At 39.9% G+C, this 72,089-nt stretch overlaps 3 protein-coding genes across 5 annotated transcripts; all 3 read right to left on the bottom strand.

Annotated features, from left to right (window-relative positions):
- Positions 1-3,789: 3,789 nt before the first annotated feature.
- On the bottom strand, positions 3,790-8,654 carry ccn1l2 (cellular communication network factor 1, like 2). The gene is made up of 5 exons (XM_038704360.1): positions 8,318-8,654; positions 7,919-8,132; positions 6,886-7,248; positions 5,165-5,367; positions 3,790-4,932 (listed from the first exon to the last, which is right to left on the bottom strand). The coding sequence occupies exons 1-5, from the start codon at positions 8,384-8,386 to the stop codon at positions 4,633-4,635; spliced, it is 1,149 nt and encodes a 382-aa protein (XP_038560288.1). The 5' UTR covers positions 8,387-8,654; the 3' UTR covers positions 3,790-4,632.
- A 22,399-nt stretch (positions 8,655-31,053) lies between these two features.
- fkbp15b (FKBP prolyl isomerase family member 15b) lies at positions 31,054-55,631 on the bottom strand. Of its 2 annotated transcripts, none has more exons than XM_038703501.1 (28): positions 55,454-55,631; positions 53,723-53,826; positions 53,556-53,634; positions 53,303-53,372; positions 53,140-53,214; positions 51,458-51,556; positions 51,106-51,255; positions 50,903-50,971; positions 49,428-49,571; positions 49,100-49,254; positions 48,972-49,020; positions 48,747-48,863; positions 46,636-46,720; positions 46,421-46,521; positions 46,233-46,320; positions 45,831-45,940; positions 45,644-45,742; positions 45,360-45,454; positions 41,763-41,865; positions 40,206-40,377; positions 39,129-39,265; positions 38,855-39,010; positions 38,495-38,647; positions 36,298-36,411; positions 33,270-33,377; positions 32,498-33,171; positions 32,014-32,122; positions 31,054-31,811 (listed from the first exon to the last, which is right to left on the bottom strand). In XM_038703501.1, the coding sequence occupies exons 1-28, from the start codon at positions 55,501-55,503 to the stop codon at positions 31,734-31,736; spliced, it is 3,543 nt and encodes a 1,180-aa protein (XP_038559429.1). In that variant the 5' UTR covers positions 55,504-55,631; the 3' UTR covers positions 31,054-31,733. The 2 variants fall into 2 exon arrangements, with proteins under 2 accessions (XP_038559429.1, XP_038559430.1); XM_038703502.1 differs by having other exon boundaries at positions 46,233-46,302.
- A 2,889-nt stretch (positions 55,632-58,520) lies between these two features.
- Positions 58,521-63,151, bottom strand: fgf17 (fibroblast growth factor 17). Of its 2 annotated transcripts, none has more exons than XM_038703409.1 (5): positions 62,645-63,151; positions 62,513-62,549; positions 62,073-62,217; positions 60,647-60,753; positions 58,521-58,995 (listed from the first exon to the last, which is right to left on the bottom strand). In XM_038703409.1, exons 1-5 carry the CDS (start codon positions 62,674-62,676, stop codon positions 58,705-58,707), a joined length of 612 nt encoding a protein of 203 aa, XP_038559337.1. In that variant the 5' UTR covers positions 62,677-63,151; the 3' UTR covers positions 58,521-58,704. The 2 variants fall into 2 exon arrangements, with proteins under 2 accessions (XP_038559337.1, XP_038559336.1); XM_038703408.1 differs by having other exon boundaries at positions 62,073-62,250; positions 62,645-63,147.
- Positions 63,152-72,089: the final 8,938 nt, after the last annotated feature.

Genomic DNA, 72,089 nt, shown 5'->3' with positions numbered 1-72,089 from the left:
ACAGTGATTCTTGACGTTTAAACTTCACTAACTTCTAAACTGTAAAACTTTGACATTTAAAACTTCAGGATGTGTTAAAGTACTAACTAATCTTTTGATTGATCATGTCCACGGCACATGGAACAATAAACACAATACACACAATAAAGTCGTCATTCAAAAAGAAGGTCGCTTGAGTGAATTTACTTTCCGTGATTGAAAACAGCTTCCTTCATATAACTCTGTGAAAGTGTGACATATCCACCTGATTTTTCCCTGTTCTGTTAAGTACTGTGGACTGTATGTGCTGAGGTAGTTTGGCATATCAGACTTGTATGGGCTCCGAGAAAATCGCTGTGTTTCATTCGTCGTCAGATAAGATGGTGCCTGACCATTAAAGGGTCTATATGTAGTATTTCTACTAAAATGAATCCTTTTTTTATTGCCTGTGTGTGAAGGGGTTGTAATCTGACATTAAAATGATGCACTTGCCAGGTTTGGCTATTAACTCTGAAGGCAAGTATTCCTATTCCTATTTTAAGGCTTCGGCTCCAGAGCAACTTACGACATGGAGTCTGCACAACACAGACTCCAACACAAACTCCACATAAGGATAAAAAACAAAAAAAGGTTTTATCTGCTGAAGCTCGTCAGGCCAAATGTGAATCAGATCAACTTCGGACGAAAACACGGATCAACATCGGCAGGGCTTTTGAATCATGGAGACGCTTTGTTTTGGGTACAAAAACAGACCCGGAGTTGGCTTTCATCCTATTGGACAGGTAAGCTAACATTACTACAAAGCATGTAAAATCTATTTTGATTTTGTGCTTCAGTTGGCTCAAGTTAGATAGCGTTAGCTCGCCGGCTAACGCCAAGCAGTTGCTAATGTTGTCTGGTTATATCACTTTCATATTACTTCACCAACTAAGGCAACCCATGTTACTTTCCTCTGTACCACTGTTATGTGTCAAAGTGTCAAAGCCTGCAAGAAATTATGTAATGGTAAAAAGCTAATGTGGAGTGATTTGTTAACTATCCCATAGTGATGCAGCCACGAGCAGCCAGCTAACGCTACAGAAGCTCGGACGCGCCGCTGTTTGCTTCGTAACGTTCAATTTAGATTTAGTGCCTTTTACTGATACTCAAGTACACAGCTTCTTCACCTCTCAGTTGTTGTAACTAACATGGCCCACATAATATACAACCCAGAGGGTTAATTGTCTTACTGCGGTCTAACTGTTATAAAGTGTGACACAATCTCGTTATAATATTCAGTCCAGCAACAGTTTCATTATCATCCAAAACATGTAGCTGTGCTGAAATTGCTGAGCCTCCGGTGATAGATACACAGATAGTAAAGACAGTTACTGAAAGCAGCAAGCGAGCTAACGATGTAGCATGTGTAGTGTAACTTTATCATGTAATGAGCATGGATTAGTTCAACATCAAGCTGATAAAAATATTACTGTAACGTTGCAGTGGGAGTTTACCTGAGTTTCCACCATGCTGTGTGAAGCAGTTTCCCTACCTGTCTATAGCCGCACTCACTTTGCCTTTTTTCGGGAGTACTGTGCCAATATGCCGGTGTCGATCCGCCTCTGAGATGGGAACATTGAAGTAACAGAGCCTGAACGTGTCTGAGTGAAAAGCCACAGCCTGCATGCTGGTGTTCCTGCGTTTATTGCAGGATATCTGTATGAAAGTGGTTGTGTTTCGGATTCTGCTCGCTCATGAGTTCAAGCGAACACGCGTACGAGCACACGCCTGGTTGCAATCTTAGAACCGCACCACTAGTGGCAGCTGGAAACTACATAAAGCCCCTTTAAGAGCTTTGTAGGTGAGCAGAAGGATTTTCAATTTTATTCAGGATTTTACAGGAAACCGATGCAGAGATTTTAAAACAGGAGAAATATGATCTCTTTTCCTGGTTCTTGTCAGAACACATGCTGTAGCATTTAGGATCAGCTGGAGAGTCTTAATGGACTTATTCGAGCAGCTTGAAAATAAAAAACTCAGTAATCCAGCCTAGAAGTAACAAATGCATGAACTAGTTTTTCAGCTTCATTTGGACATTTTGCAATTTTACATAGGTGAAAAGGCAGTCCTTGAAGTTTGTTTAATGTGAGAGTTGAAGGACTGATCCAAAATTCCTCACGTCCTGCTGGAGGCCAGGGCGATGCCATTCAGAGTAACTGTATCTTTAGATAATGTGTCATGGAGGTGTTTGGGCCCCAGTACAATAATTTTATCTGAGTTTAACATTAGGAAATTACAGGTCATCCTGTTGTTTACATTCTGAAGGTACACTTGAAATGTTGCAAACTAATTAGTCTCATCTGGCTTGATCAATAGAAATAATTGAGTGTCATCTACATAACAGTGAAAGTATTTAGCGTGTTTCCTGATAATTTTGCCTGAAGCGTTTAAGATTGGGACTCTGCCTACTGGTCTCAGCTCTTGATTGTCATGACCATTGTCATGTCATAGCATGAAATTTGATCCAGACATTCCTGCGCCTAGCTAGATGAATTTTAATGACTTTGGTGAATCCCTTGAATTCAAATTTTACATTTGTCTTTTAATACCAAATACCTGCAAAACTAATAGGTGTTTGACCAAAACGTTCTGGGGCTCCCTGAGAGAACTGACCACTGTGGCAGAACCACAAAGCACAAAGGATTTTTTGGCATTTCCACGGCCAATAGTAATGCTGGAAGTGATGTAGCAGGCCAGCAGTGGTTGGAATAGCTTGGAATAGTTGCAACTTACATGCAACACACAGCAACAACAATAACAGCTGTTAATAATGTGGAGGACATTGTGGTTGGATCTGTGTGTTTGTTGTGTATCATGGGTTTTATTTTAATAGTGGAGTAGGAAAAAAAAGATTTAGACCATGCGGTTGAAAGAGCAAGGAGGAGAGCTAAGAGATGAAAACTCAGTTGGCGGTAGGCTACTTCATATCATCAAGGATTAGTGAAGAACACAGCACTACAGACAGAGGAGACGGGTAACTAACTTTAACGGTATCATAATTAATTTTATGTGATTACGTGATGTGATATTTTAGGGGAAATACCTAGGGATGAGTACTGAAAAACGGTAATTCTAAGAACTACAATCGTTCCCAGTTCTTGCAGTGCGGACACAACCAAAAAGTAGATTCCTCCACCTGTTCTAAGAACTATGAAAAAGTTCCTCCAGTACAAAAACACCTAATGACATTCCCATCAGTCTCAGCTGCACTTGTTTTGTGCAAATGAGCAAACATTAGCATGCTAACATGCTAAACCAAGATGGTGATCATATTAAATGTTTTACCTGCTAAACATCAGCATGTTGTCTTTTTCATTGAGAGCAGTTAGCATGCTGAAGTAAGCATTTAGCTCAATTGTCTCCTTTTCCACCAAACTCCAGCAGATTCAGTTGGAAAATAAAATTTTAAAAATCCTCACAATAGCAGAGAACAGTCTACAGTTTACAGTCTGATTAAATTATTTAAAGTGGCAGTAGCCTTTACGTTAGAGAAGCTGGTTTGTGAACAACAAGTAAACAGCTCATATTTTGTGTATAGGGTTTCAGCAACCTCGGCTTGCAAATGTCTGCCTAATTCTACTATCCGGGGAGTTTCCCACAGCACTAATAAAGATACTAAAAGTTTCTTAATTCATACTTTATTTTGTTCTTTATGTATGCATTTATTTCATTTAAGGACAGCTGACCAAGCCGTGGGTGCTGGAAGATTTGCATAACAGCTGCAAAGCCTCTTTGTACATATAATTCAAACATTAGCCAAAAAGAACAAGGCACATTAGGTGCTGTTTTTATTTGATGAACAGGAGTTTATAGAAAAAAACATCCAATGAACACACACTACAGATACACATGTCTTAAATAGTATAAATTTATCCCTCAAAATAAAGGACACACAAAAACATGATAAAATCACACCCCGAAAAATGAGGTGATCCTAGAATTTACCACTCCACAAGGAAGAGTGAAGTCTATACACTATCTGCTTTAATATATATGCTGTAGTAGCATAATGAGCACATTTTCTCATTAAACTCTCTCTTGTGAAAGTTTGTCATTCTTCAATACACTTTTACACACAGACACACACACATACACACGCACACACACACACAGAGTCAATTACAAAATCAATACATGTGTAGGAAACGTATCACAAAGGACAGGCAATAATGAACACACAGTCCATATAGTCACTAATGAATATGCCTTATGTCATCTAGTTCTTCCTTATTAAGTTGTGTAATTTCCATCACTTATCATAAATCTGATCTAAACAACGTTTCTGTATGACAAACTGTCATGTTGCCCTCTGTGGAGAGGACACAAAGGTATAAATAAATAAAAGAAGTTTCAGTAAAAGCTCTCTGTCTACAGTCTACAGTCACACTGCAGTGTGTTGTCCTCAGTGCTGCTGGTTCTGGAGAGGTAATACACCCATAGTATGGACAAACTGATGTCATCATGGAAGGAGCTTAAAGTGCAAGCAAGAGTTTTGCCTGGTTGGGAAGGAGGGTGGCAGGAGCTCACCCAACAGACAGGGAGACAGTGAGTTTAGGGTAGGGGAGGTGCAGAGTCTTTGCCCAGCGTGCCAGGACAGGGTATCATGAGTCAGCCTCAGTGCCTGAAGCTGTGGATATCATGGTGGAGACTGACTGAAGGGCTGGAGGGCTCACTGTGTTTACGACAGTTTGTATTGCAGCTGCATTGCTGGATCCACATGACATTTCTGTAGAAGCCCTCTCCATCCGGGCAGTGAAAGCGGAGCCGCACAGTGTGGGAGAGGGAGGGTGTGCAGCAGCGGTCATTGGTGCAAGTCCCACAGGTACGAGGGCGGTACCGCTGTGCTGTTGAGCATCCGGCAAAGGTGATTTTGACCGGTTCCTGGGGTCGGACGGTTCGCTGACACTTCTTCCCCTTTTGGATGAACAGAGCCATTAAAATTACATCAGGAAATTCCGATTGAATTTTCATCAATGCAGTGTTTGCAGTGAATTTTCCAGACCAAAAATAATATTAACTCAGGCGACTTTAACTGAACAATATAATCATCGCCAGCTAACTTTGTAATATCCTTAAACTAGCCTATTATTATATGTTTTGTCTACAATATTCTTTAATTTCCTAATGATAGATTTATTTAGCTCACCTTGCTAGCTACAGGAAGCTGCAGTTCACACTGCCGGATCTGGCACAGTCTAGTTTCTCTTACTAGCTGACAGTCTGGGTTGTTATTGGTCACTCGACTTGAAATGCCCATTCCACATGTGGTGGAACACTCTGTCCACTCGGTGGTTTGTGGGAAACAGCTGGATTGGAGTACCACTTCTGATAGGGGGAAGGACACCATCTCTGTGGTAGAGCCAAAAACAAAGGCAATGAGTTACAATCAACAAAAAATCCCAGCAAACATTCAGGCATTATGACGTATTTGTAAAACAGCTGTCATCCATATATTCACGACCATAAATTATGCTCATGTGATGTTCTTTTTTTACCCTCAGATAACCCAAGGATAGAGATGTAAGTCAGTTTGTTGTTTTGTTTTCCACACTCGGGTCCTGAGTATGAGATCACAACAACTACGGGATACATTTTCATGAAATTAGTTGCAGTCATTTATGGTCCCCAAAGGACGAATCATAATTGACATTGTGAATGTGACATTCACAGTCACATTGGACCCCTTTTGCCTTCCGAACTGCCTTGATTCTTCATGGCATACTTTCAACAAGGTGTTGAAAACATTCCTCAGAGACTTTGGTCCATATTGACATGATAGCATCACGCAGTTGTTGCAGATTTGTCGGCTGTACATCCATGATACGAAGCTCCCGTTCCACTGCATCCCAACGTTGCTCTATTGGATTGAGATCTGGTGACTGTGGAGGCCGCTGGAGTTCAGTGAAATCATTGTCATGTTCAAGAAACCAGTTTAAGATGATCTGAGCTTTGGACATGGTGCATTATCCTGCTGGAAGTAGCTATCAGAAGATGGGTAGCCTCTGGTCATAAAGGGATGGACATGGTCAGCAACAACACTCAGGTAGGCTGTTGCGTTTAAATGATGCTCAATAGGTACAAAGGGGCCCAAAGTTTGCCAAGAAAACATCCCCCACACTATTACACCACCAGCAGCCTGAACTGTTGATACAAGGCAGGATGAATCAATGGCTTTCATGTTGTTTATGCCAAATTGTGACCCTACCATATGAACATTGCAGCTGAAATTGAGACTCATCAGACCAGGCAACTTTTTTCAATCTTCTATAGTCCAACTTTGGTGAGCCTGTGTGATCTGTAGCCTCACTTTCATGTTCTTAGCTGACAGGAGTGGCACCCAGTGTGTTCCTCTGCTGCTGTAGCCCATCTGCTTGAAGGTTCGACGTGTTCATTCAACTCATTCAGAGATGGTATTCTGCATACCTTGGTTGTAACGACTTGGTTGCCTTTCTGTTATCTCCAACCAGTCTGCCCATTTTCCTGGGACCTCTGACATCAACAAGGCATTTCTGTCCACGCAACTGCTGCTCACTGGATATTTTCTCTTTTTCAGACCATTCTCTGTAAGCCCTAGAGATGGTTATGCGTGGAAATGTCAGTATATGATCTCAATATATATATGTATATGATATAAACACACACATATATTTATGTGTTTCTGAAAAGGAGATGCTTAAAAAGTAGAAAATCTCAGAACTGGAACCTGAAATGTTTACATTTCTAATCAAATGTAAGCGTTTGTGTTTAATGATTTTGACACAGATTTTGGCCCATCTCCAGCACATCCACATAAAAATCTCCTTCAGACCATATTTAATGTTGGTGGGCATCAGGAAAAGCATTGCTGGGATACAGTGTGATGTTTACTTCTGAATGTGGCCCCTCCAGAAGCAGCTGGATGCCGAGGCTGCGGCTGGGCCTGCAGCAGGACACTGATGTGGTTGGGATGGGGTTGGCTGTCTGGCAGGGAGGTGTGTGTCAGCTCGTCTGGCTCCTCACTGATGTGGTTGTCGTCGTCACACACCCATTCCTCGCAGCAGCCACCCTCGGGGCTGGCCAGGCGGGGTCTCAAACAGCGCCAGTTAGGCAGGGGCACTTGTTGAGGACAGAGGGGCATGCAGCCGACCACCCCGTCCATACAAGTGCACTGGTGCTGACAGCTGGGCTGGAAGTCTTCACTGTGCTGGTACACCCGCCCGCTGAACTCACAGGGCAAACCATGGGCCTCAGCTGTCAACATGCAAGAAACAGAGCTGTGAAGGGAGAACTTGGAACTTCATAGAAGGACATAGTAGAAAACCTGCATTTGTACACCAATACAACTAAAATAGCATAGCCTCTGATAGCCTGTCAAAACACACATCTTTAAAACTTCACATCTCCAATTTGTACTGTACACAGATTTTCTGGGTAGATTTTACGTTCTCCAAAATAACCCTAATGACATCACCAGGCAAATTTTTTTAGCTCTTGCAGAGCCACAAAAGACTACATACAACTGTTTCCACAGTCCCAGTGGAATAATTGAATTAAATGAATGTAAGGAATGTTGACTTGTGTCTCTTTATTATGTAAGATGTGAGCTGTTCAACCAAGGAGTGCTTCTTATCTGATTTAGAATTATTCCGTATTTCACAAGTCCCCCCCTTTAATTATCCAGTGACCTAAGAGATTTATCTTAGGGCCTCCTGGGGGTCCCTACTCCCACTAATCAATTTCTTAGAACTTTAGCTGTGTTTAATGTTTTTTCTTTTTGAGTTTCACAAATTGCAGGATTTACTTTCTAGAAAATGCACAGCATCCATACAACTAATACTGTTTTTGATTTAAACTCAAAGCTGTTTTGTTATCTACATATGAAAATAAAGTTGTTTTTTAGCTGCCTAGTGGTTGCCCTCACCTCGACACAGTCCTCTCTCAGGGTCTCCTCCTGCCCCCAGGTGGCAGCGTAGCCCCTTTATGAGATCACAAGGTTCGGTGGCGCTGCAGTCCTCATTGTACTGCCTAGCACAAACTTTACAGCAGCCACAGTGGTCGGTCACCCAGCTGACACCGGGCGGGCACAGCGGGGGCGAGGGGTTGCACAAGCACTCAGCCGGGCACTCAACCTCTGCCTGAGGAACAGGGTCAGAGGTCAGATCAGGATGTGTGACATTGGCTTGGTGTGTGATTTTAAAAGATAAAAATCACACACTTTGTCCAAAATTATCTATAATGTCTAAGCAGCAAGAAATTTCACAAAAAATAATTAATACAGAGAAGGTTTAAAAGCAAATGGCATCAAGTAATAGCAACTCACCATCACTGCAGCACTGCTAAGCACAAACAGGGTGGAAATGATCTGCTGCAAAGTAACAGGGCTAAGCATCTTGGTTACAGCAGATAAACAAAAAGAGAAAACTGATAACACCTTAAAAACGAATAAAGAATTGCAGAAGAAAGAAGTCGTCCAGATAGACCATCAAGAGTCCCAAGAGGAGAGAAGTCTTGTTAGTCAGCTCCAGGATAGAAATGTATCCACAGCTCAGAGTCCATGCACCGAGAGGTACATCCGTCTGCCCCTGCTTACTCTCCTACAGTATCTTGGTGTCAGCACAGGTCAGCATAGCTCAGCTTTACTTCATAGAGAGGTTTCCCTGTGCTGGGCCTGTACTTATAGATACCCATGCCCCCGCCCCTGCTGTGATATCATCGACTCTCCTCTCAAGACAGTTGGAGAGTGTCCAGAGGGACAGACATATGTTAAAATCACTGTGCAATTCAGGACATGTCACCTCAGGGAGCAATGTCAAGGTGTCAAAATGTCTGAAGAGACAAATCTTTAATAATTAATAGTAACTGTATTTCCAGGCAACCAGTAGTCACACACACACACACACACACACACACACACACATACACACAGGGGTATTTAGACAGGTTAGCTCATATTTCACAGATGTCTGCAAGTAAAAGGAAAACAATTGTAGGACAGGTATAATGGAAAACCTGAGTAGGGAATCCCACTCCATCATGGTAGAGTCTTTAATAGCGGAAGTGGTGATGTGGAGAAAATCCCTGTGAACAACTCTTCCACCAGCTCTAGCCAACCGGCCGGGTTCTCCACTCTCTACTGTAGTGTACTGTGGGACACTGTGCTCAGGACATCCTGTGTTCCCTCCATCTCTTCCTAATGGGCTGCATTCCAGGAAACACAGGACTATCCACAGGTTCCCATGATTGGTAGGAAAAACTCTGCATTCCCATTGTCATCCCAGGGGCACTTAAAAAGTGTTTTGTTGGAGAACAGGAAGGTCCTCACATTAAGCGTTGGCTCACACTGTCATGAAAGATGGGAAATGTAATTTGGCGCATTTTATAAAGCTGCTGAAGGTCTCCCCTTGTTCTCTAAAAACATGGTGTATACCGTCTGCTGAGAGAAACTACTGAGACTGTGGACGCCCACATTTCCTATTTTTCTTTAAGCCAACAAAGACAACACATTGTAAAAGGTTCAGTGTGTAATATTTAGGAGGATCTATTGACAGAAATGCAATATAATATCCATAACTATGTTTTCAGTGGTGTATAAAGACCTTACATAATGAACCGTTATGTTTTTATTACCTTAGAGTGAGACATTTCTATCTACATACACAGCGGGTCCTCTGACATGGAAGTCGTCATGTTGCGCCACCATGTTTATAGTAGCCCAAAAGTACAAACGGCTCTACAAAGCACATTTCATCACTACACTGAATACATACGAATAAGAAGAAGAACAACAATTAACATTAGTAGTAGTAATAGTCGACTGGTTTATTAGAAGTAAGAAAAGAATAGAAATTTGGAAAAATGGAAGCCCACATGTATTACCACCGTAGATGAGCGGTGATGGTGCACCATCAGAATATTTTTTTCCTCCTCAAATCTTTATTGCAAAAAGAGAAAAAAAGTGTACATGGGACATTGATTTGTGCAAATTCACATATTGCATACATATTTTGCAAGCGTGTAAGTTTTTCTACTTAAGAGCCCATGAACACATACTGAAGTCAGAAGAACGACTTCACAACTGGACTGGGACCATCCAAGGAGAGCGGGAACGCACCAGTTGATTCATATTCCTTAGCTTCCGACCTATCAAAGGAGACCAGAATTATGCATCTAGGCCTAATGGTTGAGGAGTTATTATTTTATTTTTTAGTCACCAATAATTCAAAAGGAGGGGGGGGGGGCATTCTTCAGTTGAACTGCACTTGTCCCTCTGACATAATTTTCAGTCAACATGGAAGCTGCAGTAGTGGTTCCTAGGAGCAGTTAATGTTTTTCATGATGATCAAAGAGATATGCAAATGCAGACGCTGGACAGCTTACGAGTCCTCTGTTATACTAAGACTGAATTAAATGCCAATCAAATCCCTTCCTTAAGTTTAGCTACAGCACTACAGACACTATATTTTTGCCTAATGGTGTGGAGTCCACTAATGGGAATTCAAAGGTTATTCAACAGTTGCTCGATAAAATAGGATTCTGTGGAAAGGCTATTACATGTTCTATTAAAACAGTGGGTGGTTCAAGAAGCCACATGACATGTTTGAGACTGACAACATGGCCACAAATACTGATGTACTGAATAATACAAAATACGAATTTAGATCTCCTCTTGTTTGAAAAGATTTTGTATTTTAAGTAATCCCCTCTTACACTTTTACACGACACTTTTATAAGACAGCCAATTATTTTTATTTTACTTTTTAAAACTTTTTTTTTTAATTTATAGTTCCTAATATAAAGAGTTGTCACACGTAGACAACACGTAGACAACACGTAGTCATGTAGTAACATTGGTATGGACACCCCAACCCAACATGTCACAATGCACTGACTTACCTTTAAGTACTCATGTGCATCATTGCAGGTGAATGGAGGTCTACAAAAACAAGATTTTAAACTGCTGTTGATTTGCTCTTTAAACTTGTAATAACTGGTGGCAGCAAAACACAAGCTATGACCACATCACTAAAATATCACTTTTTAAGTTGCTATGGTGACCTTTTTAGCAAAAAAGTTGCTTATTTACACATCCAGCTCATATAAAGTTGTGTTTTTTGCCACCTGATCAATGGAGGCTAATATACAATGTTTACTCTCCTTTTAGCTCTGTTTTGGTCTCCACTTATTCCTGAGGGAAATGTATGGCTCTTAAATGCTAAATGCTCCACTATGTTTACTAGCTAGTTTCTAAATGTGTCTGTCTGCTGTTGGGTGCTGGGCAGGTAGTGTACAGTGGGTTTATCAGAGCTTTTCCACTGAAAAAAGCTCACTGCTACAGCTGAAAATGGCACTATAAGAGCAGTGAGAGTGAACAAAAAAGATGTGGACTAGAACATTAAAAATAAATAGCTGAAAGTGTTTAAATGCTCCACAGAGCTATGATGAACTGCAGATTTGGGTAATAACTATCTGTATCTTTGTCACTATGAGCAACTGTTTACACATTGTACAGTCAGTGGACCCATAACAATGCTGATCATAATGGGCCATAAACCAAAGGTTTGGGAGTCGCTTATTTATAGTAGGCTAATGTGAGAACTATTATTAACATCAGTTTCGTTCATTTCAATAAAAAGATTTTTAATGCCTTGATGATTCAGAAGCCTTTCCTCACTTTCTGGCATAAAGAGGTCATTTTTAAAGATGATTTAAACATGACAAAGCACTAACCTCAGCCCCCCACAGGCACACCCAGCAAAACTCATCAAACTTGAGTATGTTGCTGTGACCATACCTATGGCCTTCAAATTGAACGTTCGTCCCACTACAAACAGCTCACTTCCTGAGAGCATGTGTTGTTGCTACAGACTGAAGTGGGGAAGTTACTATGTGCAGAGAGAGTACAGCATCAAACCACACACAGCCACCTGGCCGGCTGGGCTAAAAAACCACCAGAGTGGACGAGGGTTGGTAGGATGAGATGGGGGATGCCAGGGGGGAGAAAATCTTGTTGGGCAGCAGCGGGGAGGAGGGCAACAGTCTGAATTCTTGACATTCCTGGCCCACAAAGGCAGGATGTGTGTACTGGCCACGTTGCATCGGAGCAGCCTCCTGCCTGGCCATGTGCCAACCATTGTTTGTCAGCCAGGCAAACATTTCCAAAACATATGGAGGTCAGGAGTCGTCAGCTATTCATCACGCTGTTGCCCCTGTTTGTTTTCTCAGCTCAATATGTGACACCAATCACCAGCCTGAAGAGTCAGGCTGTTTTTAACATTTTTATTAACCTGTTTGAACACAGAAATTTGTTTCAAATGCAAGCCAACTAGCATCTAGAATGTTTCTTCTATCTGCTGTCATTTTGTAACCATATACATGGCAAGACTGCTTTCAGTGTGAAGTTTCCGTGAAATGTGGTAATGAAAAGAGCAAATGCTGGACAACTCACACTTTCATAGCAATCCAAAGGATAAACAGGAAGTGTGTGCAGCATGCAGGAAGAGGTGCTGTAACGCCTGAGTCAACCACAGAGAACTAAGAAGACACAACAGAAACCCAGACAGGACCCACAGCAGTGAATGGATTATACAGAGTTTATATTGGACTCAAATAGATGCTCATGAAAGGCAAAGTATGAATTTGTACAAATTAAAGGACTCGCCTACTGCTGCTAGTTAACTGTAAAAGTGTTCAGCTGGCCAGGGAGGCTTTTGTTGTGAAGCAGCCACTGGAAATGCAATGTGTTTGTCACTGAAGTTACCACTGACAGCAAATGGTCATCTGAAATGCTTCTACAAAACAAAACAGTAGTAATTCTCAGCATTGGTCATCAGTGGATCCGTTTTAATTTTTGGAAGGGAGTCATAGAAAAGGCAGGAGCTGCAACAGTGAGCTCTGTTTACATCTCCAACTCCTCAGCAAGCTAACCAACTCCCTTTACTGTGTCCTGCTGTACTACTTGTGCCGTGTGTAAAGTTAACCAACTTCTGCATTAAAACAACATGAGCTTGTTTGGCTGCACTATGAACAGACACATCAGTTGCTCATTTTATATTTACATTTTATAACTTTGTATGATGGCAAATGCTCTGTATTAGTGCCTTTCTAGTCTTTGCGACCACTGACAGCACTTTACACTACATCAGATTCACCCATTCATACACCAATGGCAGAGGAATAAGGTGCCAACTGCACATCAGAAAAGAAATAACATTCATACACCGATGGCACAGCAATTTGGGGTTCAGTGACTTGCCTAAGGAATGCAGCCTGGGGGGAGCCGGTGATCAAACCAAGGACCTTCTGGGTAGTGTACAACCGCTCTACACTCTGAGCCCATAATGAATGTATGCTTTGAAAGGCTCACAGCAGTGTTTCAAGATAGTGTCTTCCTTTCAACCTGCATCCCATGTTCAGTAGCAGACAACACTTTGATTTCTACTGTACTGCTTTTAAGACATGCTTCTCAAGCGTCTTAAAAAGCCTAGTATCAAGTCTTATTTAAAGGCAGTTAGTTTCATTCTACTAAACATTATCATTTATGATATTTATGTCTTCAGTTTTAGTAAATATGTCACTAAAACGAAAAATCGCTGTGATGCAATGTTATTCTTCCAACATTGCAGTAAGCTTAGTAAATATCTCTCATAGTCCAATAGAAATATTTTGATGAGATTAGCATAAAGTATATTTATTTTGTCTTACTGAAACCTGGCTGGGTCATGAAGAATATGTTTATGAACATGAATCCTCTCCCCCTGGTCTTATTAATTCTCACATTCCTCGAGCACTGGCCGCTGAGCAGCTCTCTTATAACCCATTGGAAAGCCTTGTTCTTTTACACCCAACCTGGAAAACACTATAGCCAATCATATTTGTTATAGTACCATGCACAAGATAAATTAATTACTGTAGGTGATTTTAATATGTGGATGGCGATATTGATTATTTATCTCATTATTAGTTTCGATTGGATTCTTTCAAAGTTTTGATAAACCAACCACACCCACAACCTTGTTCTGGCACTAAAATTGAACATTTAATAGTCTTTTAGCTAACCACTATTTAATAACTTTTCAGTTCCTATTGCTGGACCACAAGCCATTAGGCAAAAATTCCCTCACAAGATGTCTATCTGTGCTGTAGCTAAATTTTGTAGTAAGGAAGTGATTCCATCAGCATTTACTTCTTTACCATGTCTCTATATAACAGAGGACTCCTGTGATTCAGTCTCTCAGAAATTGATCATCTTGTTGATAGTGCTGCAGGCTCACTGTGAATGACACTCGACTCTGTTGCCCCTCTAAAATAGAAGATAAAACTGAATATAAATAAACTGCTTTTTCCCCATAGATCTTCATCAACTAACTTCAATGATTTCTTTATTTAAACAATCAACCTGCCTCTTAGACCCATCCCAACTAGGCTGGTTAAAGAAAGTTTACCCTTAGTTAGCATTTCCCTACTAGACATGATCAATCTGTCTTTATTGAGAGGCTATGTGCCACAGTCCACAGCTGTAATTAAACCTCTTCTTTAAAAGCTCACTCTTCATCCAGCCAACTATACACCTACAGTATATCCAACCTTCCCTTTCTGTCTAAGATCACTCAGAAAGAAGTTGCCAATCAGTCGTGTGGCTTACTACTTAGCAGTAGTTTATTTGAGGATTTTTAGTCAGGATTTAGAGTGCATCTTAGCACAGAGACAGCACTGGTGAAAATTACTAATGACCTTCTAATTGCATCAGACAAAGGACTTGACTCGTCTCAGATCCTATTACAGAGACTGGAACATTTAATTGACACTAAAAGTGCTAAAACTGCTCTAAGCTGGTTTAAGTCCTATTTATCAGATCAATCTCAGTTTGTAAATGTTAACAATGAATCCTCCATGCACGCCAAAGTTAGTCATGGAGTTCCTCAAGGAACTGTGCTGGGACAAATCCTGTTCAACTTATATATCCTTCCTTTAGGCAAAATATCAGGAAACCCTCTATGATACCCAATTATACACATCAGTTAAGCTAGAAGAAACTAATCAATTAGCCAGGACCAGGAGAAGATATCATATTTCTCCTGTATTACATTATCTGCATTGTCTTCCGTTAAAATCCAGAATATAATTTAAAATCCTTCAACTCACATACAAAACCCTTAATGGTTACAGAGCTCACCAGAACACTGCGCTCCCAGAATGCAGGGTTTCCAGAGTCTTCAAAAGTATCCACAGGGCACCTTTAAATCCACCTGTTGCGCAACTCAGCCTCTCCTTAGAAGGGATGTGTCAGTGATCAGTACCTGCAGCACCTGCTCATGCCAGACGCCAGGTTATTGCTGTCCTGTGTTTCCAGCACTGTGGCCAGTTATTTGAGGAGTTCTCTGAGCGTTCAGCTATCAAGCTCCTCTCCTGTGGAACCAGGTTCCAGTTTGGGTTTGGGAGGCAGACACCATCTCCACATTTAAGATTAGGCTTAAGACTTTCCTCTTTGATAAAGCTTATAGTTTGGGCTGGCTCAGGCGAGTCCTGAACCATCCCTTAGTTATGCTGCTATAGGCCCAGACTGCCAGGGGATTTCCCATGATGCAGTGAGCTCCTCTCTCCTCCTTTCTCTGTCCATCAGTTTGCAACATCATCCCATTAATATGAATCTGGATCTGTTGTTGCAAGCCACCTGCTTCCCCCATGTTCCCGTTCAACACCCGCTGCTACAATTATTAGTCTTCTTATTATTATTATTATCATCATCAGTAGTATCGCTATCATTATTATTTTTAAATGTTAATTGCATTATCACTACTTACCCTATTATTATTATTATTATATGGGGAATTTTCATTGTGCTACTGTATGTTCTCTTTCCTCCTGCATGATTTGTGTGAAATCAGTCCTGTGAGAGCATGTGTGTGTATCGTGTGTCACAGTTGCCCCCCCAACCCCAGTCATAACACTACCTCCACAGGTTCTGTCTCCACCACATTCCACATACTAGTGTCCATAAAAAGCTCCTGGTACACTTCAGCCATCACTCATCCCACTGTTTCCCTGAATGGGTTTTATTTTTCCGCCCATACACATACAGTCTACACTGTACATAGTCATACTGAGTAGCCAGAGCTGATCACCAGCTGAGTATTAGATTTCATAGATGAGTGTGAGCAGATTATGTCATGAGCTGTGGTGCATTTGGATGTCTATGACTGGCAGCAGGCATTTTCCATCCCTTTGGTGTCTACAGATATGTTGGTCATTTCAACATCCACCGCTTTCCTATACTGTCACGGTTTGGTGTGGGTGAGGCAGGTTGGAGGACCCAAACGCAGGACGCAAGGCAGGAAGAGGTACAGTACAAAGGGGTTTTAATGAACGAACCAAAAGCGAGCACACTTGAGGCGAGTGGCTGAATACAGAGTCCAAAAACTAAAGTAGTCCAAACAGAGATCCAAAGGAGCAGCGTAACACGACCGGGAGACACGACAAACAACACGAGACCTCACAGCAACTCCAGGAGACAGCATACAATGACCCAACAAAGACAAGACAGAACCAGGCATATATACACACAGGGACTAACGAGCAGGGCGGGAGCAACACAGGTGAAGGACATGAGATTAACGAGGCAGGCAGAGAGAGACAGTGAGCAGAGGGAAATAGAGAGACTGACATGCAGGCAGAGTGACAACCGGGGGAACAGACGGAACACAGGTCACTGAACACAAAACAGACCAGAGTGAACACTTAACATGAACTAAGGTACAGGACTGGGAACAAGGGCAAAGAACTAAAACGCAGGAACAAGAGTTAAGGCAGTGACTAAGAAACAATATAACAACTAGACTACCAAACCAAAGCAATATCAAATCAACACAGGACTACGAGCTAGAACACAAGACAAAACATAAACACTAAGGACAAGGAAACGAGAAGAACAGGTAAACAGAAGGACACCAGAAACAAATGGCAAAAACTACAACTCATGACATATACATTGATTTTAATTTCTGTATATGTTCACATAACAGTTTAAAACTAATTTGAATTAAGATTTAATTTGGTATCACTCTTTGATTTAAACTATCAACAGTACTAACATTACCTTGAACAATATAACATCTAAAACCTGCATATCTACAGTACCAAAAACAATTTAAAGTTATTCTACAGCGTTCAGTCTCTCTATCCTGCTTTTATTAAAGACATGTCTGAACTAACTACGTCCCCTCCACTCATCCATGTACTCGCCTGTTTTGCCAAGCCATGTCATTTAGCCCATGAAGGTCTAGGGCTCATGGGAAATGGGATTTGTTAATTGCAGCTAAAAAAGATAACTATTTAATAAACAACAATATTAGATTTTTCTGAGGCTGGATTTTTTTGTTATTACTTGTTACAAATGTCAATGGGATTCTGAATGAGCTTTTTCACTCTGAAGTTTGGTTTCACTTCTGCTCTATATTTTTCTTTTAGATTAAATATTGTCCTTGATGTTTCCACTCATATATCATGCATTAACAATTGAGAGCTATTGATTTATTATAATCAAGTCAAACCGAGTCAGCTATCCTTAGATCCTCCATTCAGATAAGGACAAACTCCTCAAATGGATTATTTTATGTTTGTTTTATTATCAGATTATAGATATAAAACATTTACCTATTTTTGTCATCTCAAATGTTTAATGTTTATCTTTTACCATTTTATTTTTCTAGCATCAAGGGTTGCTTCGATTCAAATATTGCATTTTATAAAGGAGTAAGAAAAAGTTTAAAGTTAATATTTGAGCTTCTGTCCTTTCTGAATGTTAATAATATAAGTGCACCTGTTTAACTGATTATTAGTGTGGTAGTAAATAGTTGAATTACTTTGTAAGACAATTCTATACGTGTTAATATACATGCTCTGAATTAATTTTCAAAGTAATGAAAACAAGTCATCTGTGTTAAAGATGGAAAACTACAAAGCCCTGTTTATAAAAACATTATTTATAAAAAAGTGTTATTCTCACTTCCTTAAGCAGGGCTGTGCTTGGATGCATGGTGTGGCAAAAACTCGTGAACTCTTGGGATGAATAAAAGTCAATGAAAACATAGGCTAGTCCTGCATGCGGAGGCTGCAGGTGTGGCTGTCCTGCACATTCCTCCTTAGGATCTAACAGGATTGATGACAGCAGGGAGTACAGAGCAGCAATAACTGGCCACAGTGCTTGAAACACAGCAATAACCTGGCGTCCGGCATGAGCAGGTGCTGCAGGTACTGATCACTGACACATCCCTTCTAAGGAGAGGCTGAGTTGCGCAACAGGTGGATTTAAAGGTGCCCTGTGGAGATTTCTTGTAAACAAACAAACATTATGTTATGTTATGTTTACTGTCAGTGTCTCTCACCAAAAGGCATTGTGTGTATAATTGAGATCTAACGAACATATTGAGTGCATTTCCCTCCTGATAAAAAAAACATCTGCAAAAACAATATTTAAGTATTTTTATATCCTGCATTGTTTATATCCATATTTACTTTCTAGCAGTCTTCTTCCCTGCCTTTGTTGGCACATTACAGTATATCTTGGTGTGTTACTGCCACCTTTAGGTCAGTGGAATACAGGCTACATGCACGCTACTAAAATGATCTCCATCCACACCAGTGTTTTAGCTGAGTAACAGAACAGATCTCCATCTATATTAAAACAACTGAAAATGACCATTCTTGTACACTGAACATGCACATGCCAGTGTAAAGAGGAAGCAGATTGTCTACTCCACAGTTGCAGAAGATTTGACTATAGACGAAAGTACTATTAGAGAGGAACCAAGAATAGCAATGACGAATAACACCAGAGACTTTATTACATGGACCAACAACGAGGTGGAACTGAAAGTAAGAAGGGAGTACAAAGCAACTATGGCACAGTACAAGTGTATCTGTTATGCACAGTACAAAATAATTTTATAAAAATACCAAAACACTGTCAGAAGCATTATGTTTTTGCTTTGCATGACTGATAAAACCCAATAAGTCGGTAACCTTGCCTTTATTTTAAGGTACATTAAAGAAGCTAAAATCTATGCTTTTAAAATTGACAGTGGATCAAATGATGATGCTGTGTCCCTGGTAGTGACAAACTAATAGAATAGAATAGAATAGAATAGAATAGAATCATTACCAGCTCTGCAGTTCTTCTCAGCTGTTCTGAACTTATTAGCCACTTTCAGCTCATTTTCCAGCCTGCAAACTCTGCTCTTGTCAATCTCCTTTTTAAAAAAGATCTGTTAAACCCTCTGACTAGTACCTGCAGCACCAGACAAAGTTAGAGACTAGCTGGTGAACATCTAAAGAGCCACATATTTTCATCAGGAGTTGGTAGAGACCAAACCAGAGTTAAAAAGACAGTGAATATCAGAAATCAGAAATACTTTATTGATCCACAAGGCAAAACTTTTGTGTCACAGTTGCAAAAATAAAGATGTACAAATTGCACATCAAGGCAAAAGGAAATAGGAATTATAATAGTAAGTTGGTGAGTAAAAAATATATAAATATAAAGTATAAATATAAAGAAAAAATATTAATAAAAAACTATTATATAATATAATATCATATTTACATTATTAACAGAATTGTAATGATGAACATAGTACTGAATAAACAGAAGTAGAATTGAAGCAGAAACTATTACACATTGAATATTAAAACAAAGAATATTGTACATTTAGCATTAAAACAAATTTTTGCACAGAATCTTGGACTGACATTAATCAGGGGAAAACAAACACGACTCCAAACAAATGTTAATGTTACTCTGCTTTGGCTGGATATATAAGAGGCACATTTTCAAGTGAGCAACTGTCTAGCAGTGTTTTGTTTATAGCTCATGGTGGTAAATGCAGTTTAAAGTAATATATAGTCTGTCTCTCACATATTGGAAAGTTGGAATTACAACAGTATTCAAAGTTGGAAAGACTGTACTCCGAAAGTTTCATTAGTCATCATTGATTTTAGAAAATGCACTTTCCGTTCCGTTTATCTCTCAAACCAGTTACACTTGTTGGCAATAGTGGTTATAAATTATCAAAGTAGTTGTTGAAATAAGTTTATAAGAAATGACAATTCTTTGACAAAATAATAAGTAATAGTTAAAGAAAATGTTAATAGTATGATATTTAAATGGACAAATGTATGTCTGGTCTGTTTATTTATCAACTTATGAGGTTTATTAAGAGGGAAAGTGCACAAGGGTATATGGTAAATAGACTGCATTCATTTGGCACTTTTCTACTCTGCCGACCACTCAAAATGCTTTACAACACATGCCAACACATTCACTTATTCACACACATATTCATCACTAATGGCTGAGGCTGCAAAGCAAGGTGCCAACCTGCTCATCAGTAGCCGTTAGGGGTTCAGTGTCTTGCTCAAGGACACTTGGACACTTTCTCTGGAAGAGCAGGAGATCAAGGAAGGATCAGGAAGCTTGCGATTACTAGATGACCGCAGTCTCCTGAGTGCAGGCAGGATGTTGCAGTTACAGGCTAAAGATAACAACAAGGTCACAGAAGTAGCAAACAAGAGTACATAGACATGCAGAATTGACATTTTTCAAGTCCAAAATTGACTCTTCTTTTAGCATTTGATTTGATCTCCACCCACTCCTGAGAAAAATATCTCACTCTTTAGCTGCTAGAGGATGATGACACCGTGAAACCAGTTAGACTGAACCAGTCAGTAGAGTTGTGGGCCGGAAAACCAAAACAATGAGTTGACAGTCTGACTGAGTAGAGCTGCGGGAAACTGCAGAGCTGGTAATAATAGGAGTCAGTTTGTCTCTAGGAGCATCTTTTTTCCTTTATTGATGTAACTAATGATTAGAGTGGCTTTAAGAAAACATGACCATTTTGCTTATGATGTCACTTGGTTGGATTTACCAGTCTTTATCATCTTGGCATTAGCTGTGACCAGAAAATTTGAAATTGTGGAAAATAAAGTCAATGCTGTTCATATTTCAACATGCACACTCATAACACTAAATATTAATGTTTCATCACTATTTTGACACTTCTGGACTGTGTGTTCCAATAGACCCCTGTAGACTAGACAGACCACAATTGGAATGTTTCTAGGGAAGTTTAGTTTTTTAGTTAGCGTGTGTGGATATTAGATACAATTTTAGAATGGACATTTCAATCTACGTTGCAGAGAGCAAAGAATAATGTAATGTAACAATGAGATTTTTTTTATAAAGCAATGCCCAAAGGCTTAAGAAGGAGGTAAACTGAGCTTAAAAGTGGGCATTGTGTGGAGTCACTTTCCATAACATTAGTTAGGAAATACTGTGCCAACAAATAAGTTTTGCATTAAAAAACACACTTAGTACAATAATGCAACAGCAGGATTTAGCTAAACATTACACAGGCCAGAGCCATCAACACAGATGCTGCCTTTCCCTCCAGTGAATCAGAGGTTTCTTAAACTGCACGATGCATATTTAGTACATTAGATTAAACAAACTGGTATTTCAAAGGGACTTTAGTGTGGGTGCTAGCGGTGTAGCCAACTGACAGAGAGTGTCCTGTTAGTGGGCAGGGGAAATGTGGTACCACAACACAGCGCTGCCTGTGATTCAGAGGGGGGAAAGTTATCACAGTAAAGCCGTAAACAGAAAACTTTCCAGGGCTCCCCTACGGGAACTGGGACATAAACACATCAAGATCACTGTGCCTGAGGCTGCTGGAAAACCAATATACAGTAAATGGAAATTAAGTCATTTTTAATCAAGAACTGACAGCACAGAAGGTATTGTATGTGAGGATAAGAAACAGGCCTGGCTAAAATTCTACCTTGTTGTAGCTCATTGCAGAATTTGTTTCCCTGCTTAGCAGCTAGAAGCATGCACTAATACCTGACAACAGATGATACTGAGGTTGATAGTCAACTGGATTGAGGTAATTTATTCAAAGTGCTCTTTGAAACCTCTTTGAGGATTGGGATGTCATTCAAATGTGTCAAAGTAAAGGAATTGGATCAACCTGGACAGACAAAATGCTGTTGGAATCGATACGTCTCCAGTGAAAAATACCACAAATTCCAGTTAGATCTGCACATGGCAACGATGGCATGATTAAGGTCAGGGAAAGACCATGGTTATGGTAAATAAATTATGGCTAAGGTATGGTTAGCAGTAACTAAAACACTTGGTTAGACTTCCACACCATAACTTAATTTTTTTTAGCTGATATTTACTGGTTAATCAAACAATATTAAAATGAAGAAGAACACTTGCTACGGAGGCTATCTGACTCTTGAATGATAAACCTTAAGTTAAGCCTTAAATTAAGGCAATTCTTAACTTATGTGTGTAGTTCAAATTCTATCAGAGAAGCATGTTTTTATCCATATTGACTGTTTTCATTTTTAAAATGTTTGGTTGTTTTAATTTTTAATTATTTTATTCTCTTCCCAGTTTCTACAACCTCTTCTCTAATACTATGATGACCCTATTTCCCCACAGGGATCGCTGACCTAAGATTATGCTAAACCTCCAGTCTTACATACAGTAATTAATTTGATACCAACTGGTCTAATGTTGTGGTTGCAAAAAAGCTATTGCTCTATGTTAATCAGTCAACAATGTAGTCAACAATATTTCTATTCTGAAAAGTTCTCTTTATTCTACAGTGGTCCTGTTTTTATGTTCACATGAGCCTCAGTGACTCAACAGAGACACCTACTGCTCTACACAAACAAATCAAACCATCTCAATTCCACAAACCAAAGTCTGATGATGATGTTCTTGAGCTTGCTCATCAGGCAACACTTACTAAAATACATGTTCACTTTAATATTGAATTACGCATGTTTATGGCTTGCTCACTGTCTCCTCTTCATTGTCTGTCTTCCTCACAAATATCAGAGGTGAGATTGGATGGCGTTCTTTTGTTTGGAGTTGAGGCTCTGCATCTGTCAGCATCTCAGATGTTTCAACAAATAAACAGATAAATCACAGAAAAATGTAGCATTTTCAAAGGAAAAAAATTGGCATCATGTCAGAGAATACTCTCAGTAGAGAAAGTAAATAGGGATTTGCTTTAGTTACGTGCACCGCAACACTCATTCCATTTTTCGTTGAATGAATTAATCTAACATTTAGGCTTAAAATTATAATAAATATACAGTTCTTTGCAGAGGAAAAATCCTGAAAAGTGAGAATGCTTTCAAAAATAGACATGTTAATTGATTATATTTATTAATTAACAAAAGGCTTTGCTTTGTATTAAAAGATGCAATGTGAGTGAACACAAAACATCTAAAGCAAATCAATATGTGGTGTGACCACCTTTGGCTTTCAAACCAGAAGCACCTGCTGCCACTTTCTTCTCCCAGTTCCTGTATTCCTGTATTTCCGTGCATAGTTGAAGTCACGGCCTTGTTTCCATGTCGGAGGTATGGCTTTTTTGCCACAATTCTCTGGACAGTAGATTGTGGCCTGTGAAATGCATTCAAGCTTCTGGCTGTTTGAAGACTACGGCTGGGAAAAGTGATTTGGATATACTAGCTCAACAGCAGATACACAAATACTATAAATATTGATAATAATGTGTGACTTTGCACTAGGGTATAGACATTTATGTGTAGTCCAGGGTTTTGGAAAAAGCACACTGAAACCGAAAGTCATCCTTAGGAGGGCCGTACTAGGACATAGATGCTAGGAACAGATTTCTGTTATATTCTGTTTATATAGTTCATGTATCTGTATTTAGCATGGCCTGTGAACACAAATATTAAGCATACACTATGTTTGGAATAAATATGTCATGCAAGTAAGTTCAAACTGCATCTACAAAGCTTTTAAGATTAAAGAAAAAATTAACTGATATAGTTGTGTGCCGATAGATTGTAAATTTCATCAGCTCCTCAGCGTTGCACTGTTCGTAGATTCATCCATGAACACAAATAATAACTAAATATTCTCAGTTATTGATCAGATTTTGGCAACATAAGCAGACAACCATCAAATGTTGCTGAATACTGATTGGTGCGCAGAGGTATGTGACCTGACCCTACCCACATCCTACCAGTAAGAAGAGCACTGACAAAAACTACTGACATAAATCTCTAAGGTAAAAAAACCAAAACTGTTTAACTTTTGGCAGAAATGTTTTTGTGTATGTAGGACTCCATCACTCATGACTAAACCCCTTGTTTTCAGGTCCTCTAAAATTCAGTTAAGAAATCTTCCCCATTATCATGTTAGACTGATATAAGCCAGAAGGTGGTTTTACAACAAGCAGCTCTTTTGCCTATATATTTAATACCGTTGCTAAAAATACATCCAGCGTAGTCTCTTTCTTTCTAAAAACATATACAGAGCATGATGGAACTTACTAGACAATTTGACAAAGCAGTTGACTTTAGAGCCACCGCCTTCAATTCATTATGAGCAGCTGAGAAGGAATTCATTTAAGCCTTTCTGTAGGCTACTGAGGGCTGGTTAATCAGTGAAGTACGTGACCAAAACCCAGTCTCTACAGGAGATGTTGAAAACACTTAATAAAGCCAGTAGAAAAGTGTTGTGTTTGCGATGGTTATCGGAGTTGGCCTCTTTGGAAGCCAATGCCCACTCTCACTTTGCAATTTGTCTTGTGCATTAGCAGAGAGTGTTGATGGAGAAACGCACACATGGGCTGTAGACTTGTGTAGTAATGACCAACTGAGTGAGTGACAATCTTCAGATGTCAGCACTTTCAATTACAAGAGTTTCAAATCCGTGTGAGAGGACGGAGGTTGATTGGACTTGAGATACTGAGGCCAGAGTGTGAAAATGAAGTGATGGTAATGAAGATTTACACTGAACATGAAACACCAGAATGAGCAAACCTGAACAACAATTGACCCTTCGCTAAGCCACGCCCCGAATACACAGCTGGCCAATCACAGCGCAGTATAGGACCCGCTCTAACTGAGGTCCAACACTTTCATGGATGTGCTCCATTGACTCTAATGCCGCATTCAGACCAAACACAAATTTTCTCCTCGTGACGCTTTCCTTGCGTGAGCACATTCTCTGCAAGTGTTCACACACAAGGCGAGAGGATGATTTTAGCGCGATAACGTGAACAACAGCTTGCCATTACTACAGCTGTATGAAAGTAAACATTTTGCTGTGATTAAATACCAATAAATGGATTAAACTGATGCCGAAATACCTACAACATGATGCAGATTTGTTATATGTGTACATATGAACTTATGCTTTGTCAGGTCTGTCAGCAAGACAGCAGGGCAACAACTTCTAAAATGTTTGTTTTCTGAATGGATCGATCAGGGCTATTCTATGCTAACTTGGTCACAGTAAAGTACAATGATAGCTGAAATAAAGTTACAGACACGTTTTCTGAGTTCACCAGGTAGTTCAACCTCCTCGCTTTCTCCAAGTAATGTCCAGTTGTGTCATTGTTTTTATATAAATATGAAGTCGTAGTCCGATAGAGCTAACGACGCTAACAACAACAGTGGAACCGGATGTGCACGCAAGCTAGCTGCTGAGAAGCTCCAGTAAAGATAAATCAACGTTGTAATCCCAAAAACTAAAGTAAAAAGCTAATTTAATAAAAGCAGTTAACTCTGAGCTCCTCCCGCGAATAAACGGTGTAGTTGTCAGAGCAGAATCCAGACCGATTACGGGGGTTTATTTGTCCAAAAGCTGGAGCGCTGCTCCCTGCTCCTCTCCGCCACGTTTAGCAGCTCTCAGCCGGCCAGCAGATTTTCAATCCCCCGCTCTGCCTGGCCCTCTCCACACAACACTCTGAAGCCGTCGGTGACGTACGGACAGGAAATCGCAGCTCTATGCGTCTTTGCATTGGCTTTGTATGTAAACTCACTGCCCCGAAAGCTTGCTTCGCTTTTGGTCTGAAAGCACCATAATGCAAAAAGAGTATTTTCTAGCTTTTTTTGACTGTATTTTTCTAAGATATGGTCAAACGCTGTTCCTGGGGTACTCGTAATTTTGCAGTTGTTACCCAGAGAGGTTGATTGGAGAAGTACGATTTATTCTCTTTCCAAAACCTAAAATAAATCCAGAAAAATGTCAGCTAGCTAAGAGTTAACTTCCTACTGAATGTAACGTTAATGTAAAGCCCTGCTGTTCTGCTTTTTAATGATTGTAATAATGAACAGAGGCCTATCCAGCTTTACAGGAACAGTGTTGATCCTTAATCGTTGTCTTTTGTCTCAATCATCGGGGGATGTGGTGGTTCACTTGTACTGTGTGATCATAGGCTTTAGCTTCTGTCTGTGTGCTTCTTTCTGAGATCGCGTTTTTCCAGCAAATTTGACAATATTTCTCCGGGAAGTGCAGTAATAGTGAGAGAGGGTGTTGTAGCCAATTCCAAGAGGGTCCAACTGCAGACCTCCACTGTCAGGCCACTTCCTCTGCAGACCTCCTCTGTCAGGCCACCTCCACTGTCAGGCCGGTCAGGACAGGAAATACACGCAAAAACTACAAAATAAAGGCGTGCAATTTAACAGGAATCGCATTCAAAAATTATAAAGTTTTATCACATAGACATAGGGGGAGGGTTTTTGTCGTTGATTTATATACAACATTGCAACTAGCAGGCTAATTCCTTAAATATAGTATATTGATTTGAGCCTATTCTACTTAGCACTTAACATGCCAATGTAGCAACAAAGCCGCTTCAGTCATTCAACTAGTAACAGTATCTTTTTTACAGGCACTATTTATTTATTCTGTCAAAATATGACGTTAATTCCGTCCATACAGCTAGCCACATCCAAAACATCATCGTTGATTAACAGTATAACTTAGCCTCTCTTCCAGTCATCTTAAAAGAAACACACACACACTTCTCATTCATAATTTACCTTTGAAGAGTAATATACTATGGCATTTTACTGCAATCAACAACACCTAGACACACACACACACACACACACACACACAGTAGTATAGAATAAGCAATTGTATTTGCAGCAATTTCCCTATTAAGTGTGGAAACAATATAGAACATATATAAATAAAAACGAGTCTTGGAGAGAGTGTAACATGTTTATTATTTTGTTCTTCATTATCACTGTGGTCCCGCACATTGGCAGAAATTGCTGCAGTGTGGGTATCTTCAGAAGATATCCCCTGCAGCTCACCTCTTCCAATGTACCCTGTGTTTATAAGAAAAACAGAACAAAATCATTCTCTTGATCTGTCTTTTTTTGTTAGCAACAAGTGACATGCTCAGCACAGTAGGCTGTGCCCTACGCATGTGTTATTTTTTTAAAAGACACTGATGTGTTCCTTAGGTAAAATCAAAGAAAGAAACCACGAGATGTCCTTTCCTCTGAGCCGTCATTTTAAAGCAACGTCAGTTAAATACGACCTGTTGCACAGCTGCATCATCTGTCCACTGTTTGAGCTGTGATCTCTGTCAGAGCTGCAGACCAGCTTTTGGCACTAAAAGTGTAGAGTTTAAAAAGTTACAACAAAGCTGATATTTCTTACCAAATGTATTTCAGTGTCCACTGTCTTCTAAAATTGTAACCTCTTTGTTTAGTGCCAGAAGGACTGTTTTGTTTTAACTGTTTCATTGACACTTAAGATAGGGTGTCAACCATTTTGTAGACATGCCCTGTTGTTCTCCATGATTAGTTTAGAGCAAAAGCCTGTTTATTCCTGTAGATTGTAGGGGGGTTTCACGTCTGGCATCGGTGCTTTTTTGTCTGACCAAAAGTAATGAATACAATAATGGTACACCCTTTCTTATTGGGTGACGAAGAAACCAACCAAACAACCAATGACTATGGACCTAAGCCATGTGGAGGAAAAAGGACCCGCCCACATACTTGGAGGATATAAACAACTAATTTTGTGAGAATCTGGACTGTAAGCTGTGGATCTGGGAGGAGAAGCAGCTTTTCAGTCAGGAGACGCTTCATCCAGCCGCTATTTACTGTTCATTTTTACAATCCTGCATCACATTCAACAATAACAACAACAGTGATATCAAAGTGACATTAAGGAATGCGGCGCTACACAAACGATGAAGGGCAGAAAGTTTGATCGCGCATTTGATTCTTTTTAATAGGCTTAACTGATACAACTTATGAATACAATAGGAACACTGAAGCGTCCTACTCCGGCTATGGATTGGTCCAGCTGCTTGTCACGCCTCTTGTAAACATTACAGTGGCTGAAAAGACTTCCGCAAAGGATACACCGATGTATCCTCGCTTATAGATCCTCCAGCAAGCCTCCTCGATCCTCGATGTGCATTTAAAGGCCCAATCCCAATGTCCCCCCTAAACCCTAAGCCACGAACCCTCACAGACTTTACTGACGTCGCTTGGAAAGTGATTGAGTGCAAGAGGCTGTGAGGGCTCAAAATGCTGTAAACAGGAACGGGACAGCCCTTTGCCACTTTATCACGTTACCGGGGCGGCTGTGGCTCAGGAGGTAGAGCGGGTTAGCCGTTAATCAGAAGGTCGGCGGTTCAATGCCTGGCTCCCCCTGGTTGCGTGTCGAAGTGTCCTTGGGCAAGATACTGAACCCCGAATTGCCCCTGGCGGCTATTCCGCCAGTGTACGAATGAGTGTGAATGTTAGTTTCCGTTTGAGCACTTAGGCTCAGTGTATGAATGTGTATGACTGGTGAATGCAGATGTAGTGTAAAAGAGCTTTGAGTGGTTGAAAAGACTAGAAAGGCACTATACAAGTACGGAGCATTTACATTTACCTCTGATGACGCTGAAACACGTTGCACACTTTTGATTTTATGTTTTTGCCTTATTTTGAAGGCTCATGTCCTACAGAGCTTTCGCCATCATCAGAAACGGACGTCGCAGAGGAAAGAATGTCTCATGTCTCTAAAAATATATTTCCTCGTTCCTTCTCTCCTGGCTTGCATCTCTCCATGCATCCCCGGTGGGCGACTAGACGCAAGTAAAAGATGCAAGTGAGGGAAGCGTGGATAGAATTAAGAGACTTGAGAAGCACCCTAAGAATTGAGATGTCCTTCAAGATGGCGTGCCGAGCCGTCACACGCTCGAGGATCGAGGAGTCGAGGAGACAGAAATTTAGGAAATGAGAAAGGCCCCTATTCCTTCTGTTGATTAAGACAGAAGAAGCAGACTGACATTTTGACCCTTGAAACTACATTTAAAACAATCTTTCTACCAGATTGCTGGAATAGCATTATAATATCACTATCATTAGCATAACAGTCTTCATATTCGTTCAAAAACACCAAAGAACGAAGTAGAAATAGGGAACAAGACGCGAGCTTTTATTTTGAAATTTAAAAACTAGCGGAAGGCACCAGGCAGGAGGGCATGAGACGGGAGGCTCCAGGCTGCAGCCATACCCGTTGGACCCCTCTCGCCAATTCTGTGGTCTGGTCGCTACCACTAGGGGCGCTAAAGATAGTGGTCGCTGCCTTACTGCCAGGCTGCCACACGGACCACTGGTCGCTACCACAGTCTCTGAGGGAAGGCCCCCTCTCTGTTCCTTGTCACACAAATTGTGACCATGATTGTGACATTAGTAAAAGGTTAGTTTCAAGTTTTTATACAGTCTATGGTTCCAAAGTAGGCCTAATGTGACCTTAGATAATTTAAATTATCTCAACTGGCAGATGATAAATTTTTTTGTCTAATAGAGAGGAATGGATCAAAGCAATTAGATGTGTTGAGTTTTCTCTGGTCTCAGGCTTAAGAATGAACTCGAACAAATCTGTTTATTAGGCTTAAGTGGTAACTTAAGGAATGTGAATTATCAGAAGTTAATGGTATCCAGTGAAGAACCCAGTTACATCCCTGGGTGTGATAAGAATGAAAAACTCTGCAATAACCTAAACTTCAGCCAAATAATGAAAAGGTTCCAAAATGTGGTGGATGAGGGATCTTTCACTGAATGGTAGAGTTCTAATTATAGTACTGAGGGAATATCCAGATGTATCCTTATCACTGGAAATGCCTACTGAAATATACAAAGAATTAGATAAGATCTTATTTAATTTCATTTGGAGGAAGAAATGTCATTATTTAATCAAAGATACCCTTGCAACATAAAAAATGGAGGTCTGGAGGTTTTAAGTTTTGAAACCTTAAATAATACTTTCAAAAGTTAAATGGCTAACTAAGTTGATAAGAAAGACAACATTTACGTATAACACCTTCCCTAATTAAGTAGTATTATATTTCTACTAAAATGCTGACTACAAAATCGATAAATTACCTGTGAAGTTATCAAACTTTTATAAACAAGCTTTAATTGCCTGAAGATTAATAGTATTTTATTCAAGCACGATTGCCGTTACTGTTCAGATCAATAACACCATCGTGTGAATAAGACAGCTGACCAAACTTAATCTTGTAATTTGGAACCAGGAAGGAGGGCATGAGATGGGGGGCTCTACAGTCTTGGGTTGCTGCCACCATAGACAGTATATTACTGGACGAAGCCACCCCGCTGATTTGAATGGAGAGCAGTGAAGCCAGTTTTGGACCAATAAAATACTACTACAGGGTTACTTCCTGTTGGCACCAGTGTCTACTGCGCATGATCGCGCAGCATAACTGTGGTTTAATGACATAGAACAATGGCAGAAACACCGTAATTCTGGTAGCTGCATAGCTGCACCAACAAAAAGTCTCATGGCTCAGTGTGTTTGTCTTTGGATCGTCACTGATTAATCAGCCCACCTACGAGACTCACCTGTCAAACACCAATGCAGCGTCACTGATCACTGTATAGTTTTTTTTAGATTACTGAGAGTTTATAATCTAAGCAATACGGTTACATCACGTCATTTTTGGGCGGCTTCACTGTCCGATCTCTGGGTTATCCCCTTGGCTGCCACACAGTCCCAATCGTTTCCATTTTGTTATAATACCACTAACAGTTGAGCGTGGAATATTTAGTAGTGAGGAAATTTCACAAATTTACACAACTAGGTGCGGTCAATTTTCAAGCCTGCCATACACAGGAGATAAAAGGGTAGGCCTATAGTTAATAAAATACTGGTCACATAACATTTAAACTAACATTCTAGCCAACTCTTTCTCCAACACATTGTACCTTTAATTAACAACTTTGCCAAATTCACTGTATAGTATTTATATAGTATAGTATACAAAAGTAGTATAGTATACAATACAAAAGAATGATGCACTAGCGCACACAAAACTGACTCGACAAGCACAACTTGCTAAGAGAAAAGATAAAGGCCCCATTTTCCATGTGATTTATTTTCTGTAATGAATTTCAGGTTAGCAAAATTGTGTAAAAGTTCTATTCTTAAAGCAGCAAGCTAATAATTAAAACATTTAATGGTACAGTCTGAAATCACTGACAACAGGATTACTGTTGATTCAACAAACTCATCTGCTACAGTGACATGTAAAAATTTGAATTCAATTACATCACCAACAGGTATCACATAATTAATTAAAAGTGTTTGTTTGATATGTCTGTGAATTACAGGCTTGTTATTGGAACCCAAATAGGAGCCTGAAATTGTAGCTTTGTCCTCTTAGCTAGGTCTGCTGTCAGTCAGCAGGACAACACAGAGCTGAAGAGCCAGGCTATCTGACTTCTCCATCAAGTTCAACAGCAGAGGCCTCTCTCCTCATCTTCACTGCTCCACCAGGCAGAATCAGCTGGTAGAGAACGCCGTGCCTGGTTTTAGAGTTGAAAATACTAAAATCAGACTTGACTTGTATTATTCTGGTTCCATCTCAGTTCAGCCAGTCCAGATCATCATCATCCTCATCATCACCAAACAGAGGGGCAGGGGGGGGACGCCCCTTCAAGCTCTGGACAAAAACGAGAGAAATGAAAACATGAATGCAGTCCATCAATGCAGTATTGATGGATTTAGATTAACACACTCAGACTGACTTAGCATTGAGACAAAGCACAGGGGAAAGGCTGGTGTGTGAGGGGGTGAGGCAGAATGCTGAATTAAATCTGTGAGCTTAGACTTCTGCGCAAAGAAGTCTACAGATCCTTCCTCACCAGCTCATCCTCCTCCTCCTCCTCGCCGGGTGCTGCGGGGGGTTTGGCGGGAATTGTGATCTGGAAAAATGGCTCCTCTCCATTTTCCTTACCCATTCCCCCAGTGAGACTGAGAGAATAGCAGGAATACATGCAAACATTAGTAGAGACGGGGGCAGAAATACGTTAAGTTTAATGAAATCTGGTCAATAAAAAATAAAATAAAAAGTTATACTGGCTGTCTAGATAGCATCTGATAATAAGTGACCAAGTCGGCCAGTCAAAATGACTTCTTCTTGGTGCCATGAGATACATCTTCTGATATTTTTTACAATGCAAACAAAGTGAATGTGCATCGTCTCCATTCTAGGAGTTTTACTGGAACCACTGGAGGCCAGACTTTGCTCAGGCTGAACATTTATGAGATTTTACTGACAGCCACTACTAACCACCACTTGGTTAGCCAAGAGAATCTCATATAGTAACAGTTCATGCCAGGACTGACCTTTTGTCCTCTCCTGAGCTGTTCTGAAGTGCATTCGGTGGTGGAGGTGGGTCGACTGGGGGTCCAAATGCTTTCGGAGAAGCAGCATTCATTTCTCCAATATGCTCTCCATCATTCACACTCTCCTTGTCTACCTGACTGCTCGCTGCAGCATTTCTTTCTGACACAGTTTCCTGTCCATCCTCAAGTGGTGAACTCTCTTCAGGTTCATCATCTCGATCTGCATACTTGTTGCTGTCTTTTTCCTCTATAGAGGTTTCAGTGTTCAGCTCTGTAGAGTGTTCTGGCTGCTCCTGCTGTGCTTCAGACTCTGTTGCTGCTGTCTCTTGTGGTTTCGGTTCTGGGGATGACAATGGATTTGGACCAGTGGTCTCTAGTGCTTCTGCCTGGCTTTGTACCTTTACCTCAGTTGCTGTCTCTGTCTCCTTCTCTGCTGCCACTTCCTGGTCCACTTGAGTCTCACTGACATGGTGAGAATCCGATTCAGTTGAATGTTCTTTTTCCTCCGTTTCATCCTCTTTGACGTCTCTCTCTCCATTCACATGTTCATTCTGATGAGGTCCCTCTTCTCTTTGTTTCAAATCATCACTATCATCTTCCTCTTCTTCCTCTTCCTCCTTAACCCGACTCAGTGAAGATCTGTCTGTGCCACTGAGCAGCTGCAGGGTAACATTCTGGGAAAAAATCCACATCATTTAAGGTAACAAAAACATATGAGCACACTTATATACAGTGTCTGTGTGTAAAAAATTCAGCCCTAAAAGGCACTTACCTTAATGGTACTGACAATCACTCCCAGCACAGCCTGGCCACTGTAAGATTCACTGAGGTCAAACTCCCCTCGCAGAGAATGAAACACTCCGTTCATCACACGCTTCACCTGAAAGTACAAACAGCTGGCCTCACTTTCACTGCTCAGAAATGATCAGTAATGACACATGCATGCATTGGCCTTAAACCTTTCCAAAACAAACTCTCAAGCGCTCAAACTTAAGCAAAGGCTGTAACTCACAACTGTGAGAATTCGTGTATGGTTCGTTCTTTGATTTTTCTGTTTAAAAACCAAAATGGAAAAATACTGATTTTGATTGGGTGAGGGCAGTGCCTGATTATATATAATTAAGATGAGCATGAACATCAACATACTGTTTTCTACTTTTTACTTAGAAAAACCGGAGGCTCAACGTTAAGTTTGTAACTCACTAGCAACTACAACAGGAAGAGGAACGCCCCAGAATTTGCCTAAGAATCCTTCGGTTTTTAAGATTTATTCAGTATCAAATTAATTCAGTGATAGCTGTCAGTACGTCCAATGGTACACAGCAAAAAGGAAGGGTTATTAGTTAACTCAGCAACCTGTAGGCCTATATTAACGAATCGTACATGGATTAAAATGTTCTGGTAATTTTTGTTCAGCCTCTCTACACTGTTTCGACCTGGCCTTTATTTTCTTCGTGGGATGGAAGAAATTAAAAGGTTGCACAGCGCTGCGGGGAGCTTCCAGCTGCAGTAACACATGGATTATGCGTAAAATCAGGTTGGTGAACGTTCCCGCTGGCTGGATGAAGCCTGACACTTCTGATTTAGGCTACGCAAAATCCATGATAATACAGAAAAATAGAAAATAATGGTAAAAATAGAATATTGTCAATATTTCTGAGACCCCTCCAAAATATCACAAATCATGTTTTCAGAGGAGCTTATGTTTTATTAAGAATAGCCAAGTCCCTCTGGCTCTCCCTAGATCGCACCCTGGATATAGCCTCGAGAAAGAAACCCTGCATAGGTATTTTCTTAGATCCCGCAGGTAACCAGCTGCTTCAGATCAGCCCAAAACAAAATACTTCCATGATGCTGACATACTTTATCTACAAATTGGAGAGTTATCACCCCAACCACATCCTTACACAGTCTTTTCTGTTAAATATCATATAGCCTACCTACCTTTACCATCACAAACTGACACTACAGGGCCTTCCTCACTGTGTTGAACTATGACACTATAGGGATCCAGTGCGTTGAAAACAGCCACAGATGGGTCTTGACCATATGTCCATATTTGACAAGTCATGAGTGAGAACAGGATGTAGGGATACATAGATAGAACAAAAGGCAGCTCCTTTGTTTTACCATTTTGGTTTTAAAACAGGAAAACCAAAAAACGACTTGTTTTTTAGTTTTTTCTGATTTGGTTTGAAACAGAATAATGAAAGAACGAACCATACACGGATTTTTGAGCTATGATATGCAGCATTACTCAGTAGTCGTGTAATAACATGAATATGCTTATGTATCTATTGTTACAGAAAACACGAACTAATAGATTAATATCCTGACTACAGTATGTAATAAATTTGATAATCTTAAAACACTACCTGAAAAATTAAGTGATTTAATATTTAAATTTAAATTAAATAATCAATTGGTTCTGTTTACAAGGTTGTCAAACAATTAATATTAGAATAATTTTCATAGATATATAGATCTTTGTTGCAATACAGCATTTAAAATGTTTCATGAAAAACATTCATGAAGATTCATTATGTATTACATCATCATATCAGTACTATCATAAACATATTTAGATCGTGTTCAGTGTCAAAAAAAGATGATGTTGATTCAACTCTCATGTCTCTGTCTCATGGTGTGTCTTGAATATTGTTTATTTTCAAAGTGTGATTAAATACTTCAAGCAGGGGACACAATTTTACTACACTCTAATGGAAACTTTCATCTATGGTCGCGCTAAGCCCATCCAGTGACGGTGGTTTTGCAAAATAGTTTAAATGGTAGACAGTGAAAGAGGAAGAGGAGAATTACCACTGAAATGGTTGGCTAATGGTAGACTCACAATTTATACGTCTCCTGTGAGTCAGACTAGCAGGAGAGTTATCAGGTAAAGCCAATGGCATAATTCAAACACAACACCAGCAAACATTACAGCCTCAAGTTGGCAGAGTTTACTGCAGGACAGCTGTACTGAATTAGAATATGCAAGCTTTATCACATTGTATTCCCTTTAGCTTGTGACTTCCTGTTTGTGGGTGGTGTAAAGCAAGCTGGGTAGTAAGAGTCGAAGGAACTGAAGGCTGAGCTATCCTTCACTGACAACTGGAGGTATTAAAGGTATTATGCTTATTGGCTTTTTCCCCTCTCCTTTATTGAGTTATATTCCTTTTTTTTGGTTTGCAAAGTGAAAAAGCCCACAGAAAACTCTGCTCTGAACTGCTTGAAAACAACTCGTTTGTAGTCCAGCTGTTTCCCTTTCATCCCTGTGACATGGGAGGGAAATGCAAAAGTACCTCATATAACGCTCACCAAGCAGCTAGTCCGACACGCCCTCAAAAACACTCATTGGCCCTCTTCTCTTCTCATTGGTCCGCCCTTCTCTGCTTCTGATTGGCTAGTAGTCCTTAACTAGGAATTGCGCATGTGCAACTTCCAACAAAGATAATTTGTTGAGACAAGATGTATCACTCCATAGCTAAAACGAAGCCTTTACACACGGGGTGAAAAGAGGAGCTGCAGCAATGTGTAGTATGACAGACAACAAGGTGTTTTTTGAAAATGAAACCATGTAAACCTGTTCTGGTACAACCCCTAAATAGGATTTTGAACCTGAAAATGAGCATATTACCACCTCTTTAATGTGCTACTGCTGATCATCTATGAAATTCATTCTATAACCTTCACAGTGGCAACGTTACACAAAGTTTCCCTCCTGAAAACTGGAGGGAATAACCGCTCCCTCATTTCATTGTTTCATTTGTGTGCGAGTGTGTTCATGTATGACTCCTCACCTCTGCTGCAGTGTCTCCTGAACTCTCCTGCTGTGATGGTTTCTTCTCCAGTTCAGCCACCCTTCTTTCCAGTTTCTCCCTTACAGTTACTTCTCGCTGCTCCAAGGCTGTGTACTTAAAGAGAATATGAGATACAGTGACTGTGTGTGTGAATGATTTGTCTTTGTGTGTCTGCAGGGAGAGGGTGGTATGGAATCAGGAACATAAAAAGCGGCAAACAAGAATTGTCCTGAGGAATGAATAGCAGTTGTGCATGTAAACATGATTTCCAAAGAAATTCCTGGAAAGTGCCATTCCTGACAAATCCATTCCCAGCAAATGATGACCATTTACCGTAAGCTACCTTTAGCACAGACTGACAGAAAGCTAGTCATCCACCTTATGACTCGTGCAGACTACACGACTTTCAGCGTTGGCCGATGGCTATGGCGTTCACACTACACAACTTGCCATCTTCAGACAGGAGTCTTGAAGTTGTTGTGGCGTTTACACTACGTGACTGATCGGTGAAAGGGGTCACACACTACGCATACTGACAACGACTCTGTCACCCAAGGCTGGTCTCCAAACCACGTTTTGTCAAGAACACATACGTGAAATGTGAAACGGGAAATGACGCAAACCTACACATGAAACAGCTGTTTTTTATTATAAAGATACCAATTATAAAGACAAAAAATATGGGTGAAACATTGGGTTAGCACACGCAGGTAGCAGGGATTGTCTGAGCTACAGAGCTGGCTCATTAGCTGGATGTGGATGTCGAGTCGGCCGACTCTTCCAGATATTTGGCATGCTAGATATCTGGCAGACGCCGTGTCAGAAATGTGTCGGGGAGCCATTTGGATGAGTCGTCGTGCCAAGCTCGCCGAGCAGCAAATCGGGCTAAAAATCGTGTAGTGTGAACTAGGCTTCAGTTCTTCCTGCCCACAGTGTCAGAATCTCTTGACTGCTTCAGAATCATCAACTGCCAAATCTAACAACCCTCTGTTTGCTGCTGCCCAAATAAAAAAGAAATAAAGACACAATGAAACACAATAAAAATGTTTGCATTTCAGAAGAAAACCAGGTGTTCACAATTCAAAAGTTTATTTCTCAGTTTTCTTCTTCTATTTTGAGAACTAAAGATATCAAATGCTTATTCTATAAATAGTGTTTTCTTTTTGTAAACAATAACAGTATTTAAAAGATTTTGATAATGAAATAGCTAATGAGAAAAAAAGCTGGCTAGTTAGCTGTTTTAGCTTTGTTTTTTTAGCTACCTAGTTAGTCTATACATAATCTATGGCATAAACTGGTTCTGAGCCTTTGTGTTTTTGGTACATGTATTAACAGTCACACATTTAATTGTGTTCAAGGGTTTTAATGTCACCAAACAATGGTAGTTAAATATGTCAAATTAAATGTTTACAGACATATTACTATGACAGCGATTATTAGGGCCGTTGAAGAATCATCGGCCAAGGGGGATAGCCTACAAGTTGCACTAGTTGAACCAGGAGGGGTGTGGGTTGAGCCAAGCGGAAACAACCCACAACCCTCATTCATCCACTAGCTAACAAACCTAGCAAATGTATGACATTATACTCGGAATTTTTTTCTTATAAATTTGTGAGTTTTATCACGTAAATTTACCACTTTAAATGTCTGGGAACATAAAAAGTTTTTTTGTTGGAAATGCGCAATTTAATCTCTTTTTGAAAGTTCTTTCTAGAAATATATCATCTACAATGTTCATAATACAGCTTTACATTTTGCCTTTACAGAAGATGTAATGAGTATAAAAGATTAACACCATATTGTACTAAACCTGAAACTATAATATAATAATAATACTATAATTATTTTTTAAAAATCACATTATTAAAAGGGGTACTCTACTTCATTAAGTTGCTAAACTCATAAGAGAGATTTTAAAAAGAATGGCCAAGTGATGACATCACCAGGGTTACTATTACAGTTACCAAAATGCAAAAGTTTCTCTTTAAGTCAACAACCAATAAGACAAACCTTTTGATTATTGCAGAGAGAGAGAGAGAGAGAGAGAGAGAGAGAGAGAGAGAGAGAGAGAGAGAGAGAGAGAGAGAGAGAGAGAGAGAGAGAGAGAGAGAGAGAGAGAGAGAGAGAGAGGAGAGAGAGAGAGAGAGAGAGAGTGTGAGAGTGTGTGTGTGTGTGTGATCATGGCTAGCTTGTTTACTTTTTCCTGTAGCGGGGTTAGCTTGTCTTGCAGAGCATCTCTCTGCTCTGTCAGTTCAGCCAGCTCTCTTCTGTGCTGCTCTTTAGCAGAGGCAAACATCTGATCACATTTCCCCTTCCACTCCTCCTCCAGCTCTGCCTGCAGCTGAGACAACTGCAACACATACATAGTACACACCATTAGCAGTCATGTGTAAAGCAATGTTAAAAATTTAGCTACCTGAGATAAACACTTTGAACATCTTTTATTAACTGATCCAGAAGATATTTAACAGAGTTCAGAGAGAGACTGATTGATAATGTGATGGATTAATAATTTGCAGTATATTCTTTGCTAAACAACCCTTTTATTGTCCACAACCTGTTCAGATGCAGCGTTGTCAGTGCTGGTCCTGGCCTTGCGAAGTTGAGCTCGGAGCTTGTCCAGCTCCTGCTGGCTGTTCTTGCGGAGCTCCTCCACCTCCTCATCACGACACTGACGTTCAGTCTGCCACTTCTTCTTCCTTTCCAAAAGTGTCTTAAGGGAGGGAAAGCAAGTCCTTTAACATGTTATCCTTGTCTACCATGATGTTAAGTGCACGCTCTCTGTCCTGCCTCGTCACTGACGGAAGGACAAAAACATGAAGTATACTTACGCGTTCTAGGCTGTCTTTTTCAGTCTTCAGGTCCTGCAGTTCCTCCTCCATGTTGGTGACTCTCAGCTCCATCTCTTTGCGTCTTTGCTTTTCTGAGCGGTACTGAGTCTGGGCCCTCTCTGCTGCCTCCGCCAGCTCTGAAACACATTAACACAGCTTTGTTAGACCTGTGCTTCTGCTATCATGGCCTTGGCCCGTTAGCGTGTAACGTCCTTTCTTTTCAGCATTACTTTTGCCTTGTATGAGCCAGGATGTGTACCTTGATTTGACTGTTGATGATTTGAGACAAGAATTTGTTTTATCTGGAGCTGCTAACACATTCTTAAGCCCAACCCTGTTCAAATGCAGAGTTATCCACACATCTGAATCATACTGTTATCTTGATTATGATTAAGATATTTCAAGGTAAACCAGTTATATGAGTGCTAATCATGGTTTTGACTTTCAAAATAGGAGTGCCCTTTTGTTTAGGACGACCTCATCCAAAATTGAAGGATACCTCTGGAGATAGTCTAAACCAGTATTTTACTTATTATCAACAAATCACATGGAAAGACCAAAATCTGACATATCTTAGTAAGCCACATGGCTGCACTGGGTGATATGTTCCTTTATGCACCAAGCTGTGTATTCATCCACAGCTAAAAATAGTCCCCAACAAATGCACTATACGTTTGCTAAAAACTACAGTGACCACGTGTTTTAGGAAATGACTAAGCCTTCTGTAAAAATAAACTATATATTGGAGACCCGTTCTTAAAGATTTTGATTTTTAGTAATTTGTCAATTTGTTGTTAATAAAAACTTATCCTTCCACTTTGAGTTTAATAAACATGCTAACTAGAAGAAATTTTGGATTGTTTTAGCTGGTTATTAAGTCAACCACATCTGAAGAACAGCACAAAGGACTTTTTAATATGTGTAACCACATACACTCCAGTTTCCAGTGTATTAATGCTTGCTTGCTGAAGCTGTTTTAGAGAGGTGTTAATTCAACTTTAGGGTCATTTTGGAGGCAGTAATTTGTGGTGCTGTTGATTAAATAATAAATAAATAAAAAACTACATCAACACAAACTTTCAAGCTGTGTTTCCAGGGTAGCAATGCGTTGGCTGCTGCTCTCACTGTCCTGTAGCGCTGAGCTCAGTTTACTCTGCAGCTCAATGGCCTTCTGCTGGTGAGCTGAAGCTTCTAGCTGTAGCTGAGACAGCCGGGCTGTGGACGAAGCCAGATCCTCTGTCAGACGAACCTGATGGAGATGCAGGCGGATAAAGGCAGGGGTGAGAGGAGAGGATGTACAAGTGGCTGTCTGCAGTCAAGTAAAACCCAAGCTACACAAAGACAGTGTAACAATATAGTGACAGCCTGGATGAGCGGCTACTGGTGCTAGTGGTGTGAGCAGCATGACCCTGTGGGAGAAAAAATGGTGAGCGATGGCTGATGGAAAAGGAGACAAAAGGGAAAAAGACAAAAAAAGTTAGTTAAAATGGTAATGAAGTATGATAAACAGGATGATTCCAGTGGCAGCGGTCAGATCTGGGTCAAATAGTAGTTCCACATGATTTCACATTTGATGCAGCATGTTTTGAAGAGAGGGGTGATCAGGACAAGCCAAATACTCAGATCAGCTATTAAAGTCCCACAACTGCATTCAGAGTTATCTGTTGTGCTTCCTCTAAATGGACATCTTTGCAAAATCATTTTAGGCAGAAAAGGCAAGTTCTTCTGAGTTTAAATTGTCAATGACAACATTTGCATCATAATTACTGAGGAGCTGTCTTTGCTGTGTTTGCTCAAAACTATTTGACCCCAGTCTGGCATCGGTACACAGAGAAAGCAGGCTCACCTGGCCAGAGCCCAGGTCCTGAGGCAATGCATGCTGAGAAGAGAGAGCAGTAAATGCTAGATTTTCTTCAGAGCAACGAAAATGACCAGGAAACAGACAGTAAATGATTATTAAATACTAACCCAATCTCACTGATATACAGGACACTATATTACAGAAGTGATTGACTCAATCAGTGCTTGGCACACTGTCTGGGGAGACCTTATCCAGATTAGAATGACAGCTGAAATGTTTTGGCCTTTGGTAGGGTTAGGACTACTGTTGGTTTGGGCCCAGCGGGAAGTACAACTCATCGCTGTTACCTTCACCTTTAACCAATAGCAAAGCTTCTTAGAGGGCAGAGCACGTACAAAATAGAAACAGTAAATAGCCGGATGTAACTTCAGGGAAAAAATCCCCAGGGATCTGGTGGACACTGTCTAAATTACCTCAAACATATCTAAGCATTTCTACTCTTCTTCTCTCGTCTCTTATCATCTCACAGAAATGCAAATATGGATATACCTGTGATGAAACTATAATCGGCCTTTAATCCTGGTCCTACCGATCAGCTGGGCTTTACTACAGGGTGCTCTAGATGCTGGATGCCAGGGTGAGATGCAAATTCCCACGTTTTATAAAAACCAAATCCACAATCTGACGATACATTCACACGCTGCGAGCTCTCTTGGTTGGCTGTGAAGGTTAGAGGCTTTCACCACATGTAAACGCAGTGGTCTAAAGCCACAAAAGGTATGATCAGGCAAAGGTTATAAATATCAATAAGTGTATGCAAGACAAATGCTCACCTTGTCCTGCTCGGCCTGCAGTAGTCTGGCCTGATTCTGCTCACTGGTTGACTTAAGCGAGTCATTCCTCTGTTCCAGCAGCAGGTTACTCTGCTCCATGTACCTAGACAACCAAAGCACAGCCACATTACATCCACCTCAAACCCATTTAGACTGTGAAAACATTCCTGACACTTTCTTTAAGCTACATGAGTCTGCTGTCACTGTTAGGCCAATCAGATCTAATCACGGTGTTGAGGAGATATTTTTATCAGTTACATTGTTTTTTTTAAATACACTAATTAAATGTTTCACACTGCAGCAGGATAGTACTACTAAGATTTTTCATAGGAAGCAATGCCTGTTTAAAGGAAAAACACATCTCAGTGCATCACAGTGCTTGAAGTGGAAAAAAATGTCAGCTTTTGGACAATGCAAATTGCTTCCTTCTATATTTCAATTGCATTGCATGTTTTCTTATTGTACATTGTTTCACTTGTTATTTAACATTTCTAGTTGCAAGCTGTTTTTCAGAATATTTTGATTCTGATTCTGACCTGTCCCCAGCGTCCCAAGTGTAAATGACACCTATCTGTCAACACTTTTAAATGTCCCGCCCCATTCCGGCTGTGATTGGGCGGTTCACAACAAGTGACATTGACGAGCAACATTCAGCACACGGCTGCTTGAGCTTCTCTTCTCCCTCGTCTCTCTCTGCCGACAGAGATTAGCAGGCAGGCGAGAACTGGAACAGGTGAGCGTCACGTAGCGCCCAGAGAACCTGATATGGAGAGGGCAGAGGAGAGGAGAGGACCGGCAGCTTGGGAGCAGTCCCGGTACGCAAGAAAATGTCCCGGGCGTTCCGGCCCACTTCAAGCACTGATCTCGCAGATAAAATTCCAAGGCAATTTGGAAATTGATCCTTCGTTTATCCTTATAACCAGATAAAACATAAGGCAATTCTTCTTGTAATGACCTCAAATTAAAGTCACAGACAGCAATGAGCAGGTTTCAGGCTTCACAAAGCTGAACAAAGTAACTTCAGCGTTTTTATTCTGTTTGAAGAAGTAGCAAGACCAATCACACACACTTTCATAATAACAATGTATATAACATTTTAATAATTACACACTTCAATTAAAGTACCTCTATTCGCCTCCCTTTATTGGATGTGAACGAAACACGGTGTGGATATTCAACTTATGATCCAATATCTGATAGACCACACACATGTGCACCAAATCTTCAGATTTCGTTAATACTTGCCTCCAAGAGCATGTGCACCAAAATTGGTGAAATTCTGTCCACCGGGTTTAGAGATACACATTTTTGGCATTTGTGGTGCCCCCTATGGGCCAGGCTCAATATGCCTTGGCACACCTATTTCCAAACAGCAAATTAATGTATCTACCGAGATTTATGACAATTTCTCGAATGGTCAATGAGTTATGGCAAACTTCCTACTAATGTTTATGGACCGGTCTTTGCCATTTAATTAGTGATTCGCAGTCTTTGTTTTAAGGCTAAATACCAAATATGGTGTTGTGATAGTGGTCCCCCAAGGGTCCATATTGTGCCCCATGCTTTGTTCACTGTATATGCTGCCCTTGTGTTCCATTTAAAAAAAACAACTGACAAACAACAAAGCCTCAGTTCAGTCTTTGCTTAACTGCCTGAGAGATCTTAAAATATGGTTGATCAGAATTTTCTAAGATAAGTCAGAGGTTGTTGTGCTTGGTTATCCTGAGGATTTAGGTGCCTGTTTTGTTTTTGTTACTTTAGGGCCGCAATTCTTTACATATTGGATTGGACCAATCATTCTTCATCAGTTACAGTAAGATCAAAATGCAGCAGCTCGACTTCTAACTGGGACTACAAAGCGTGAGCACAATACCCCAGTTTTAGCCTCGCTCCACTGGCTTCCCATCTGCTTTAGAATTGATTTTAAGATTGTATTGCTTGTTAAGATTTTAAATGGTTTGGATTCTGTGAAAGCACTAAGGTCATCCAATCAGATGCTCCTCTGTGTTCCCAGATCCAGGTTAAAATATAAAGGTGACCAAGCCTTTTCAGTGGCTGCTCCAAGTCTCTGGAATATTCTACCTATTCAAATAAGAGCTCGGACTTCTGAAAAGTCCTTGCTTAAGACCCACATCTATTTGTTGGCTTTTAATTTGAGCTGAGTTTTGAAACTTTGACTTTGACCTTTTCTACTGTCATTGTTTTGTATATTGTTCTATTATATTTTTATCCAGAGCTTGGAAAGCACTTTGGTCAACTAGAGTTGTTTTTAAATGCGTTATATAAATAAATTTGAACTTGAAAATCCAAGAAGTAGATAGTGTATTACTGTTTTTCAAATTATGCATATTAATAAAACAATCCATCATGGCAGACTTTTATCATCCAACAGGGTGGATGAACAAATTGAGTTGGATGTGTGATATCTTCCCCAAGCTATCAGACTTTTAAACTCAGATTCCTCCTCAGCACTTCTCCACTGCATGTAGGTTTTTTTCTGTTTACCATTTTTATATTGGCTCACAGATTATTGTATATTGTAATTATTTTTCAAGTCCATTAATTAAAACAATTATTTTTTCGATTAGTCGATTAGTCGATTAATCTAAAGACTAATTTTGTGTATTCTAAAGAAAAGAAAGAAAAGTCGCCTATTACTCGATTAACATACCAATTTATCCAAAATGTAAAAATGTGTCTAATAAATAAATCAATATTTTATTCAATCATCCTGATGAAGCACATTAGAATAATGACAATAGTAGCATATCTTAAAATGAGTCAAACGTCACTGATGTGTTGTTTCTGACATGGATTTATTTCAATACTACGAAATGCAGTCTGATAATCAAATGTATTTCTGCATCACTGTGGGGCAAAGAAAACAACTGAAAGGATTCAGACTGTATTGTTATTGTTGTCTGTACTGTTAGTTTCAGCTGTTTTCTCGCTCATATGTGGCCATTAAATAAATAGAAAATATGAAACGGCCAAAAGTTAGATGACACGCAGTGTAACGTTTCGTTACCATGACAGCAGTGGGGCAGAAATTACTTTTAACATGAAGGCGATGAAGAAAAATACATTTTAACAAACTACGTGTCCCTGTGCTGGTAATGTGCCGTGCTTGTGTGGAGACAGAAAGTAAACACGATTTGCAGGGCTGCCGTTGCCATCTAGACAAAGTGCTCTGGGATACTTTCGCTTCACGTGTTCAGGCTGCTTCACGTATTCATGGACAGCAGTTGTGCTACAGTGAAGCTCACGTAGTGAGCACCACATTAAATATAGTAATAAAAAGTCCCAAACTTTAGACGGTCGAAGGCGAGGTCTTGTAGCTGGAGCTTGTGCGGGGGAATCCCACTAACACCGGATGCAGCGACGCTTCGACGTATTTACGTAATCAACTAATCAACAATATTTGTGTTATAAAAAGAGATGAGGTATAAACATAGTCTCCAAAAACACAAGGCACTATACTATTCAGGTGTGTGTCATATAAATTTCTATTGCAATTGCAACAAGTGAAAGAAGTGGTAGGACATGATGTTCTGGCTGTCAGCCATAATGGTGACCTTTTGACATTTTCTGACTCACCTCTGGTTTTGGTTGATGAGCTCCCCGATCTTACGGTTTTGCTCCTCAATGCGAGAGCTTTTCTCAAAGACTTCCTTTTTTAAACATTCATTTTCCTAAAAACAAAACAGGAGTTTTCAGAGTACAGTTTGATCGAGTCCCAAAACACAATGAGATGTGTTACAGGAGCACTATTTGTTGTATATGTGTTACAGGATTATCAATATTTGTGTTGTAAAAAGAGATATAAACATAAGTAACGGAATCTCCAAAAACACAAGGAACCATAATATTCAGGTGTGTACCTGAATAATTCTTTGAATGTTGTGCATGATCATGGTGGTTTCCATTGACATACTAGACACACCCATGGAAAGATTTCCCTGCCTTTGCAGGTGATCTATCTGTTAAAGTAAGAAAGACAGGAACCAGATGAATCTCCTTTATGTTAAAGCTGCTTAATGAAAATATAATTGTATATACAGTTTATACCTTTGAGGACAGTTGATCCACTTTATCTGCTACTTTTCCAACAGCTAATCGGATCTCTGTGTTGTGTTGTCGGGCTTCAGTCATCAAGAAGGAAGTCACATCACTGGAGCCTGGAGAAAACAACACAATCGCAACAATCCCAGGGTTTTAATTCATAACAGCATCACCAATTGTATCCAAAGCAAAACTGTTTTGTAGCGGTGTAGAATTATTAACTAGTGAGGCTGCTGCTGCAGAACTGAATCAGTAAATGGTTTTATACACATAGTTTAACATATAGTTTCAAGAGCTTAGGGTACAGGTTTATTAACAAATTGCACAAGGCCTACATTTTTCATTTCACTCTATACAACCCTCTACATAAAGCCTCTTCTTGTTTGTAATTGAATTGAATGCTCTTACCCACATATGGGACAGTTTGTGCAGGGTAGACCTGGCCAACAGGTTCCAGATGAGATGGAGGGACAGAGGTCTGAGCGTAGGTGTAAGGCTATTAAACAACATAATGCACTGGTATAAAGACATAATAACAGATTTCGTCTATAATGTACTTACTTATGACATTAGTACAAAATGTGGTGAAAACACACCTGAAAGGCATGGCTGCTGCCTGGTAGACCAGGCTGTGTGGCAACAGTGCTCATAACAGGAAGTAAGGCAGAAGGTGGAGCAGTGTGAGGATGAGGATGTACTGCAGAAAAACAAAGCAAGTAAAAAATACTGTACCCCATCATAAGAGTGTGTGTTCTTTGTAATAATATGCTGCAATAAGAATTGCATATATCAACAGGTGGAAGATGCTTACTGTGTGCTGAAGCTGGAGGAGCAGCTGAAATCTGCACTGGAGATGGAGCCGCAGCATGATCCTTCACTCTACTGCCACTGGTGTCCTGGAGATCAACACATAACTTAACTCATGTGTAATGACATCTGAGTTATGAGTTATATGAGTTATTAGTCAGTTATGATATCACAGATATCACCTAGTGTCATAACTCAGTAATGACACCACATGTGGCCGATTTTTATAGGGGCACTCCAGCAACTCCAAAGCAGAGATTGCTCAAGTGATGTCACACAAAAATCAAGGTTGTAGAAATGGTTTACAGACTGTGTCCTGGACCCTTAAACTAGCCTTTTCACTGAAGATATTTTGACATGTCACAACAGAAACAGCACAGGAGTAAATTTTGAAATGAATTCCATTTCGCAGCTTTAGTTTCGGGGTCCTGGTGTTGTTCGTGTTGGCTCACTGTTATATGATGAACTGGGACACTTAAATAGAACAGAGCCATCGTTGATGTTATTAGCACATGTCCTCATACGTTAATGACAAAATAGGCTGATTGTCAATGACCATTTCCCAAAACAAAATATATGAAAGTGACAGTCCAGCAACAGGTGTACCGGGCCTTTTATAAGTTACGTTAGTCAAATGACATTAAATGTGTTTAACACTGTCAAACAGTCACAGTCTGGTTAGGTTTAGTCAGGTAAAGGAAAAGCTGCGGTTTGGATTAAAATAAGTATGTTAAGTAAGTCACGTGAATATTTTGCTGTTTTGAAACATAGTTACTCAATTCATTGAAAAATCAATTAATCAACAAATTAATCACTTAAAGTTTTTCTTTAGTCACCCCATAAGAAGCATGTTTTTTGCTCTGATAAAGGGAGTACATTACATCTGTTTAGGTGCCATACAAATGAATGCTTATTGTTTTCCCCAAGATTAAATCTCAATGACAATGATATTTTGGCTATATTCAGGCATTCTGTTGGTTGAGGGCTAAATCTGGGCGATTCAAGGAAATTGATTTTGCCTTTTCTGAGCAATTCCTCAAGTGATCCAGATGACCAGCTCAGCTGATTTTTTTTCCATGCTGACTTCCATCTTTGAGCTTATGTGCAGATGGAAGCTGGAGACTTTGTTTCTTTTTTATAATGTTTTTTAGACACACAGATATGGGTTTCTATGTCAGGCTTACGAAAACATGCAAAGCATTTGAGTGGTCTTCAGACCTTACACAATAAGACAGGTGTAATTCATTATTTTGCGTATTGTCTATAGATCCCATTAAAGGCTGAAACCAAAATTGAGTCCACCTCTTAGTACTTTCTGTTATCCTAATGTGTGGCCGGCAGAAGTCTGCTGTAACAAAGAGGGTGTTATTATGAGCAAGGGGCATACAGTTTCGTTTTGCAAAACCCTTTTTTAAAATCTTTATACAGAACAAAAGTGTAACAGACGGGCAGGAGTTTTCTGTGGCAAATACTTTAAGTTTTCGTTTGTCAGACCAGAAAGTTTCCTTGTGTAATGGCACCACCAAGTGGTTAAAAATTTAACGGCATACAATCACATGACTGGTATATGTATGCAATCAGGAATATCCTTTACCTTTAGGAGAAGCAAGCTGCGGAACGGAACTGAGGGGTTTAAATATTGATGCCAGGAGAAATGTTGTTGTCTGAATTCATGAATTTATTCGCATTTCAGATTTGTATGTACATCTCTGCAATCCGAAGAACAAAACTACATGTATGATGTAGAAGAGTTTCGTTCTTTTGTGTCTCAGTGTTTTCTTCCTACAACCCTGGTAGTGGTTATTTATTTTAGATACTGAAGGCTAATCTAAGAAGAAGAAAAACCACAACAACAGAAGAAATAGTGCATTTTTTGGGGACTATTTCAGCGGTAGATTATTCCACATTTGGTGCTGTCGTGAACACTTGCAGCAGGAGCATGAGTTTGTGGTAATGAAGGAATATGTCCTCCAGTGCAACAATGTGGTTCAGTAATGTATTAACAGTTTTTGGACAACAATGGAGCTCTATGGCAGACAGGAGCGAGTTATATCACGTTTGATCAACACATAACACTTAATCTACAAAAAACTTTCCAGGATTCTGCTGACCCACCTCAAGCTCAGAGTCACTGGATTCGGGCTGGCTGGCCACTCCCGTCAGAAAGGGCAACATGGGCTGGCCCATCTTTGCCATGCGAGAGATCAGTTTGGCTTTTGTGGCATCTGGATTCTAATGTTTGAAAAAGAAAGCTTCCATCAATGAAGCTTCAAAATAATGGAATACAATTTGCATCACAGAAGATCTTTAATAAGAAAAAAGGACAGTGAGGAGGCTTACTGCCAGCTGTTCACTCAGCGAGTTTGACTTTGCACGAAGTGGTGGCTCCCTGGAAAAACAGACAAATCAGCTTAAGTGACAAAAGAGTTAAGGATAATGCTAACTATTTCCTGAGGCTTAAATTTTACCCTGGTCTGCCTGGACCTGAGGTGGCCGTCTGTACTGTGGGCTCTGGGGCCAGATTCTCCACGCTGGGAGCTGGGGAAGGAGCAGGTGAGGGAGCAGCGGAGTCTCTGGAGCTGGCACTGGCCCGATCAGACCCACTGTCCTTGGAAAACTTAACCTAAAGCAAAGAACAGGCAGAAAAAGTTTAAATTCACACTTCATCAACATTACAAGCAACTACGAGCAAAGAGGTCATGAACCATAAACACAGACATTAAAACCATCAGCTTTGTCAGAAAAGGTCAAATACAGATGAGGGAAAGATGTAGAAAAGTGTTCAGTGGGTGTTACCCGTCGAAGCTCTGCTTCAAAAATAAGAGTGCTGTTAGCCGGGACACGGTTGGGAACTCCCTTGGATCCGTAAGCTAGGTTGGGTGGGATGACAATGAGACGACGGCCAGCCTTCTTCATCCCCAGCATTCCTTCCTCCCAACCCTGTTCAAGCAGAGAAGGACAGGAAGAGGGATAACGAGTTAATAACACTGTGATATGATATTGTGAGAGGAAGTAACATCAGGCACCGAAACATGGTGCAAAAATGTTCAGGGAAACTCCTGTCGTGAACTTCACCTCCAGTGAAATAAATAAAGTCACTTAATGTTTGATAAAAATAAATTATTAATATTTTCTTTTCATATATATTTATTTCCTCCTTTTCTCCTCCTCACGGATGTCACAAGCTCTGATTTGAGATCTGAGTTCACACATGTAAGCAGATTTGTATCGAACTACAAGCCAATCACATGTATCATCATCAGTAAAAAGTAATATTAAAATATATACACTATGATCATACAAATTTCATACACTATGTATGTTTGTATGATCATACAAATTTCATACACTATGTATGTTTGTATGATCATACAAACAGATCAAGAAGCTGTGGAAACAACAGGAACAATGTCCAAACAGTTTGTGTAAGACCCTTCCTGTTACCAAAGCAGAAGTAAAAGAAAGAAGGCTGTTACCAGGTTTTGATCTGATCCTCTGAAGTTAACCTGCTCCAGGGCAGACATTTTGGATGTCATGTTACTGCCATATATTGTAGCTGAGCTGTTTTTTTTTACATGATGTGTAAGTGTAACTGCAATTTTCTGAACAATTGAAAATAATCAATCACCATATCTAAATTATCAACGAATTTGCTCATTTTTTTTCTTGTTTGTCCTCTGATATCACCATATTTTGATATAAGAAACATTGTGATATTGGGTGTCAGCAAATCCTGATGGAACATGTGTGTACTTGGAACAAGAAATGATTCGTCGTGCCAAGTCGCATCTCTTGTGGTGAAATGGGGAAGATTTGCTGCTTTAGTGTGCGTATACGCCCGAGACAGACTCCTTCCTTTTGGCAAGCACCTGGACCAATGCTGTAGTGCTACGTACTGTGCATGGACCAATCACCTGGCGCTCAAGACAGCTGCGTAACATTTGGTCTTGGAGGTCAGTGTAGAAGGGGAGGGCTTCATTTGGCATTCATCTTGGTGTTTAAGTTCTTTTGTTGTTGTATCCAGCTCTTACTTTTGTTTTTTTGGTGGTAAAATACAATATTTTAAATACAAATATCATGCATCACTCATAAGAAAATAATGAATAAAGGATACCACTAGATACAAATAAATTGAAATGAAATATAGTAATAAAAAGTGGCAGAAGAAAACTGAAAAGATTAAATTAGCCAATATAAATAATAGTGATTTTATTAAAAGGTATTTTTGTGGAGTTTTAGCTTATGTTGCTTTTGAGTTTGTTTTGACTTACTTTGATCACTTTTCCAGTACCAACTTTCAGTCGTAGCAACTTGTCCTTGTTCTGGTTGGAGTCAAACATCTGAAATGATATTTAAGACCCAAAGAGTTGTGTGCCAACATGTGTAGAAAATCTACAGGAACTGAAGATAAAATCTATTTGTTATTGATATTAGTGATTAGTGAACTAATTGAATAATAGTGGAAAGGTCTGACCTGTCCGATGGTGTGGTTCTGCAGGAGCCAGCCTGTATACACCACCTCCAAAGAGTCTCCATTCTCCACCCTCTGGCCCTCACCAAGAGTCAGATCCTGGATCACCACAGCATCTAAGGAGGCTGCACTGTTCGCTTTCGCCAAACACACCTGATGCACATAAAAGGAAAGAAGTCAGCATCTAATAAACATCATAACTCATGCAATTTTGAGAACGCTTGTATGGGTCAGAATGATAAAGGGATTTAGAAGATCAATCCTGACACATACAGGATTGAGCCTGTTTGTTTAGACGCTCGTGGCCAAACAATAATCCCAATCTTAGCTGCAGGTCTCCTCCTGTGTCACTCACCTCTTTGCAGAAGTCTGATGAAGCTTTCTCCGATTCAAACATCAGGGACCAGTTCTGCCTCGGGTCATCATAAAAAGTGCAGTAATTGTTTGGCTGTACCTGCGGGAGAAAAAGAACACATGGCGAGGAAGTCAGAAAAGACAAGGTGAGGAACATTGGAACTCATGGTTCATTCATGGATCATTTTTCATCAGTAATCTGCTAATTTGCAAAGCAACTTGCTCTGATGTCTACAAGTTAAATACTCTGTGGGAATCAGTAGAGCCATGAACTTTAATATATTGTTCCTGTTGCCAAGTTTAGAATTATTTATTTACACTGTGACAGACTGCTTTTGGAACGTGCTGCAGATGCTTAATTTTATTATTTTTATTATTTCAGATTTTTATGATAGTTTACAGTGCTGTGATACAGTGGTTCTCAAATGTTTTCATGCCAAGGACCCCTAAACTGACACAAATTAGACCACAGACCCACATTTGATCAGATTTTGTCCCAGGATCACCCCATCTGATAGGGCTTTTGCTTTTAGATGTTTTTTTTTTTCACAAAAAGTGGTCCTGTAGGACCACTACAATGTTTATGATGAAGAAGTTTGGGAAGAATGTATTCGGGCCTGCCATTCCCTTTCCGTATTTTACAATTTTGTTTTTTACAACCTACAAATAGGATATTACATAGACAATACACAGCACTTCATATTATGAACACAGCTAATCCCAATTGACAGCTCGAACTTACATGGATTGTTTTAGATTTGTAAAGATGCAGACCAGCTTTTACCAATGCTGAAATACAAACCTTGGACTCTGTAACTCTATACAAATATCTTCTCTTAACAAGAAAATGCATACTACTTAATTGGAGCCATGAAAAACACCCCATTGTAATAGTGAGGTTTTCCAATGTAAAGGCTCAGAGACACTGTTGCTCCAGTATAAGCTAGTGAGCAGTCAATTATATACTGATTCAATTTGCATTTAAATGATGCATTAAAAACCCTAAATAACAATAAAAAGATCATTAAATTTCCCAATAAACTAAGCATGCAGTTTGATACATCACAACTGCAGCAGAGTGAAGTTCACCAGGTTGACCAGAGAGCAAGAGCGAGTTCTGCTCCAGGACCAAACGGCACCTCATAATTGGTTTATAACAAAATGACAAAAAGTATGAGTGTGTGATAAAGCTTTGGACTTTCTTCAGTTAGTTCAATTCAATTTTATTTATATAGCGCCAAATCACAACAACAGTTATCTCACAGCGCTTTTCATAAAAGAGCAGGTCTAGACCATACTCTGTGATGTTATTTACAGAAGCCCAACAGTTCCCACCAAGAGCAAGCACTAGGCGACAGAGGCAAGGAAAAACTTCCTTTTAAGAGGCAGAAACCTCAAGCAGAACCATGGCTCAGGGTGGGCGGCCACCTGCCTCGACCGGTTGGGGTAAGAGAGAGAGAGAGAGAGAGAGAGAGAGAGAGAGAGAGAGAGAGAGAGAGAGAGAGAGAGAGAGAGAGAGAGAGAGAGAGAGGAAACACTTTGTATGTATGCAGACACAGAAATAATCCAAATGTGTTTTCATACATGTAATGCCATATTTCAAGTGTAAAGTGTGATCTTCCTTCAATGCATTAGATAATCTGTTTACCATATGTAATCAACATCCTTAACGTCTCCACTCACCGTGAAAACAAAGCCCACGTGAATCTTGGCTGTGGTCACTTGTTTCTGCTGGCTCAAGTACAGAAGCAGCTTGTACTGCAGAGAAGAAGAGGTGCATTATTCATACAAATCAGAAGTCACACCAATAATCTCAAACAAGTGACCAATTAGAAAAAGCTTCAACCTCTTTTGTTGTGTGGTTGCCCAGTACGGCTGCTCCCAGCTTGCCCTGCTTCACATACTGTCCATTCAGACTGCACATGGGACAAAAATGGCAAAAGCTTTTCACTTGGTGGTGAGTGAATACTTACAGCACACAGACTTTTTATGTTTAGAGTATACATGAAAAAAACGGAAAAATTTAATTTAATATGGTTTCAATAAAAACAAAAATCAACATTAAAGTAGTTATAAAATATTAAAAACAGGGTCCTCACTATCTGAAGGCTTGGACTGCTGTAGCAAATAAAACTGCAGGCGCTCCAGGGGGCGGAGCTGCTTTCTGTGCGGCAGTTGCTGTAAATGGACAAAAGACATGTTCAGTTCAAATTCCACATCATGGCTGAATCAGACATCATTGATGCCTCTGTTCTGATTGTCTTACCCGAATTGGAGCTCTTTCTGGGCTGTTTCGGTGCCGTGTACTGGAACGACTCATTCCCCTGACTGGCTTCCTGGTCTAGTCCAAACAGAGAGGCCAACTTGGCCCTGCAAGGAAAACAAGTGTGAAGATCATCTAGATATACTTATGTTTGCCATGAAATGTATGATCCACCCCATGGTTCCACTCATAGACCTGCGAGACTAGACCAACATTACTGCAAAGTTTCTGTAGTTTTAAAACAAGCTAAGCCGTGGAAACTGCCCAATTAACTGTACTGACCCCTGGAACTCCTTCCACTGGTAATCACTGGTATCTCCCAGAACGGACATGGTGAAGGCATTTAGGCCATTGTGTTCAATGGCAAGAAAGTGGGATGAGGAGGGGCAGTCCGTTTGCATGTGTGTAAGTAATCCTTCTAGAGTACGTTCCAGTGCTTCTGTCCTGGGCTACACCTGATCTCTTGTTCCCCGGTGCAGTTGCACCATCGCAGTAGATTCAACAGCATAGCAGAGAAGGAAACTGAAGAGCTACGACTGAGCGCTGGGTCTCTACTGAGCAGATATGGGCTACGGCAGAAGCCTTCACCTTCCTCCTCTAACAGGCAGCATGTGAGAGGAATTAGCTGCCATAACACTCCTCCCACAGGCCCTACTCTGGCTGCTTATTCCAGCAGCTCATACACACTGTGCTGCTATCACAAAAAGCTCATGCAGTGTCACATAGCACAACACAGTTGACAGTCTGAAAATGTCAACTGTGCAAATGTAAGTCAAGTCAATTTTAAAGGGACTCAAGGCCATCTTACGTGGCTTTTCATAACAAAACATGCACAGAAAATATATAACCTACCAAATGAATTTCTTTATTCTATATTCTGACAGTCTTAGAGTATTCTGAGCTAGCTCTAACACACTGCACTGTTTTTTTAATAGTGGTTTGGTTTATCAGACTCAGAAATAAAACATATCTATATCTAATAAAAGAGATTTGGATTTGTTAGGGTTATAAGATGACCTTTGGTAAATCACAACCATAAGTTACTGTCTACAACAAGAAGCAGCTAGCTAAGTGACTTAAATATGAATGTGAAATGAAATTTCATCGCAGACCAGACAGAGAAGCTGCATTCAGGCAATAAATGTCGAAATATCACAGATATGAGGGCTTTGTGTGACTCATCAGGCGGCCACTGTACTGTGCTCCACGAACGAGCCACTTGTTGGGTTGGTACAGATGTATTATATCTGTATGAAAATCTGCATCCGATGAAAATACTTTGTAGCTGCTAACCTTCATGAAATTAGCGAACTCTCAGCTTTCCTGGGATACTCTGATCTCTGACTTAATATTTGGAGAGGTAAGTCTCATTACATATCTACCACTGTAATTAGAGTTCATTTACATAGCAGGCAGGACTTTTATGAATATCGGATGTAATTTTGTAATTCGGCACATAGAACTTAATTTAAATAAAATCTCATCTCTTTGAATTGGTTCCCTTGTTATGCTTCATGGTAAAATATAAGCCCGATAAGAGACCAGCTTACAAAGACTCACCCAGGCTTTACGTTATTTTCTAAAAGGTATTACCTATAAACAAGGTCGCAATAAATTGTCAGATTTAAATGATATTTGGCCCATACACGTGAACAGCTAACCCTGACTAAATGGTGGTAAGCTAGTTAGCTCGCAGGCTAAGAGAATTAGCTTGGTGGAATGAAATAAACTCACCCTCCTGTGGGAGACAAGAAGTCTCCGTCTTCATCGTCCCCTCCGAACATCTTCTGAGTTTGAAACCTTTTCTTATTAAATCAAACGTATGCACAAATGAGTTTGCATGTTTAACATGACAACTTTGTTGAACTGTGACTTTCCCTTCCTGTTTGTGGGGGAATCAGCTGACTTTCCACCTGATCCGAATTCAATTAGCTCCAGCTACCACTGGAGGGCGTCAAAGACTGTTACAGGATTTTAAATGACCCCTGAGGACAGAGGCAACACAAGGTCATCATGAGTTGAAAGTACTGCGCAGTCATAATGAATGCACGCTGACTGTGAGGGGATGCTGCCCTCCAGTCAGCCCTGACCTTTGACCTTCCAGAAGGGTTTAGATCATATACTGGTTTATACAAGAGGAATTCACCTTACTATGTAATATATGGGTAAAATGACATACATAATCATGTTATATAATATTCTGGTGTACACTGTTATAGTATCACAGTACTGTTATCTATACTATATTCTGCTGACTTTGCTGCTACTCATCACACCATCAGATTGGTAGATTGGTATCTAGTTTGTATTTTATTTCATTCTTATTTTTATTTTATATAGTCATAATATAATGTCCAAAGACACGCAGACTAGGTTAATGGGTGACTCTAACTTTCCCTGTGATGTGAACGTGAGTGGTTGTTAGTTTCTGTATGACCTGTGATGGACTGGCGACCTGTCCAGGGTGTACCCCACCTTTCGCCCAATGTCAGCTGGGATAGGCTCCAGTTCCCCTGTGGCCCTGCATAAGTCGGATAAGTGGGTATGGACGACGGATGGATGGATACCCATAATATATTTATATATTTGATTTTAAGTTTCTCTATTTATCTGTAACACTTGATTTAGGATTCTTTTATCTTAAAAATTAATTCCATTGGCATGGCATAAATGGCATACACAAATAAATAAAAACTATTCCTCCCAGGGGTGAATTCTGTTGGAACTCACATTTGGAAGAAGAAAACTGGAAAAGATCCTGGATTTTGCCACTTACGTTGCCTCTTAAGTTCAATTCAAAATTCAACATAAAGTATATCCACTTTAAAATCTCAAGGTGTGTGGATGTAGAAAATGCTGATAAAACATGATTACTTTTTTCAGAGCAGAATAATTTTCATGTTTTAAATGCCACTTTATGTTACTCACTTTAGACTTATTATTACCAGATGCAACAGAGTGTCCTGGTATTGTTTTCACTTTGAGAGTTTCATGGTCTCCTGTCTGCAGACGCACTCATGAAACTACAGGTGTGTAGTTGAGATCAAAATGAAGGCCAACATTGAAGATGGGTTTGGTCCGAGTAAGGGCGCTGGAAGTAGAGGGGTTGGAAGCAAGTACACATTCTTTTCCAGTGGGATCAGATTGTAGAATGTGCTGTATGCTTAGTGGGAGTTGCATCAGTGTAAAATAATATGACATGCAGTAAGTCAGACAGATTTGTTTCAACTTTAGTTCCAGTCTAAATCCTTTGAGTCATGGTACTCTTTAAAAATATGCAGTGGAGCTCATCGAATGCAAAAAACTGAGTGACAAATTTCACCAAATAAAAATATGTGAATCTGTAGCTTTAATGCTTTGTGTGCCATATGGAACAGAAAGTGCTGGTGTGCTCCCACCAGCCTGTAATCAAATGTTTTCCTATCATCACAGCAAAAATAGATCTTATTACAGTCACATAAACGCAGCCATATTTCCTACAGTCAATGTTAATTAACTCTAACTCTCATGCCTTCCTTCTTTGCCAAGTTCATTAAAAGAGCTACATTGTTTGGCTGAACCACAAATAGCATTGTCATCAGTCATAACATTGTGCCAGCCCTGGCAACACATAGATCTAATACAATCTAATCTAAAGTGTGACATGAGCATTGTGTTTGAATGAACTCCACAATCACTGTTGATTGCCATCATCTATTTTATGCTAATATTTTCCTGTCCTTGGCTCTAAGAACACTTGGCATGCTGCACATTCAGCATATTTACAGCTGTTGGTGTTGGCTGTGTCACTACTATTGGCTTCACTGTAATTTGGTAATTTGTTAGCAGTTGTAATTATATTTGTACAACTGGCAACACAAATAACATTTATATTTAGCACTCATTCATATCTAGCCATGCTAGCGGCATGGCATTTAGGATGGTAATATAGGTCTGTCAGTAGGTGCAGACTTTGGATCAAACTGAACTATTAGATGGATTTCCATGACCCCACGTGACTTTGTGATCCTTTGCCTTTCCTCTAGCGCCACCCTGTGGTTCACTAGAGTCCCAAAATCCAGATGTTTCCTTCTCGCTCAGGGGTGATATTAAAAAAACTTAACTGTGATGTGTTTTTAACACCAAGCTAGGAGTACAATGTGGTGATTTGGTTATGCCATTGATCCCTATGAAAACACAAAGGTGTATCTTTAAGAAGAACTAGCAATATTTGACTAAATGTTACGTGCCACTATAGCCTGAATGGGTATGAGTTTTAGGAATAAGTACATTTCATATCAGATTTAAACTATGTTTTTGCCTTTTATAAAATATAGGGTGAAAACTTTAAATTGATGCCCATAAAGATATTTGAGCACATAAAGTTTATCATTGTAATCAGTGCATGAGTTATTGTACAGGGGATAGACAAGGGAACATACACTTGATGATAAAACAAAGGTGTGCTTATGACAACTGGTTCTTTATGCCAATTGTATGTATTTGACGTAATATGATTTTCTAAACTTTTTCCTTTCACAGATTCATGAAGGTATATTTTTTGACTAATGTTCTTGCAGTTGAAGTGAACACTTTGGAGCACTTTTAGTTGTTCCATGTTGATTTGATTTATTCGCATATTAAAGTGCCAAGTGACAGATTGGAAAGGAAATGTTTTTGGCCCATATCACAGAACAAGCCATCTGATTTAAAGGTAATAAAGTGTTGTCTTTGTGCTGCTGTAGTTTACCTTACCACCCTGGTCATAATGTCTCTTCCTCCGTCGTAGCCCCCCACCAGTGAACACATACGCACAGGACGATTAAATATAATCCATCTTCTTTACTCTCTCTTTCTGTATTTACACAATCATTTTACAGCAGTATTACTCCATCATATATGGCATATTTTAACCATCTTGTACCTATCAAAAATATACAAAAATAAAATTGCATCTGTTTCTTCCTATATCACAACTGTCATCTGTCCATTTCTTTTGCTGTGTGTTAGGAAGAGGTAGGTGATTTCCTGTTCCGCTTCGCTCGACGTGTGGGTGGAAATCGGATGAACTCAAAGTGTTTGCTTTGGTCCGTGTTGGGGAAGGGAGGTGGGCCCGTGTGTAGCCTCTTGATGAAATGGACCTCTCTCTGGTTCTCCCTCGTTCTCGAAGCTTTGATGGGCCTCCCTTTCCTGGTGAAAGCCACATACCAGCCCTCATACTTGGCATTCTGGAAGGCCGTGTAATTGTTCTCCAGCACTATCTCTGTAAAGATACAATCCCTGCTCCGGCCGTTGGGCTGCGTGAGGAGGCAGAAAAGGTTTCTTATGTTAAATCTGGACAGACTGCATGGCATACAGATAGAAGCATGCATTCTTATTTATTCATATACACATCAAACAAAAAATGTTGCATAAAGCAGCTATATTACCAATATATAAGTCATATGATCTTAGAAAAGCCAAGTGACATGTTTTAGTAAGACTATGTAACATTTGAAAGAGGGAAATGAGAAGTTGAAAAGATAAGCAATAAAACACACCCTTGCTCACACTCAGTGGTCTTTGTGCTACAGTCTTACTTGGTCTGGTATGACCAGTAGCCTATGGTGGCTAATGTTAGGTAACATTAGCAAACTTTAGAAAAATGTTGCAGTGTAATGGACATTACGGAGTCAGTTAGTATGAACCACAATTGAAACTTGTCACTGTAAACTTTTGTAAACAAAAGTTATCGTCTACCCCTGTATATCTGGACTTTTTTACTGCAACATGAGCTATAAAAATGTGTTAAAAATGTTTACTTATGTTAAGGGGTAATTTCAGTATTTTTAAACTGCCCTATTTTCACATATTTTGGGGTTGAAATGACTAATAGGTATAAAAAGTTTTGGAATATGGCTTCAGCTGGCGGCAGCAAACCAGCTGTAGTGGCTGCAATATATTTCTTTGGGGCAATTGCGCGCAGAGTTTGAGAGAGGAGTTCTATTGTAGATACTGTTGTGAACTTAAATAGGCTTACTGGTACTTATTGCATAGAAGGGCAGCTGTTGTCCTTCAGTGTGAATCTTTCTCTGGGTGAACTTCTTTATGTATAAACAGACATTGCAGCACAGAGTTTTAACACTTCAACACTTAAGATGTGAAATTGATTCATGACGTGTCATGTCAGCCAGATATGTTAAATTCATCTTTTCCATTTCCATGAAGGAAATGGAGAGTTGACTTATGAACAAACATACAGGCAGTGCATGATGTCTGGGTACATTCCTCTCATCACTGTCAGCCCGGGCAAATAAGACTGAGCAACTACCACTCAGTCCTCTGAGGATTCCTTTTTCCAGCACATCATGTCCTGGGGTGACTGACAAGTCTACAAGTCTATCTAGGCCACAATGACAATGGACTGAAGCTTTAGGAGCTACAGTGTGTATTTTAGTGGATGTGAGATGTGATCAGGTGAGGCCAGGCACATATTGTAAATCCTCTGAAGAAAACCAAGCTCAAATGGATTTAGATTTTACACAAGTGGTTTTCCACATGTTTTTTCCAGTGACATGTTGACCACTCATAGAGCTGATACAGTTATAAATTGGAATCTACTTTACATGTTACATTAATTTGGATTGTTTAGGACTGAAAGATATGTACACCCTCAGACTACATTTTATCTGTGTGTTTGGCAAATAATGCAAATTTAAATGCCATCTTGTGAAATTCACTTTGCCTTAATGGATAAAGATTACTTGATACAAATATTGCTTGCAACAATATAATTTGGCTGCTTAACATTACCAAAAATATAACTTTAATAAGTTTTTCAATTCATTTAGTCACAGCAGTGACTAATTCAAAACATTCCCATATGAACTAAAATGCATATACGGTTTCAGTATCTGCGGAAACTCTACTTGCCCTCAAATAAAAGAAATCCAGAAATGTATATTGTACCTTTCCAACAAGTTTCCCCTTCCAGTTCATGCAGAGGTAGCGCCCACTCTCCGCACCTCTTATCCTCACTCGACTGCCAAAGGTATCTGTCTCAACAAAAAGACGAGCTGCCAGAAAAAAAGGGGAAAAAGAACGTGAAGACAGGCATGAAGTTCCCTTGATGAATAGCAAATATAATTCAGACTAGGCTGATTTGAAGAACTACAATTTCCACTTTATTGCACAATGGCAGACATAAACAGCATTTAAGATCTGCTACCTGTTCATTAAGGGTGTGGTTTGCATTAATATATCTAAAATATAGACAAAGCATTCTATAAAGATGTTAGATTTTGGCAGTTGAGTCATTGTGCTGGTTGTAATTTTGTATGTGTTTTGTCATTTCTTCTGTGGATGATTTCTCTGTTGAGCTGAAACTACATACTTTCAGGATAAACAGTTGAGTCAATAAGAGCCTTGAGGCACTCACTAGCCCAGGTAAGCCTCCTGAAATGATTCTTCTAACACCAAATGATTAAAAGAATGTTATCACTGAACATTAAAGAGCTGTACTGGAAAATGAATCAACATTCTCAATGGCATTTGTCCTGCGGTCAATGATGGGGCGTTGAGCATTACAACAGCCTTGTGTATTGGGGATATGGAGACAAAGGACTTGTCCTAATCAACCGCTAATTTGCCAGACGATGGCTTGATGGATACTGCTGGGAGGCTGAATTACCATATAGGCCGAAAAACAGATACCAGCAGGCTGTAGGTGAAACTGCTGGTTGTGTCTGGGGCATCGGTCCCCAGCAGGGATACTGTCAGAGACCAAAAACCTGCATTGTTCCATTGAAGATTTGCACTTAATTCCTCTGAAGAATCCCTTCACATAGTTTTACCATTTAGAACAGGTCAGTCTTTGTTAACCAAATCACAATTAATATATACAGCCAAAAAATTACAACAGGTTTGATGGCAGATTTTACATACAGACAGTTTGAGGATGATTTACTGTGAGATCGGTATATATCCAATATCCATTTCTTTTTTTAAACTAAGATGGTCTGATGTCTGGTAAATATCAATATCCCCACATTGCATCTGTACCATGGCATTCATGCAAGTCACAGAGCTAAGCATCTAATTTTCTGAAAAAGAATTACACCTATCTGCATATTTGGACTCATTTGAACTCAGAAGGTCTGTAAACACATGGTTGTTTCAAAGACATATTCCAGAGAACTCAAAGACTTTTCTCACTATCACACTGAAAAAAGATTTAATCAGCTGAGTGATTAAAAGAATTTTGTCAAGGTTCCCAAGTTGTGACTGCTTTTCCAAATTCACACAAAGGTTGGTATATATTGATGTCATGTGTTGCATTTTCATAAAAATAATATGCAAATGTCCTACAAGGTTGATGGCAGGCCTCAGCTCTTACCGTACATATTCCCGTCCTCAGCTGTGGCGGTGATCCTTTTGCCCTGGATCTGGACGTGTTTCCCGCTGGTGCGGCTGTAGAGCTGGTACACCCTGACCTGTCTGCGGCTGAGCTGGTCCGTCACTGCGCCCTGTGTCCTCACATACTGGTTAAAATTAGGAGACGGGTGATTCTCCCCCTTTTTTATGCAAAGGGAAAAATGAAATACATAATTTTTTTCTTTCTAATTGTATAGCCAATTTGTATAATCACTAAAAACAGGTTGTAGGCTACAAAAGGAGTTTGCCCTATGACTACTATAAGTTCTAGTTAATCATATAGTTAATAATATCAGTGAGGCTACAAGTTAGTCATATTCAAATGCAATATGTTATTCAAAAGTGAGTTGTTACTTTTTGAAAATAGCTAAACAATGTCGACCAAGTTTTTAGTGCGCTTACCTGGGCATGACACCACAGCACGAAAAAATGAAATGATCTGTTGAGGTAACAATTAGAGTTGTTATTATAAAGAATCTATTTTGTGGCAAATCAGTCTTACAACCTGGTCTACAACTCAATCAGTCGTCTTACATGTAAAAGCAGCGCTGGTTTATTCCATACATTCTTCGTTTTATTTTACCCGATCAAGAAACAGAATCTTGAGGCAGATAAATCCCAAACGGATGCGGTAAATAAATCCAACGGAGCTCCCACAGTGTTGCATATGCACTCCTGACCTGTCCATCCACACCAGCAAAGTCTCTGATACAACCACCTCGGAGTTATTCCCCTTCACATTTATCAAAAACCTGATCCAGCTGACTGGGCCGCAAAGAGCGCTTCAAAAGATCCGTACAGCGCACCAAAAGCCGATACATCCATTATAAAAAGCTCGTTAGATTTTAATTTTCGTCAGTGGGGTAAAATGTGAGGGATCCCTGGCTCGGTGCAGCTCTGCTTGGGTTACTTCCAGGTTTTGAAAAGCCCTCTGTCTCACCGGGATCAGGCTGCTCACTGGTTAAATGTTGAAAGGCCAAGTCCCTCCCTGAAATCTTATTGTGGGTGGGCACAGAAACAGGACCCCTAATGATGATTTAATAGGGAGGCACATGTGCAGAAGAAAAGAAATAATTCACATTCTTTAAGATTAGCAAAAGAAAAAACAAACAAGTTGAATTTCACATCCAAACCCTAAAGGTAAATTGAAAAAGAAAAAAACTTGGTTTGAGATTTTTAACACAAATTTCATTCAAGACTATCCCTGTCTGCCTTTAATGTAGATCATTACTGTAGCATTGTATTTAAAAGTGATCAGCCTAAGGGATCCTTATGGGTGTGGCAATTAGGTGTTAAAGAGACCATTGCCCCCATCACACTTCCATTTTACCCTATAGTGTCCATCAGCGTGTGGCTATTCGGAACAGGCAATTTCTTGGCTTAAGGTCTTGCTGCTTGCAGCATTCTCGAGAACCACTGATCTGATTGACTTCACATTCTACACTGCACTCCCTTGGGTCATCACAAAAATACCCACCAAGTGTGAAGTCGATCAGATGAATGTTTCTTGACAATTGCTCAAAATGTGTGGAAGGAGTAGCAGAAAAACAGATTTGGATGATCTAGGTGCAAATATGGATGGCTTATATGGATTGACTGGATCTAGACCCACAGAATCAAGGACTTATGGTTCAAAAGTTATAGGCCAAAATGCAAAGTTTCTTGTTATAATTCCAAATTGCACCAAATTCAACACTGAACTCCCTTAGCTCTTAACTGCCAAGTGTGAAGTCAACTGGATGAATGGTTGTTGAGACAAAGGACAAAACACACATATAGACAGACGGAGCTTCTTTTTGCAATGCCTATTCAACATGGCGTGTTCGGAACAGGCTGAATGCTAAGTCTCCAGTACTGCTGTTTGCAGCCTTCTCGAGAATTCTCATCCAAACAACTTCACACACAACACTGCTCTTCCTTGGGTCCTGAGCAACACCTGCCATGACATAGTTGTGTCATTTGAGTGCGAAAGCTCACGCGAAAATTTTATGGCCTCAGTGAAGGCAGAGCCCCAATCAGTGTCTTTGGATAAGCCCCAGCTTTTACACAGTTCAACAGTGTGATTTGAGGTGATGTTCTTCACTAGAGCAAGCAGGCCCACTGCATCCAAAGTACGTGGAGTATCATACCAAGATGGGAGATCTCCAAATGCAGTGCAATTGCAACTTTTCCAGGTATGGCTATAAAACCAAAGCAAAAAAAAATCAAACCAAACACCATTTTACCAAGTTGGCTAATTACTGTTGTTAACTGATATCACAACTTTGCCTGTGTCCAGTTATATATTAGATTTCATTGACTACATAACACACTTTTGCATACATCATCTCTTTCTCATTGTGTCATTGTGACTGAGAGTCCATTACCAGTGTCTTTTGCTTTTCGTGTATAAAATAAAATATAGATATGAAAAACCTGCATTAGGCTAACGTTACATGTGTCAAGCTTTGTTTCAAAAGTGTAGTCTTTTTTGTCAGATTCATTCCCAGATCAAGCAGAGTCAAGGCTACTGAATGGTGACGTCCAGAACACAATAGGGATATTCAAAAATAGTGTCCAACTTAATGGCAAACGTGAGATAATCAATTGGCTGCTGTCACTGGAATTAATAGTAAATTATATTTAATGTCTGCAAGTACCTCCCCCAGGAAATTTTGATCTTTAAACACTTCATTTTCTGCATTCTGGTGAAAGTTTCTGCACCAACTTAATGTTTTTATTTATTTCTTCTATATTTTAGTTTTCTTAACGTGCAAATAAATCTCTCATCAGGCATTTTCATTTGTTATTTAAATGTAAGCTATATTTCAGAATGTTTTTTAACAAATTATCCTTTAAAAAAGTGGTGGGGACAAAATCAGCTATTTCAAAAAGTGGTGGGGACATGCCCCCAGTGTAAATGATACCTCAGCCTGTTTCCACAGAATAATTTCACTTCAGAATGATAGCAGACCACCTTACAGTGTCACTATCAGGGCAGTCGGATGTAGAAATCCAAAATTAAAGCCCCATAAAATGTCACATGTGAGCTATGTTCCCATTAAATCAAATAAGAATGGAATAGAAAATTCCGGTTTCTGCAGACTGACAGCAGACCACCTGTGTGTCACTGTGACAATATCAGTTAAAAATCAAAATTAAGCCGACTCAAATGTCAAATAAGAGCTATGTTCCCACTAAATTCAGATTAGTGTTGAAACAACTTTTTTCTTCAGACCGATTCGACTTGATAGCAGACAGCAGACCACCTCAGTGTGTCACTTGGACAATGTCAGTATAGCCCGATGTTGAATATAAAAATTAAAGCCCCATAAAATGTCACATATTGAGCTTTGTTACCACTAAATTCAGATTAAAATAGAAAAAGGAAACAGTTGAGTTATTTTAGAACCATCACAAATTGAATCAGAATTTAATAGTTTTGAAATTGAAATGTGCAACTCCAGGTAATCATTGCTTATTTCAGCAGAGAGAGAGAACAGAGGTAATGAGTTATTAATTCGACTCGGGGGAGCCTTCAGTCAAAAAACAATGTTTGTAAAAAGTGGACCTCCTGAGCAAGGAAAAGAAAGACTTTTTTTTATCATCAAACTGTCAGAGGCCCTGCCCCACAAAACGTCTCTATATAGTGATTGTGAATTTTTGATGTTTAATAAGATTCCCCTGCTTTCACTGGTTTGGTCGCTGTCGAAAGTGGCAGTATCGACCAACCACTGTTCGAGATGGATGTTTCTCCAGAGATGGATGTGGTTCAATCACTGCTGTTTATATACTTTATATTTATTTTACAAACAGATGATAATTAAATGGGAAATCATTTCAACTGAAGCAATACATTGGAAACAGTTCAACGAGAAGGAGCTAATGAAGATTTTTTGAAACAGTAAGACAGATGTGTCTGAACCTTTAAGGCATTGAGCAAAAATCACCTATATATTCAGAAAGCGTAGCAGGTTTTCTATTCTAGTCACCAGTGCCCCAGATGAGTGCCCCTGAGGTGAAAATGAATTTTGAGAAACTGAATTTGAAAACTGAATTCCAAAGTGAATTTGGATCTAAGTGTCATTACCACAGCCAGGAGCACTAACAAACCAGCGGTATCGATGATCATAGCTAATGATCCCAGAGGTTAAATAGCTGAGTTTCCCTACCAGTCAGTCAGAACTGAAGAAGTTTCTTGGATGAGGGACGAAACGTCTTCTAGTATCTTCCACCAAGTCCAGTTGCCCTTGACCTCAACCCTCATTGGATACAAGTAAAAGTAAAAGCATTTTCAAAATGTTACATTCAATTTCAATATAAAAAAAAAAAATTCAATTTAGCTTACACTGTTCAGTTTGAACGTTTCAATTTCAAAACTATTCTAATCAGATTCTATTCTTGCTGGCACTAAAACAACTCCATAGTTTCCTTTTTCTATTCTGGTTTAAATTTCGATGGAACACAGGTTACATATCACATTTCAGAGGGCTTTAATTTCAAAATTCAAAATCAGACTGTACTAATATTCTCAGGGTGACACAGGTGGTCTACTATTTTTAAGTGATTTTGGTAAGTAAGGGGCTGACTCAGGTGAGCCCTGAACCATCCCTTAGTTATGCTGCCCCAGGTCTCGACTGCCGGGAGACTTCCCATGATGCACTGAGCTCCTCTTTCTCCTCTTCCTCTCCATCTGAATGCATTCTTATCCTATTAATTACTAACTTGACTTCCCTCTCCTGTCGTTTTGTGCTTTCTCGCCCCTCTCTAATGTCTCCTTCTGTCACTTTCTGCAGGTGTTTCTGGCTCCAGGGCTATGGGGTCTGGATCTATGATTGCAAGCCATCCACTGCCCTCATGTCCCTGCTCGACACCCACTGCAACAATTATTATTTTTTGTCCTATGATTATTATTATAATCATTATTAATGCTATCTTTATTAGTACCATAATTATTTTTATTGATATTTGTATTATTATCACTACCATTATTATTATCTCATTATTATCATCATTATTATTATTATTATTATGTGGAACTTGAATTGTGCTACTGTGTGTTCTCTTTCTTTCTTTGAATTAAATTGAAATTTTAATTATTAAGGCAGGTAAAAAGAAAATTACAATAATCCACAGGTGATGTGACAAAGAAGCATGTTTTAGCAACATACGTAAGTTTGGCTATGTTTCTTAGGTGAAAGAAAGATGATCAAGTTAGCATCCTAATGTGAGAATCTAACTTATCGATTGGTCAAAAATCACACTAAGATCATGCAGATTAGACAGAGATGATGAACATTAGGCACCAATGTTCTGCCTGATCAACCATGAAGGTTATCACCAATCAATACTTCAGTTTATCTTCATATGTAGAAAATGACTTGCCATCCAGTCCCTAATTGCATTTAAGCAGATGTTCTGTTCAGAAAGATTTTGAGGCTCTTCAGATTTAAATGAAAAATACAACTGGATGTCATCTGCATACAAATGGAGTTGTTGCTAAAACTGCCCTAATGGCAGCATGTATATGGAGAATAAGTCCCAAGACTGATCCCTGAGGGACACCACAGGGCAAAGCAACAGAGCCCAACACAAATTAATCTACAGAGACAGAGACCCACTCCTATGTAATCCCTGTGTGAGGTGAATTTGTCTGTGGATTAGAATATGGATAATAATAATAATCACAGTGTCAATTGCTGTGCTAAGGTCAAATAAAACCAAAACTGAACAATCTCCAGCATCTGCAGCCAGTAAAATATCATGTGATACCTTAAGGAGAGCTGTTTTAGTGGAGCACAGTTTACGGAAACCAGATTGACATGTATCATACAGTTCCAGTATTGAAGTTTCTTTTCAACAACATTTTCTAAATTTTTGAAACAGAAAGGTAGTTTAGAAAGATGCCTATAGTTCTCTTTTAGGAAGGGGGCCAGATTTGTTTTTTTCAGCAAAGGTTGGATAATAAGCTGCTTAAAATAACTGGGGACGCACCCTAATTAAAGAGAGTGGTTTATAATGTTGACTATGCTAGGCTTGATGAAGTTAAGAACCTTTAAAAATAGGAAGGTTGTTAGGACATCTAGAGGGCTCAAAAAGGGTTTCATTTGTCCTAACAAGGCCATCAAAGGACACAGGACATCATCAAAGGACACAGGACAAAAGGAAACAACTTGTGAGTGGACTAGACGAGGCTGAGATGTTTGCCCTAACATTTACAACCTTATCTATAAAATAATTAAGAGAGTTACTGCAGTCACAATTTCAGAAGATTGGTAAGTTAGGAGTGCTGGGAGAGGCAACGTAGTTTACAATATTAAGCAGGACTTTAGGGTTGTTCTTGCTGGAAGAAATTAGATTGAAGTCTGATAAAAAAAAAAGAGCTGATTGGACCTGGTCGTCTGTAAATACAACTCTGGACATTTGCAATTCAAAACCATTTACTATCTGGCCTGTAAATTTATTTCTTCCTTTAAGACTATGACAAGTCCAATATGACAATCCAGCTGGATTGTACCTATAAAATAGTAGTCTGCAGGACAAACTTAGATCAAATTGATATAATCCATATTCTGCTGCCATGTTTCAGTCAAGAACATATTGTCCATACTTTCATTACATTACATTACATTAACTCATTTGGCAGACGCTTTTATTCAAAGTGACTTAGATTTGAGGAACAAAATACAAGCATCAACAAAGCAACGACAGGCACGAGATCTACATCTGATAATACCTAGTTTGTAAGGGCAGCAATAAATACTAGTAAGAGCTAATAGCACGTTTGGCATTAATGGGGTAAATACCTAGGGACTTTCACTACAAAATAAGTAATTCAGGATAAATTACTTGGTTCTAATAGACCGTGCATTGATCAAGGCCATCTAACTGGGGAAGACAAAACAGCAGAAGAGCAAGCCGAGGAACACATGTACATGCCGACATTCACCCACAGTCATAGCGCCACCTGCTGGCAACAGAAAGTGACCTTTAACGAAGCAGCCCCCGCCGCACGTTTCACCTACGTGCACGAATTTTCTGTGGTACGTGTATCTTGTCCAGACGCACAAAAAAGTCTCTTGGAGCCATAGCCTAAACCCAACAGGAAGTCGGCCATTTTGAATTTTACATAAAATTTTGGATGATTTACACACTTCGTACTTTAACGAACTCCTCCTAGGGATTTAGTCCGACCAACCTCAAATTTCTGCTGTGCCTTCTAAAGGCATTGAAGATGAAAAGTTGTGCTATTTGCAAGTTTTCGTCAATGGGCGTGTCCGTGGCGTGGTGTCAAAGATCAGCTCTTCGCCATGACACGGAAGTTGTCGTAACTTCAGTGTACATGCTCACATCTGCACCAAACTGTACATGTAAGATGAGAGTCCCGCCCTGAACACATGTACATGCTGACATTCACCCACAGTCATAGCGCCACCTGCTGGCAACAGGAAGTGACTTTTAACGAAGCAGCCCCCGCCGCACGTTTCACCTACGTGCACGAATTTTCTGTGGTACGTGTATCTTGTCCAGACGCACAAAAAAGCCTCTTGGAGCGATGCCCTAAAACCAACAGGAAGTCGGCCATTTTGAATTTTACGTCAAATTTTGGATGATTTACACACTTCGTACTTTAACGAACTCCTCCTAGGGATTTAGTCCGACCGACCTCAAATTTCTGCTGTGCCTTCTAAAGGCATTGAAGATGAAAAGTTGTGCTATTTGCGAGTTTTCGTCAATGGGCGTGTCCGTGGCGTGGCGTCAAAGATCAAGTCTTCGCCATGACACAGGAAGTTGTTGTAACTTCAGTGTGTATGCTCACATCTGGACCAAACTGTACATGTAGGATGAGAGTCCCACCCTGAACACATGTACATGCCGACATTCACCCACAGTAATAGCGCCACCTGCTGGCAACAGGAAGTAACTTTTAACGAAGCAGCCCCCGCCACACGTTTCACCTACGTGCACAAATTTTCTGTGGTACGTGTATCTTGTCCAGACGCACAAAAAAGTCTCTCGGAGCGATGCCCTAAAACCAACAGGAAGTTGTTGTAACTTACGTGTACATGCTCACATCTGAACCAAACTTTACGTGCTTGACAAGGGGTCATCTTCTCTGCTATTGGTGGACCAGTCAGACAGGAGAGCTCCTACTCTGCCTGCAGACATCAACGATCTTGCCCCTCACACAGTCAGATGGCTTCCTTCAGTGCGCTGAGGTGTTTAACAACTCTGAAGACAATACTACCAGCAATGTCTTCCTTCTCTTTTCACGTAGACGCTCCGACAGACAGTGCTTTCAGTTTGCTGCATGCATGGACACAGAACTGCGGTATAGGGAGAAGCACACGGTCAGCTGGCTGCAGCTAAATCTAGAGTGCACTCGTATTCAATTCTGTATGGTAAATTCAGTTTTAACGGAGCAGAGCGAGCTGACAGGCAGAGTTAGAGACTTTTTCTGTCCGTTTCTCTCTTTACAAAGACGCATGTTGCAGTCAGAGTCTTCTCTGAGATGCGAGCACGACATACAACACAATTTATCAAATTACACAACGGATATACAGTATGAAAATAAGATTGATTGGATTATACTCACAGGAAGTATAAAACCTGTTACATGCGTCTATTAAAAGTAAAGTAACACAAAAATGTCAGGGAAATTACTTCACTTAGATTTAAGTACTGCAGTTGTACATTTGAAATACCTTCCTACCTTTCTGATAGGAAGCCTTCTTGAGGTGGTATAAAACATTTCTTCTTATATTCTGATTTGAGTTGTGGACAACTATGACCACATGAATTAAAAAAACATTTCACTGCCCAAGTCAGCTATAACACAAGTCTTGTTCATCAGACTACATGCTGTACAGTATTTGTGGACAGATTTTGTCCCAGGATTTATTATGCATTTCTTCTTCTTCGTTGCATGATTTAGAATAATAAGGGGAGAAATGGGTCTATTCTGAGTTCATCCTGCACTGCAGCAGCTAATAAAGTCCATTTAATCCCAAAAACGCTTTCTTTTAGGCAGGCTGGAGCAGAAAACAACTAACCTTTCTCAAGTTGTACAGTAATGTCACATGTGTATGAAGGTGGATCAAACAAGCTAATCTTAAATGTCAAAGTAGAGAGGATCCTAGTAGGCCTATTTATTTTCATTCATTACACAATATGAATAAGCTATGCAGACAGTTGTAAAGAAAGAACATCTTTTTCTTCTGTTCTCTACTTGTTATAGTTACACAGTATTAGGGGTGTGGGCTGTATTAAAAGTATCCACTGTTCTCCCATGCTCTAACACACAGTAACGATGAAATGTGTACTGTTCTCACATTCTTCCTCTGTATGTACACATAAACAACAAGGCAGGGAAATATAAAAGGAATTTATTTTATTGTTTGTGTACATTATTGTTCAGTGTACATGCTCACATCTGAAACAAACTTTACGTGCTTGATAACTCTCCCACCCCGCAGACATCTACACGTCAATACCGATTTATATTCATAGCGTAAAGTGCTATGTAGCTCCACATAGGGGACACAGGAAGTGACATATAACACCTTCATGCGGCGTCGGAACCACGTAGGAAATTCACAGCCGCACCGGCAGAGCTGCAACTCGGCCGGCTCACGCCCGGACGCGCTACAAGTGCGAGGGCCCGCCCAACGCTGCTTGCAGCTTTAATTTTAAGTGCAATGGTTCCACAAAAATGCATAAACCTCCTTCACTCTGTGTGCATGGATTCAGGCTCTGTTTGGAGTACTTCATATCCTTAACAGCCTTTGTCTCCACTGGTAACCAATATGGAAGTCAGTTAGAGGGCATTGTATGTACGAAATAGAGATAGTAGTTACTTAACTTCTATGAGTATGTGCATAGCCCTCTAACTACAGCTGGTCCCTGTTCTATTCCTATTGCTGAGTTCAAAATGGAGATGAACAGCAGACGCACAAGTGTTATTATGTGTTATTATTATATTATGTGGTTGCTGCCTCCT

This window comes from Micropterus salmoides, unplaced genomic scaffold (assembly GCF_014851395.1).
Source record: "Micropterus salmoides isolate LMB-PRFRI ecotype aquatic unplaced genomic scaffold, ASM1485139v1 Ms_hic_scaffold_7, whole genome shotgun sequence".
Classification (NCBI taxonomy): domain Eukaryota; kingdom Metazoa; phylum Chordata; class Actinopteri; order Centrarchiformes; family Centrarchidae; genus Micropterus; species Micropterus salmoides.
This window is presented reverse-complemented; position numbering and strand designations above follow the sequence as displayed.

Excerpts from the sequence above, each read along its gene's own strand:
- fgf17 (XM_038703408.1), bottom strand. The coding sequence starts at position 62,676 with ATGTATGGAATAAACCAGCGCTGCTTTTACAT. Across the intron at positions 62,251-62,512 it reads TGCTGTGGTGTCATGCCCAG|GGGGAGAATCACCCGTCTCC; the intron begins GTAAGCGCACTA and ends TGCATAAAAAAG. Across the intron at positions 60,754-62,072 it reads TGAGGACGGGAATATGTACG|CTCGTCTTTTTGTTGAGACA; the intron begins GTAAGAGCTGAG and ends TTTTTCTGGCAG.
- fkbp15b (XM_038703501.1), bottom strand. The coding sequence starts at position 55,503 with ATGTTCGGAGGGGACGATGAAGACGGAGACTTCTTGTCTCCCACAGGA. Across the intron at positions 46,721-48,746 it reads CCAGTGACTCTGAGCTTGAG|GACACCAGTGGCAGTAGAGT; the intron begins GTGGGTCAGCAG and ends GTTGATCTCCAG. Across the intron at positions 38,648-38,854 it reads ACAACGCTGCATCTGAACAG|TTGTCTCAGCTGCAGGCAGA; the intron begins GTTGTGGACAAT and ends TATGTGTTGCAG.
- ccn1l2 (XM_038704360.1), bottom strand. The coding sequence starts at position 8,386 with ATGCTTAGCCCTGTTACTTTGCAGCAGATCATTTCCACCCTGTTTGTG. Across the intron at positions 7,249-7,918 it reads TGAGAGAGGACTGTGTCGAG|CTGAGGCCCATGGTTTGCCC; the intron begins GTGAGGGCAACC and ends GCATGTTGACAG. Across the intron at positions 4,933-5,164 it reads AGCTTCCTGTAGCTAGCAAG|GGGAAGAAGTGTCAGCGAAC; the intron begins GTGAGCTAAATA and ends TTCATCCAAAAG.